Source organism: Halichoerus grypus, chromosome X (assembly GCF_964656455.1).
Source record: "Halichoerus grypus chromosome X, mHalGry1.hap1.1, whole genome shotgun sequence".
Taxonomy (NCBI): domain Eukaryota; kingdom Metazoa; phylum Chordata; class Mammalia; order Carnivora; family Phocidae; genus Halichoerus; species Halichoerus grypus.
This window is the reverse complement of record NC_135727.1, coordinates 79,913,580-79,985,668: the sequence shown is the minus strand read 5'-3', so window position 1 is coordinate 79,985,668 and position 72,089 is coordinate 79,913,580. Positions and strand designations below refer to the sequence as shown.

The 72,089-nt window shown below is 41.2% G+C and overlaps 1 long non-coding RNA gene across 1 annotated transcript; it reads left to right on the top strand.

Annotated features, from left to right (window-relative positions):
• Nucleotides 1-20,780: 20,780 nt before the first annotated feature.
• Nucleotides 20,781-57,451, top strand: LOC144380434 (uncharacterized). Its single transcript, XR_013444580.1, has 4 exons — nucleotides 20,781-20,868; nucleotides 41,031-41,117; nucleotides 53,616-53,857; nucleotides 57,068-57,451. It is a non-coding gene; the product is annotated as an uncharacterized LOC144380434 (long non-coding RNA).
• Nucleotides 57,452-72,089: the final 14,638 nt, after the last annotated feature.

The following is a 72,089-nucleotide window of genomic DNA, read 5'->3' as shown; positions in this document are numbered from 1 at the left end:
CCCCCCATCCTTGGGAGAACCACTCCAAAATTATCCCTTCAGGGTAATGGTGGCCACCTCTGGTACCCAAACTGAGTTTCCTGTTTCCCCCTGAAAACCTATTTCTTTGTCCCAACATATGTCTTGCCTTGGAAGGCATGAGGAAGCCACACCTCAAAGGGGGTCTGAAAGTGCTCTTTCTGCTCTGCCGCCCCCCCAGCGCCCCACCTCCTCTCTCTGGCCATGGCCTCAAGCCTGCACCTTGGCAGGACTGCCCTGCCTCTATGCCCTAGGGCTTTACCATGAGGGATTCTAGTTGGGGGCTATCTGGAAAAGCCAGGCACAAAATGGTGGCCAGACCCAGTGCCTTGGCGGGGGTTGAAGGAGGCTGCCTGCACTAGCTGTGGCATGCTGGCCCAGAGAGTGGTGGAGGGGACCTGATGGGATGCCTCTATCTGCTGAGGTTGTCTTAACCTGTGGCCCACATTGACCCTCCCGACTTCTTTCAGTCTGCCTCTCCACTGACCCTTTTTCTCTGGGCCCTGTGCATGCTCTATGCTCTGTATGCTCTGAGCAGCTCTAATAAGTCTGAATGGGCTTCAGAGATTTTCTCAGAGCTCACATACATTTGGAATAACAATCCTGTATCCTTGACCTGTTCCCTTCAGGGACCTCCAAAGCCTCACTGGTTTTCCTTATGGTACCCTCTCCTCCCTGCTGACTGTTCTCTTACCTTTAACAGTGCAAACTCCTCCTGCTTCTTGCTTCTCTAAGAAACATGCCCATGCCAGGAAGAAAAAGCACTTCTCCCTATCTCAAGACCAAACAGGCCATGGAAGCTGGCCTTGCTCTCCCCCCTGACAATCTCCCCCAAATCAGGTTTCTTAATCCCCACAACCTCCCAAGAGACTCCTCATCTCCTGTCCCCCTGGTCTCCTTGTTCCCTTTCTTTATAATGTCCCTGAACTCATGGACCTGTAGAAGGTGAAAATGCTCCCACCCAGCCTTGAACTTCCACAAGCTGCTCCATGTCTGTCCCCGATTCTCAGATGTACCTGTCCCTGCCACCAAATCTAATGGAGTTTGCCAGAGACTTCCTTGGCCCTCCTGCCCAGACTTTGAGCACCTGCATACCCCTCCTAGAGGGCATCAGCCCTGGTTTCCCACTCTGCTCCCTACGTGCCACATTCAGGAGGAAGGAGATGTGTTTGTCACGAAGGCAAATAGTTGTGGAGAGAAAACAGAGATACTCTCTCAAGTTGTGATGCCACAACTCCCCAGCGTCCCTCCTACTTCTCTGGCTGTTCCTCTTCAGCCTCCTTTGAGAGGTCCTCCTCTCTGCCCCCAAGGTGCCCTCACTTTTGTAGTCTTTCTCCCTGGCTAGCTCTGCCATTCCTATGGAATTTAACCACATAAAGCAGAAAATTCACCAATGGCTATCTCCAGGCCACTTCTCTCCCAGGAGCTACCAACCCGAATATCCCCTCCCTTCAAAGGCAACTCAACTCAATATGCTCCAAACCTATCTTACAGTTGTGTCCCTCCTCCAGCGTCTGCATTCGGCTTCCCCAAACCCCTTCAGCAATCTACCCCCATGGTCTGCCATCCCCCTCCACACAGGTTACATTTTCCACCACTTCTCCCTAAGCACTCCCAATCCTAGCCACCAGCATTGCCCAAGGGGCTCCTTGACCGATCTCCACTCCCCTTCTGCTACTGGTGCTCCACACAGCTACTAGTGTCTTTTTCAAAAAAACCCAAATGTGACCATGTCTCTCCTCTGCTTAAAATCTTTCCATGGCTCCCCAAGGCTTCTGGGACAAAAACTAAAATTTTAAACTCGGTCTGCAAATTCTCATGGTATCTTGGCTTTTGTCTCCAGCCTCAGATTGCACCATTAGCTCACGTACCTCCCTGCAACCTGGTGTCCCCTTCACAGAGGTGGCCCATTAGACTAGATGTTCTCTAAGGGTGAGCATCCGTTTCTGTTTGCCTGACACTTTTGGTATCCCCAGTACCTACCTAGTGCCTGGCACATCAGTGTTCAACAGATATTAAATCAACGAATGGATGAATGAATGAATGAATGAGAGAAGAACAAACGATGCCCAGTTCCAGAAGCACCAAGAGTGGCCAGAGTAAGACCTGGGGCCCAAAGCCAGCTTGCATTGGAAGGGCCTTTAGCTCCCAGGTACAAACCATCAGGGTTTACTTAAAGACACAATCAAATAAGAGAGGAAGCCCCAACTTTCCCAGTTGAGACAGAAGCCCAGAAGAGAGTTGGCTAAGCCTGAGTGATTTGAGGGGAGATAAGGGGCACAAGTTCATATTTCTTAAAGATAAACACATTGGTGACCAAGGAGAAGCCACTCTAAGTGACACTTTTGCACTGTCTCTTTGAGCTATGCACATGGCCTGCCCTCCCCCTCAAGGCCTGGCCCTAGCCTTGGTGGGGTAGAGAAGCAGAGGTGGTTACAGGCTTGGAGTGGGAGCGGCTTTGGGACAGCTGCAGCCTAGGGTCAGAGTTGCCTTGGGGGCCGGGCCAAGTGAGGTGTCAGGAAGCGCTTTGGCCCGCAATTTCCCTCAGCTGGGTCTGCCAATGTACCCACGAGACGGTTCTTCTCAGCTAAGGCAGGGAGAGTCCAATGAGGTTGTGAAACCAGGCCAGAGGGGTCAGGCAGGCAGGCATAACTGCCTTGAAAAGTTGGTAAAAAATTGGTTAGAAAATCGAATCGCCGTGCATTGCTGTGTGGTTACTGCATACTGAAGGTTGAGCCAACTCAGAAGGTAAAAGCCTGGACCTTGTGCCCCAAGTCTTGTCGTCCCCCCGGCTGCAGAGCCCCAGCTCCAACCCCTGAGAACTTTAAGGATAGAACATTCTGATGGCAGTTGAAGGCAACAGTTGAAGGCCAGGCCCGGGGCACGACAAAATTCACAGTCCAGGGAAGGACACAGATGCCCCAAAGAGGAGCTCAGAGATGGGGAGGCCCCCCGAAGCCCTGCAGCCAGGGCTGGCCAAGGGTGCTGGAGACAGAATAGAACAGAGATGCAGGCATAGGAGCCTATCAGGATATGAAAGAAGATCTGAGGGCGCAGGGCACCTGAGGGGGTGAGGACCTAAAGGGGCCAAAGGGCCAGGAGACAAACTGACCACTCTAGGGGTCATCTGTAGAGATGAAGGAAATGGGATGCCTCAAGGGGCCCCGGTGTACGTGCAGCCCACAGAGTGGGTCCTGACACGTTCAACACAAATGTCTCTGAGCAAGTGCTACTCGGGAAGATCTGTGCGAGAAGGTATTACCACTGTGTTCAGTTGTTTGTCCAGAAGGGGATGTGTTCTAGTTTGGACGCTGTGATGGTTAAGTTTATGAGTGACCTTGACGGGCCACAGGATTAAACATTATTTCTGGGTGTGTTTGATGTTTGATTAAACATTATTTCTGGGTGTGCCTGTGAATATGTTTCCAGAAGAGATGAACATTTGAAAAGGTGAACTGACTAAAGCAAATGGCCCTGTGCAGTGTGGGTAGGCATCATTCAACCCAAACTCTTAAATGTCTGAATCTCTCTCTGACAGTTGAAGCTGAGATATCTTTCTGCCCTCAGTGCTCCTGGTTCTCAGACCTTCACACCTGACCCAGAATCTATACCACCGACACTCAGGCCTTTGAACTATTCCATGCGCCAATTCCTTATAATAAATCATTATCTATCTATCTATCTATCTATCTATCTAACTATCTATCTCCTATTGGTTCTGTTTCTCTGGAGAACCTTGACTAATACAGGCACCAAGAAGGAAGTAAAAGTTTATAACTTCAGAATAATAGACCAAGTAATGATTTAAGGAGTTGTTAATAATGGTGATATTAATAAACAGTAGGATAAATGTATTGAATGCTTAGAGTGTATACTTTGGTGCTTAGTACTCTGGCTACATTAATTCTTTGAACATACCATAATAGGATTTGTACTAAGCAGATGAGAAAATTGAGGTCCCAAGGAGTTGAACCTACTCAGGACCACTCACCAGTGAGTGGCTAAGCTATATTTTGAACCAGAGTCCAATTCTAGAGTCCATTTTTATATACAAAGCAAGCAGTCAACATCATAGCAGGAATAGCTTTGGGAGACAATCATCTATAGAAATTTATACATTAAAAACTTGATATTTAGAACTTTGGAGCACCTGGGTTGCTCACTTGTTTAAGCATCTGATTTGATCTCAGCTCAGCTCTTGATCTCATGAGTTGGAGCCCCACATTGAGCTCCAGGCTGGGCGTGGAGACTACTTAAAAAAAATCCTAAAATTTTGAGCATTGAGAAATCAAAAACACAAGAAACAACAAATGTTGACAAGGATGTAGAGAAAAAGGAACTCTCGTGCTCTGTTGGTGGGAATGAAAACTGGTGTAGCCACTGTAAAAAGCAGTATGAAATTTACTCAAAAATTTAAAACTCTAACTATCCTATGATCCAGTGATGACACTACTGGGTATTTACCCCCAAAATACAAAAACACTAATTCAAAAGGATAGATGCACCCCTGTGTTTATTGCAGCATTATCTACAATAGCCGAATTGCCTATCAAGAGATGAATGGATAAAGCAGATGTGGTATACATATACAATGGAAAATTATTCAGCCATAAAAAGATTGAAATCTTGGGATGCCTGGGTGGCTCAGTCAATTAAGCATCTGCCTTTGGCTCAGGTCGTGATCCCGCGGTCCTGGGATCGAGTCCCCCATTGGGCCCCTTGCTCAGTGGGGAGCCTGCTTCTCCCTCTGCCTGCCACTCCCCCCGCTTGTGCTCTCTCTCACTGACAAATAAATAAATAAAATCTTTAAAAAAATGAAATCTTGCCATTTGCAATGACACGGATGAAGCTAAAGAGTATTATGCTAAGCGAAATAAAGACAAATACCATATGATTTCACTCATATGTGGAATTTAAGAAAAAAAAATGAACAAAGAAAAAAAGAGAGAGAGAGAGACAAACCAAGAAACAGACTCTTAACTATAGAGAACAAACTGATGGTTACCAGAGGGGAGGTGGGTGGGGGTTGGGAGATACAGGTGATGGGGATTAAGGAGTGCACTTATCATGTTGAGCACTGAGTAATGTATAGAGTATTTGAAGCCTTATATTGTACACCTGAAACTAATAAACACTGTATGATGATTTTATTGGAATTAAAATTTAAAAACTTAATAAAATTAAGGAAAAAAAACCCAACTTTGAGCATTGAGAGATTCTATAGATCTACAAACTATCCTGAACAGCAGGAAGCTAAATCCCAGGACAAAGAGAACCTAGACAGAAAAAAACGTTTTAGATAAAATAGCAACTGTTCTCTTGGTCTTTCTGGTGAAAGGTTAGCATTCCCTCTTATTAAGGAGTAATTGGATGTCTGTATCAGGACTTCACTATATAAAGCCATTTTATGGTGGTTGATCATAAAGTGAAAGAATGTGGGTTTGGTTATCTCTGATGAATACTTTAGACATCTTTTTTTTTTTTTTTAGGATTGATTGAGTGATTGATTGAGTGATTGATTTATCTGAGAGAGAGAGAGCACACAAGTGGGGGAAGGGGCAGAGAGAGAGGGAGAAGGAGAGAAGCAGACTCCCCACTGACCGTGGAGTCTGACCCGGGGCTTGATCTCAACACCCTAAGATCATGACCTGAGCCGAAATCAAGAGTAGGACCCTTAACTGACTGAGCCACCCAGGCGCCCCAAAATCTTTAGACATCTTTGCATCCATCGTCTTCAAGATCTTTTCTAAGTGAAATATAGATCAGGATGTGACAAACTTTTTCTGTGCAGTGCTAGGTAGCAAGTATGCTCAGCGCTGTGGCCCATATGGTCTCCCTCTAAACAGCTATTGGGCTCTGCTAGCGTAGTGGGACATCACCCATAGACCATTCATAATTAGATGGGCATGGCTGTATCCCAATAAAACTTCATTTACAAAAATAGGTGGCAGGTCATTTGCCAAACCTTGGTACGTAGCTGGTATCTGTGTTAGGTAAAGCAACGAGCGCATCTTATTTTGCTCTGGACTGTCCCAGCTTTATCACCGGAAGTCCTACAACCCATGAAACCCTTCATTCCAAGTTGATTGCCATGCATAAGTTGACTTACAATCAAATTCTGAGACATAGAGCACTCCAGATATAACAATCATCCCTCTCCCCGTCCTAAAATTGCCTTTGCCAAGCTTATATCTGTCAGCATAGAGTTATAAATTACAAGTGCATTCAGTTAACCCCCACATAATATGCATGCACAAGGGACAGGAACCAGATACCAATTTTCTTTTACAACATTTGTTTCCATAAAGGGACTTCCCACTTCCTCCCACAGTTGGTCCCATCTTCAGACAAAAGTACAGACTGAGTGTTGGCAAGGTGTCTGGGCATCTCCAGAGATAAAAGTGAAATTATAATAGAATTGTCATTTTGGACTAAGTATTATGATTCCATGTTAGAGCAAGCCCCAGGGGGTGTGCTGAACTTCAGTGGATAAACAAAGGAAGGAGTCTTCAAGGAGTGCAGTAATACAGAGGAAAAGGAACCCCAAACAGAGCACTAACTGGCTGTTTTCTTGGCAGCTTCAGCCAGCTCCAGCCTGGGCTTTTAAGGAGGATGTGTTAGGAATTACGGAAACCATGATCTCTCTACTGTCGGGAAGGCTGGGACACACCAGGGATGCAAATAATAGGCTGATGTTCATGGTATTTGGAGAGAAAATTGGCACCTCCCGTTGCCACCTAGGTAGCCTTGGCCTTGGAGAAGTCCCTGAGTCCTTAGGCTTCAGAGTCCCCATCTTCCAAGCAGTAATAAAACCAAGCACCCCATAGAGTTCTGTGGAGAACTGAAGGTGACATTCCTCATGAATTTGCCTAATTTAGGAATGTGTCATTATACACATGATCTGACTTGCCATGAGGCTGCATCCTCTGTGGGGTTCTGCATTTGGGGAACACACCCTGTATTGGTGAGTCAGGGATGGTATCCCAGAGGTTATTACTTTTATGTTAAAAGCTAAAGGATGATGAATATTTATTTAATTAAAGTAAAAGGAATGAGATGTAAATGGATTTGGGAGAGGGAAAGTACTTTGTGAAACTATGGAGATAAGAGAGTCAAGACAAGGAGGGAGGGAGACAGACAGAGAGAGAGAGAGATCCAAAGAAGTGAAAGAAATCCCCCACAACTGGGGAGGGAGGGCCCGTGGGGCAGAGCAGAGAGAGGTGTTTGAGGAGGGGTTAACCTGGACCAGACCATGCAGGCTTTGCCAACCACACTGAGGGGCAGCACTGTCCTGAGGGCTAGGGGTCTTCATAGCAGGTGCAACATTTAGATTTTTAAAAATTATTTTTAAAAGATTCTTGCTCTGACTACAGAATGGAAAATATCTGTTGATAGAAGGCAGCAGCAGTGAGGGGTAGAGTGTTGGTTGTAAGGGTGAGGGAAAAAACAGGATTCAGAGAACCGGACCCACAAGGAGGCAGTTACGATCATCCGGATGAGAGGCAATGGGCTGTGGCTGGGGTGATGTTCCATGAGAGAGTCCAGTTGAATCTCTGCCTGGGTCAGAGCCTGGGATCACTGGCACAGCAGAGAAAGGCACGGGGCTAATGGAGGCAAGCAGTGAAATTTAAATTGGAAGGAAACCAAACTGACCCACAGTGGACCCAGAAGAGCAACAAAGTGGGAGCCAAAAACGCCTGTCCAATTTTAAAGCCTATTTAAAGTCATGCGTGCAGTTGGCGTTTGCTATTTCCTGGCCACCCGATATCCATTTATCCAAAGTCTGAGGGCGATCTCTAATTTCTTTCTGGAGGACCACTCCTAGGTCTTCATTCAATGGCCCTGTGCTTCCTGTGGTGTTGAATTCACTCCTGGCTATAAGGAAGGACAAGAAGCTGACCCTCTGCTCAGCACTGCCCCCAGATCTGTGCAAGTAGGACCCTATCTTGGGTCCTGCGTCAGCCTTCCTGCATCATATTCATCTGCACTGTGGAGAATACACTGAGCCCAGTTGATATGCCCAACAGGACCCTCCACTTCCCATTTTTGTCCATGTTCTAGATCTAATTATCCAGGATCCCAGAATGACCTGCCTAAACATGTCACCTGCTTCCAAGTCACATGGTGGCCTCTTCCCTCTCCTGAGGCAGACAAGGCAGCTGGTATGTGCTCACCTGGGTGGCTAATAGCTAGCTGTTTGTGGCATTGTGGACCAAGTATGGATGTGCATGCCAGAGTGACCACATGTGTACATATGGCTACAGGCTAGAGCCAAGAAAAGAAAGAGAAATCATCAGGCCGTAGGCCAGAGCCAAGAAAGGAAAGAGAATTCATCAGGCTTTGGGCTTTTCCATGATGCCCATATTCCAGAGCAGGCCTCTAAGGAGTCTGAGAATTCTAAATGCAGACCTTCCTCCCAGGTTATTGTTAAAGTATATTGTTAAGAGGTAGAATATATTTTATTTAACATGTAATTTGATTTATAATTTTAAAATAATTTGATATATACTATATGGGCCTCTACTTATAATCTTGCTCTAGATCCCTCCAAAAGCCTGGCCAATCAATGCAGAACATCATATTGACTGTGGTGACAGGTTAGGGTTTAGGGAATGTGTCTGGGGCTAACATAGTGAGAAACACTGAGGGTTTGCTGAACTCAAATGAAAGAGACACTTGAGACCCTTCTTCCCCTTATTACTTGGCTTAAAGCTGAGAGGACCAGGACCCCAGGGAAGCAGCAGGTTTCTTGTCACCATGTGGAGTAGAAGACTGAGTCTGAGGTGTAGGTGAGGGGATGGATTCTGAGAAGCAGACAAAAACCAAGGTCTGGACCGTTGAACTCTTGATTAATTATCAATTAAAGTCAGATCTACTCCTGGTCTTTTCAGGAAGGTAATACAGTAAATTTCACCATAAAATTTGGCCTGGGCATTCCATCCCTTCTGCTAATCAATGGGTAGAGGCAAATAAAGAATTTAATAATAGATTATTTTTAATCCACCTTCTTTAGCCCATCAATTTCATCTCCTCTATCCACCAATCATTTACCTCCCCACTTCTAATTTACCGAGATCTTAAAGGCCACCCTTGGGAAACAAGACAGCATAATTATTAGGGTGAAAGCAAGTAAATGCAGTTGTGAATCCTGACTTGGTGGCAAGGGGGCCAGATGGATGTTCTTGTCTGGGACGTTTATTCCTAAATGAGTGGCCGTGTCCTGTAGAGAGAGTTGGACCATTATTCGGGTGTGGGGGGGCGCTATGGCAACATCAAGAGTCCTGCAATGATGATGTTGAGGTCTAGTGAGAGTGTTGCTGGTGGAGATGTCCTAAAAGGATAGTTCTGTGGAAGAAGATGCTTATACTTACTGTTGTCTGGTCTCTCCTCGTCCTAGCTGAGTTTCAAAGCCTGGTTACCCAGCTTCCCATCAGTTCTGGAAGTTACCAAGTCTCCTTAGGCAGAGTTGGACTCCACTGTATGAAACCAAGTGTCCTCACACCCAGTGATCTACAGTGTGGGATCCAGGAGTGTCTTGAAGGCAGTATAATCTAAGGGGATAGAATAGCAGTGGCTATCTGGGGTTGTCTATCTGGCTGAGGTGTGGCTGAAGATAATCAAATTTCTTTTCTCTTAAGAAACAGGATTCTGAAAGCCACATTTAAATATTTAAATAACTGATGTAATTATTGCATGTGGTAATATGGAAAAAAGTGCCCACTGAGAGTCAGTATTGGGGCCATGGTGTCTCTACCATTCGAAGGCTCATTGGGCATGGAATCTTCCAGAAAGATAGAATGAGACAGCTGCCCTCATACCCCAGAGAGTTTAAAAGAAGGAATGAGGGGTTTACATAATTTCATGCAGGTTAATGTTTTTTGTTTTTTTTTTTCCCTTTGAGACATCCTCTTTGATCCATGTATTATTTAGAAGTGTGTTTTTAGTTTCTCAGTGTTTGAAGATTTTCCTGTTTTCTTTCCATGAGTGATGTCTAGTTTCATGCTGCTGTGGTCAGACAACACACTCTGTATCACTGCAGTTCTTCTAAACTTGTTGAGGTTTGTTTTATGGCCCAGAACATGGTCTATCTTGGTATGTGTCTCACAGACAATTAAAAAATGTGTGTTCTGCAGTTGCTGGGTGGAGTATTCTATAAATGTCAATTAGATCCTATTGGTTGAGGGTATCTTGTATTCTCTATACTGGCTGATTTTCTGTTGAGTTGTTTCATCAAGTGTTGACAGGGGTGTTGAAGTCTCCAACTGTATTTGTGGATTTTTCTGTTTCTCCTTTAAATAGAGAAGACATCCAGGATTTTTAGTTGTACTTAGTAAGAGGAACAGAGAAAAATATTGAGAAGAGTCCATATTGAAAAATATTGGGAAGAGTCCATCTTCTCCAAAGTGGAAATCCCCTTTCCCGTGGTTCCTATATTTGAATAGTAGCTCCTGGTCTGGAGAGAATAGAATTTGGACCAAAATGTCATACCTCACTGCCTGATTCTCAGATTGAGTACCTTTGAGGTTTTGAAAAAAAGAAGTCAGAAATACACTGATTAAATCTTTTATTTAACTTCCCTTCAGCTATGTAGCAGGTTTTTTTGTTTTTCCCCCTAAAGAGAATGAGCTACTCAAATCTTCCAAGGGTCACTGGACACTGGCTATATGTAACATCAATTCTTGGGATCTCAGTGTACCATTGCTTTGCACTGGTCATAATAGAGTCTTACAAGGGTCAAGAAACAAATGGAGTCTTGATTCATAAATGCTTCTCATAGTTTTAGTAGATCACAAACCCTTTTGTGATCAATTATCTGGTTGGTGAGCATGTAGTTGCTATGTATACCCTCTATCCTGGAAAAACTGGCCTCCAGTTTTTGATACAAGAGCTATTAAGGTAAGAAGAGCCAAGTTGAAGCCTATGGAGCTCCCTTTAGCTATCAAACTAATAATGCAAAGATACTACAATTTCTATGGAGAAACGTCTAAATTTAATGCTACCCCCCAAAAATTTTTTTCCTGGGAAAATATGAGGATGATGTTTTTTTTAATTTTTATTTAAATTCAATTAGCCAACATATATAGTACATCATTAGTTTCAGACATAGTGTTCAATAATTTATCGGTTGTGTGTAAAACCCAGTGCTCATCACATTGGGTGATGGCCATTAAGTAGGGCTCAAGATGTGAGGATGGTGATTTCTATTTTGTTTTTACTTAACTCTCAGGTTTGGCCAGGTCAACTGATCTTGGATTGGTCTTGGAGAATGAAAATGAATTGTTAAAGCTTAGCAGGTGGCAACTCCAATTGCATTTATTATTTGGAGGTGATCTCTTTCGAGGAGCAAAGCAAGAAAAGTCCTCCTGTTGATCCACTGGGATAGTTTCTTTTACGTAGGTAGATATCTAACAGCATGTCATAACCATCTTACCTCAGAATTATTTCAACTGTTCGGCTCCATGCCACAATTTAGTCTACAGAGGCATGACTGTCTCACTCATTCATAACATATTACATGGGCCAAATATACTGGTGACATGAGCTGCTAGAATATGAATACAAGAAAATTCTTTGGCCTTAGTAAAACTTATGTATGTCATGGAAAGGGACATAAATTCTGTGAAAACCCTACTACCTCATAGTCTTAGAGATGTTGGGGTATTTTTTTCCAAAGTAAAAGACAGGTTTCCTTTGTTTCCTCCACCTTGTATTGTATACTAGTAAGAATATATGTTAGATTTGGATGGATATTTAGAGCTAATAACTCAGTAATCAGAAATAATTCTGTGGTGGGTTGAAATATATGTCCACGCCCTAAATCCCAAGACCCGTAAATGTTATCTTATTTGGAAAAGGAGTCTTTGCAGACATAATTAAGTCAAGGATCTTAGAGGAAACCATCCTAGATTTAGATCATCCTTATAAACACATGTACCCTAAATCCAATGATAAATATCTTTATAAGAAAAGGGAAAGATACAAACAGACCCAGAGGGGAGGCCAATGGGAAGACAGAGGCAGAGATTGGAGTGATTCATCTACAATCCAAGAACCCCAAAGATTGCCACAGGCACCAACATCTAGGAGAGGAGCATGGAGCAGATTCTCGTCAGAGCCTCTAGCAGAAACCAACCTTGCCAACTCTTTGATGTTTAACTTTTGGCCTCCAGAACAGTGCGAGAATAAATTCCTGCTGTTTGAAGCCACCGAGTTTGTGGTAATTTGTTACAACAGAACAGCCCTAGAAAATTAATACAGTGTCCCAATTGGAATGGGATCCAGAACAATTTTCCCTAGACGGTCCAGATTGCAGTCTAAGCAGATCCAATAAATGGCACTTAAAGTTTTGGAAGTATATCAAGATACTGGAGGAGACAATGACAAACCCCAAGAGGAGAATCTCAGACCACTGAGGATTTAGTCAAGTTACTTTTTAGCAGGAATTTCTTCTCTTCTACAGAAAGAGCTTTGGGGGGCGCCTGGGTGGCTCAGTTGGTTAAGCAACTGCCTTCGGCTCAGGTCATGATCCTGGAGTCCCGGAATCGAGTCCCGCATTGGGCTCCCTGCTCGGCAGGGAGTCTGCTTCTCCCTCTGACCCTCCTCCCTCTCATGCTCTCTGTCTCTCATTCTCTCTCTCAAATAAATAAATAAAATCTTTAAAAAAAAAAAAAGAAAGAGCTTTGGGGTTGATATTGGGCCTTGATAAAAACTGAACTCTTGGTTATGGAAAACCAGGTGACCCTAGGCCCTGAGTTACTCATTATGACCTGTGTATCTATTCCATTTAGCAAAGCATCACCGTATCCAAGCAGTATGTAAAGATTAGGCCTGAGCAGGCCCCACAGGCACAGATAAATTGTATCAGCATATGACTCACATTTCTCTTATGCCTACTTTTGCTGTATCCTATTAAGCCAAATTCTCAATTAGTCAATATAAAGGCCAAGAAATCAAGGGACTTTTCAGACTGCAAAACCGTGAATGCTCCCACTGGAGGCCGTGACAGAGACAGGAATGTAAGTCCTAATTCAACCCAGCCCGGGGTGGCAGGAGAAAGCACACATTCTTCTGAGACCCTGGGGAAAATCAGCCCATGATACTGTTCTTGTTTGTCAACTAGATTACAATAAGGATGCCAGCACAGTGCTGAAAGAAATCCAACCAAGAGTCTAGAAAAATGTAGAACATCAGAGAGTAGGAGTGAAGGATGTGATGAGAGAGAGAGAGACCCTCAGAAAGAGGATGGGCCGGGTAAAGAAGGTTTGAGAAGAAGGTGGGGGGCGGGGCAGAGGGAGAGGGAACACAGAGACTCTAGAGCTCAGGTAGCTCATTTCAGGTGGTTTCCCTGAGGAAGGAATGCCTGGAATAGGAGGCAGGGCATGGTAGAAATGATAGGAATATCTGGGCCTAATAAAAATCTGAGTGACGCTGAAGTTCTTAAAGCAATGCAGACTCCAAAAGTCTGGGTGACCTTCCAGAATATGACCCATAATCTTACAGATGAGTTGAAGAAACAGAATGGTTCGGTGTTTACTGTGATGTGTAATGCTGGTATTCCCACCAGACCTCCTCAAGTCCCTTTTATTTTATTTTTGGGGCCCCATGACTTTGAGGCGCTTTTGCTCCAATAGACAGCATCTGAAGCTCTTTTTTTTCCCCCCAAAGGATTGGCCTGGTACAGTCTGGCAATTTCCTATCCCCTAAGCCAGTGACTGATGGATTTGGGAGTTTGAAAGTTCCATGGCTGTTGCCTTGGGTCAGGACAAGGCTGAGGTGCAAATTATACTATCATGATCCAGTGATCCTCATCGTGGGATAAACCTGAAGTGATTATCTGTAAAACGTTGCTTGAAGACATGTCCTTATTTGGCTTCCTCCTTTTTATTTTCCTGATCTTCTGACTTAATTTGCCTTTGGGATTGCTTCATTCATACGTCACCGGTACAACACTCCCTGTCTTAGAGTCTCAGGTGGGGGCAGTGGACCTAGGACACTTACGAATCTTATCTGGAAATGGTCACTTGAATTTGGAAGTCAAGATTCATGTCTTTTAAACAAATAAAGCCTTTGCTGAAAGAAAAACAACACAGATCACTTAACGAGGGACACAGTCATGCAAGCAGCCAGCATCTATCTGGCCTTCTCATAAAGTAAGTCTGGGGACTTCGAAGACAATCCTTACTGCCTGCCCCGACACAGCAAAAACGTTTTACAACTGATTTGCCATTAGGCTTTTCAAATATGTTTTCCTACTGGGAAATTCAAAATCCATCCACTCATGACATGGGAAAAATATTTAAAACACCGATGAAAGTAGATGGCAATTCATACACTGTTTTCTTTACTAATAATTCAGTTGGTCTCTTTGAACGGGTTGCTGTATGAGTTTTCTAGGACTGCCATAACAAAGTACCATAGACTGGGGGCTAAACAGCAGAAATGTATTTTCCTACAGTTCTGGAGCCTGGAAATCCAAGATCAAGGTAGAGGTAGCTTTGGTTTCTTCTGGGGCTTTGCTCCTTGGCTTACAAATGACTGCCTTCTTTCTCTGTGTATATGTCCCTGGTGTCCCTTTGTGTGTCCAAATTTCCTTTTCGTATTGGGACATCAGTCAGATTGGATTAGGCTCACCCTAATTGTCTCATTTTAGCTAAATCACTCTTTAAAAGGCCCTACTTCAAATACATTCACATTCTGAGTTACCTGGGGTTAGGACATCAACATAAATTTTGAAGGAACGCAATTTATCCCATAACAGTTGCATATGGCGTGAGAATTTCAAGTGTGAAATAGTTCTTTAAATGAAAGATGGTTGAATCAGAGGGAAATACTGCTTACTATTTAAAACAGATAGAGCTACAGTTCGGTTGAAGGAGATGGAGTTTTCATTTGTTCCTAAACCATCTTGCATCTTAGTCTTTATTTTGACAAGAGGAAAGTTGGGGCCACTTGTGAAGGATTTAAGTGGGGATTTGAAGTACCTGGTGGGGATACAGCCATCTTTATTATTATATCACATTAGTCCCCATGAAGAAATCAGAAATAGGCTGGCTGCGTATTGAAATCTTACAATGCGCTAAAGAGCAGCATTTTGTAATTGTACGGTAGGGGCGATTTACTATCAAGTAATCTTATTTTTGCTCTTGCCTGATATAAAACCAAAGGATGTTCTAAAAAGAAAGAAAAAGTTAGTGAAAGGCAGTTCTGAAAGGCTGTTGTAACCCTATACACGCAGGATGACCCAGAGCCGACATCTTCATGTGTGACATTGAGGGTCACAGGCTCACCCCGAGGATTAAGTGTCCCCAGCTGCAAAAGTGCTAGCTGAAGGCAAAGTAGACGTGTACGGGCCTCTGCTGTAGGGAAGCCGTTGATGTTACCCACAGCGGAGACCTGCCACAGAGAAGAGAACTAAAGCCATTACCCAGAGTTTCCTTCCTTATTGTATCATGTCAGTGTTTTAACTTCCTTTTAAATCTCTTTCCACCAAGTTTATACATGCATTAGTGTTGTCGGACTTTGTCACTGCTTTGTGGTTTGCAAAATACCAGAACAAGCTTGCTAGAGAATGAAAACCAAAGGAAAGGGTGTCAGTCGGGGGTCTTGGGGCTGGAGCTTGGATAGAGTGGAGAGATTTTAATGGCTTGCTCTGGGAAGTAGAGTGTTCTCGGCGGTACAAAGGCAGACTGTTTTTATGTGAGGCAGAAGACTTTTGCATCATATACGTTGTTTTGCTTTTGGTTTTGAAATGCAGGTCTGGGAATTGGCGAGGTGGGAAGTGGTAGACAAGTGTCTCTTGTTTTGGCTACTTTTGACTGTATGAGGCTTTTGGTTCATTTGTTTAATTTTGTTTTTGTAAGAGCCTTATTTTTGGAAAGAATGTCTGCCCTGGGTATCTGGTGGGACATCAAGTATGTCTCAGAAAGCGGAATAGTCAGGTGCTCTTAGAAGTCATGGCGGGGGGAGAGTGGGCAGATAATGGAGGGTTAGCTAAGAAGACACTTGGCACCGGGCTTTTGAATCTTGGGAGGACAGTTGGGGATTTCAGAGCTTTGAGGTGACAGTAGAGGAGACCAGATGACACCTGTGTCCTTGGTACGTGTCTAGTACCAGTGATGGGGCCTAACCCAAGCTCATGCTGTGCTTGGAGCTCACCTGTCTTTTTTAGGCCCAGTGTCCCTTGGTTCAGCCCTCTTGCCGAGTCTGGTTATCTGGTCTTCGTATGCATTTGGGGAGTTGCCCCAAAGCCTTCCAAAGAATTTCCTTTCTACTTGAGCTAGCAAAGTTCTTTTGCTGTGGCTTGTGACCATACACTCCAGCAAATAACCTTTCTTTCTACACTCATCCTTCCACCGTTCCCGCCTCGATTTCCAAACTTGATTCTCTCGTCTGAGCCTGGAAATCTTTCCCTTCCTGCCTTTTCAGGAATTTTCTCACTTTGGATGTCCTCCTTCCCATACGTTTCTGGCAGCAAAGATACACTAACCAACACCTCCCCACCAGCCCCTTCCTCTGACTTCTGCTGCAGGGCGCTCTTTTGTCTCACCCTTGGCCCCTTTGGCTTCATTTCTCTGTCTTGGTTACTTCCTCCTCCCTGTTTACACCCCTGCCAGGGCCTCTTCTTCCTCGTTCATAAGCTTTCTTATTCATTACACTCTGTAACACCTAAGACACCTGCTGCAAGTGTGAGGATTTTGGCTTAACTGCCGCTGTGCCCCAAGGATCGGTCCAGGCCTTGCTGCTCTTGTCTCTCTTCAAACACTATGTAAAAGTACCCATGCAGTCTCCCCAGGATGCCTCTTCATCCCAGGACCCAATCTCTCTCCTGTGTGTTTCCACATAGGCACCTTCCTTTCTACAAACATTGCTTGTTTCATTGTTACCCCCATCCCTCCAGACTGAAACCTTAGAAAATCCTCTGATCCTTTGCTGTCTAATACCCACCAAGTTCCATCCTCAACCTGTCGTAATTCTGCTCCTTCCTTTCCATCCCTCTAGTACTTCCTGCATTCAGATGATCTTCACCTGATATCAGGGTCATTTCAGAGATAATTTTCTTTCTTCTAATGACCTTTGCTCTCATCTTTCTCATACACATCCAGTAAAGATTAGTGATCAAAAATATAATGAGCATAATATGAATATTTAAAATTTGGTCCTCCTTCGGCTTGAGGTAAACATTGTCCTTTTTCAATTATCAGTTATTATCATGTTGTTTTCAGCATGAATTACTTTAGTGAGATGCTGATCACTGAGCATCCAATGTGAATTGATTGTCTTTGTGATACGATTGACAAGGTGGAGTGGAGGGATTTTTTGGAAGATAAGGAGGTCAACATTTTGTACTATAAAGCTCTTTGTCTTAGAGTCAATGGCTAAGATATTCTCTTTATAATTATAAAGCAATTAGATTTTAGAACTGGGTAGAACCTTTAAAAATTATTTAGATCAACTCCTTCAACCAAAATGTAGAGAGGTGAAGTCATTGGTCGGAGACAGAATTCAAGTCTAATTCCCCACCACTCAAATCCCAAAACTCACATTTCCTTTTCTTTTTTTTTTTCAAATTGTGGTAAAAAACACATCACATTAAATCTACTCTTTTAATTCTTTTTAAGTTTGGTAGTTTTGTATTATTAACTAAATTCACATAGTTGAGCAAGAGATTGCTAGAAATTTTAATCTTGCAAATCTGAAACTCTATACCTAGGCAATAACCACCCATTCCTTTCACTCCTCAGCCCATGGCAGCCACGGGTCCACTTTCTGTTTGTAGGAGTTGGACTGCTCTATTTTTTATTTCATTTTTCACCAACTTTAGAGATCTCATATAAGAGGCATCAGACAATATCTGGTGTGTGTGTGTGTGTGTGTGTGTGTGTGTGTAAGACTGGCTTATTTTATATAGGATACTATCCTTAAGGTTCATCCATATTGTAGCGTGTGACCGAATTTCCTTCTCTTTTAAGAATAATGTTACGTTTTCTTTACTCATTTATACAATATTCTCTGAGCCCATCCATCCATCTGTTGGTGGACATTTGGATGGCTTTCTCTCGTGGGCTACTAAGAATAGTGCTCTATGAAACTAGAAGTGCAGGTACCCCTTTCAGATCCTGATTTCAGTTTTGGGCGATACATATTCAGAAGTGGGATTACCGGATCATATGGTATCTCCCTTTTTAATTTTTGGAGGAGCCTCCACACTGTTTTCCACAGCAGCTATGCTGTTTCACATTCCCACCCAACAGCGCTCCAATTTCTTCACATCCCTCCACAGCGCTGCCCGATACAGCCAAGTCTTTTGTGACAAGAAGGGTCAGCTGAGGCGGCAATCTTCATAGTTGTCTTCTTTTAAGAAATTGCCACAGCTTTCTATCAACCACCACCCTGATCAGTCAGCAAATACTGAAGCAAGACCCTTCCATCAACTAAAAGATTACAACGTGCTAAAAGCTCAGACGACAGTTAGCATTTATTAGCAAGAAAATATTTTTGAATTCAACATGGTTTAATTTTTATTTTTTTAGAGATAATGCTATTGTACACTTACTAGATGACAGTGTAGTGTAATAAACATAACTTTTGTGTGCACTGGGAAACCAGAAAAAAAATGACTTCCCGAAAAATATTAATTATTGAATTGTTTGCTTTATGGTGGCATTTGCATTATTGTGGTGGCCTGGAACTAAATCTGCACGATCTCTGAGATCTGCCTGTACTAAATAAACGGATATGAATTCATGCAGTAACACACACACACACACTTTAGATTGTATAGACCCAAGTGTGCTGGTCCTTCTCCAAGTTAGTGCCCTGCACTTCCCTGCTCTGCGCTCCCTCGCCCTCTGGTGGCTGTCATGTGTACCTACAGCAAATCTTTGTCTTCCTTGAGGACAGCCCCCCACTTGCACCCCCCTTCTCCCTCCAGGCAGTCCCAGGGGTGGGAAGAGCTTCCCCTGTTGTTAGCATCTGGGAGTCTCCCCCTGCTTTTTCCTCACTTTCTGGGCAACTCTCCTTTTGTGTGTATATGAGTTAGGTATATTATACAAATTGTGTGAGCATGGTTTCTTTCTTTCTTTCTTTAAATTTTTTTTAAAATTTTGCAGCTTTCTTTACTGTTATATCATCCTCTGTTCCTGACATACCGACTCAGGGTGCCTTGTAATCGGCATGGTGGGCTGTGTGTGTGTTTGCTTGCCACCAAGGGAAAACCTTCATTTTCACTGCATAAAATTTAGAAACGTCTAAAGAGCAAACAATATCTTAAACAAAAGAAAAATGTTTAGAAAAGTTAACAAGAGGAGAAAAAAATTGTAAACCTTAAACTACGATAAGTTAATTTATGAATTTAAAGCTAGTCTAATCAAAACATTATGAAGTTGGAATAGGGGATTTTCTTTTCCAATTTTTTTAAATCAAAATTTATTCAGATATATATTAAATTACTTGTACAGACTTCTAATACATGCTCCCGAGTATCAAAATGGCATACAAAAATGCTCATGCCATAGAAAAATGTTAATTTAAATGTTTGTATCCATGCCAAATTTCAATAGTTGTTAAAGTAATTGTGGATCTTTAATTTAAATCAAAATACAATACTTAAGATTATCTAATTCTAGAGGGTCTGATGATGTGAAAACAATATATTGGTAAGAATTATAGGAAATGACACTTTACTGGAGAAATACTATCTGAAAACTATAATGCTAAATCTACTTGAATAAAAGCAATTGTAATATCAATTAAATAGCAGTATCTAAACCAAAAAGAGATAAGTCAAAACTACTTCAAAGACAGAAAACACATGCAGATGTTATGCCGTGGTTATGGGAGTTCAGGACTGGGTTGCGGTGAGCTCAGTCAAACCTGCGGGTGTCCCTGGATGCGTGGGCCCTCGCGGCCTGGCTCTTCTCCTTCCTGGAGGTGCTGATGATCCAGGGGGTCCCCTGACACTTCTGGGCCTCCGTGGGCTGCCTGTGGGGGAGCAGGAGCAAAACGGCCACTTGGGAAAGGCGGGAGGTTGAACTCCGCTTTGGCCAACATATGCCTGATGTGATCATTTTCTTTCCTTAGCTCCTTGACTTTTCGCTCGGTAAGCACAGCTGCCATCCAGCTCTCCTGGACTTTATTCGCATAGAAGAGGATGTCCTTTTAGTGCGAGGTGCTCTCCTCCAGTTCTCTGCGGGTGTCTTCGGCCATCTTCTTGTATAAGTTGCGAATCTGAGTTGCGGACTCGATGTTTCCACACGTGTAGGAAAGACTCTTCTCAATGTCTGAGCACTGCGCTTCCTTCTCCAATGATTTTCTCTCAAGTTCCCTGGTGTATTCTTGATATAATTGAGGCAGAATTTGAAGCTTCCGTTTCAACTGCTGAATCTCACTTTGAAACTGTGAATTTTCCCTCTGCAAAGAGGCTTCCTTGGCTCGAAGATCTGTTATTTGTCCCATAAGCTCTTCATTCATTCGCTTTTCTTCCCACCGTTGTCTGGCTAGTTCCTCATTTTTCTCTTCAGCACTTTGAAGGGACACATTGGAATCAGCATCGTCAGTGACACCCTTCAGATCACCCTCTGACCGATGGATGGGCTGATTGTCCTTTTCTGCTTCCCTCTTTTGCTTGACTTCCCAGTTGACGTGACCCAAGAGATCTCCAAGGAGACCAGGCCAGGGGATGGCCTTCAGAAGGTTTTCACCCAGTGGTATTAACTGGCTGACTTTCTCTTTCAGAGCCCGCTGCATTCCTGCGTTCGACTGCTCTAGCCTTTCTTTCTCCTGCTCCGTTTCCTGGAGTCTCTGCTTCCATCTCGCCATTTCTTGGGCGAGCAGTTCTGGACTCTCTAGAACGTGAGTGTTTCCATTCAAATCATCCATTATTTTCTTCCAAAGTTGTTTTCCATTCTTCTCTGATGTTCTTAAGATGGGTCTATCACCAGTCACTTGGGAAAGTTTAGGAGGCTGGGTCTTCTGCACCATTTTCAGAAAGTCAATGGTGTTCTGAAGTGCCAGCCTACAGCGTTTAGTACTTACTGCTGAGAAGCATAAGGTTTGTAATGTGGGAAGACTGGCCTCCACCCCGGGCAGCCCTAGGGCATCATCAGCTTGTGTCATCGGTCCCACATTCCCACTACCTTTTCCACAGACTTTAGTGTGGGCCAAACACCTTTTGCCTAGCACCTTCACACTTCTCCAAATGTGTTGTTTCTTCGCTGTCAAAACCAGTATTACAATATATGCCAGCATCTCCCAGGGAAACTCATGGAGTACTGAAACATGTCTCCAGCTTTCAGAAATCAGCAGCAGGGCACCCCACAGGGGCTCTAGGACCAACTGGAAAGTGGATCTGATGGCAGGTAGCAGGCCCTCCATGGCTGTGTAGGGCTCCACAGCTCTGCCTCCAAGGGCCAGTGTTCTATGGGTCTCAACTGAAGGCTCAGAACCCTGGGGGGGGGGGGTGCTCTGTCTCTAAGGTAAACATGTGCCTGGCAACCAGAGCAGATCAGTTGGGGTGGGGAAGGGGGAGGCCAGCCAGCTTCTAGAAGACAGATTCCCCCTAACTTTGCCCTGAAATAGAAAGTGATCTCACTTCACTGAGTTCCCCCCCAACCTTTATTGAGATACAATTCACATATCATACAATTCATCCATTTTAAGTGTACAAGTCCACGAATTTTTAGCATATATAAAGAATTATATAACCATCACAATAAGCTTATTTTAGAACAGTTCCATTACTGTAAAAAAAAGACCTTGCCAAACCTGTCATTTCTATCCCCTTTGCCCCCTTAGGCTGTCAGAAGGAAATCTAAAAATTTCTGGGCTTGACAAGTACCCTTAGGGCAAACTTTTCTTCCCAGTTGCTGTACCTATCCACGTAAGCAGTTTCTCTGTCATATTGGCTTAGCAATTCCTCCCTGTCTTAATAAGCTCTCTCATGTTTTAAAGACTTAAAAAAAGATTACTTTTTCAGGTTCTTTCACATGTTTGCAAGTGGAGCGTGTCTCTGAGTGCTCAGGTGCACAGAAAGTCTCCCCTGGGTGCCTTATTTGCCCCACAGCTTGGATTTGAGATTTAGGATTAGTCTCCCAGATGAATAAGCATCACTGAGCAGGGCTGGGTCCTGGAACAGGCCTGGCGGTTTGCCATGAGCTTGTGGTACTCAGTTCTGCTGCTTTTGTATGTGAAGCCACCTTCACTGGAAATGCCTTCCAGTTTGCTGATGGTATCAGATTTTTATGGCCCACGGAAGTCATGGGAATTTCTCCTCTGACTGGTATAATTGCTGAAGACGCTTGCCGGCCATTCCCCAGAGAAAGAGGTCTGATGATTGAGGTGTCCTGTTTTAGAAATGGAATGTTGGGTTTGCATCTTCTGATAGGCTGACTCTTCCAAACTTGGGAATATTTACTCTATTTCCCAAAATAAACACCATCCATACCGGTTCCCCAAAAAACTAAAATAGAGAAGCATAGGTTCAAAGATCTTTCTGTTCAAAAGACCTCTTAAGACGTACACACAAGACACTATAGAATTGAACTCATAGAGGTCCTCTTCTTATCTTATTGCCCTGGATAATACAGTCATAATATCTAGACTTAGTGTCTTCATTGGTTAGTTTTATATATACGGTTCTTCTTGAAGGTAAGCAAGTGGGGTTTGTCTGTCTTTTTCACTGCTGGTCCCCCACAGAGCCTAGCACAGAGCCTGTACAACTTTACTAAGGTTCACGATTCAAAAAGGAAGCATGTGAATAATGAATCCAAGAATTCAGACCACAGATTTGGAACAAAGCGTATGAGTTTCAGAGAAGTAGACATTTTAGAAGAAAACTGTCCTTTTAACCCTAGATGCATTGTGAAACCATGTTTCTTTCCAAGGTCTTAGAGAAAAAGAAAGCCCTGAGTGTATTCCACTGCAAATGAGCAGGAAACAGCGTGAGTACTTCATGTGCTCAAAGTGACCACCTCTGTTCGAGAGCTAGCCAGGGATTCTTGAGAGCAGCCGATTTTCCTCATGAAAAGTATGCGATTATGGGCAAAATAACAAAATGGGGGTCATGAGAATCCTGAGAACGACCGGATGGTAGGACAGATCTGGGTTCACATCTCTGCTGTGTCCCTGTGGACTCATCCTATTTTTTCCAGCCTTTCTTTCCTCCTCTGTGGGATGGATGTCTTAGATTTATTGTAAGATGATGGGGCACTTCAGCACCATGCCTGGCATATGGGACAAGTTCCATGTATGTTGGGTTTTGCTCATTTCTCTTCCATGATTTGAAAAAATAGCCATGAGAATACTTCTCTGGTTTTTTTAGGGATTGAAAAAAAAAAAAAAACACATAAAATAGGTAAGCTATTTTACCATAAGTTGATGTTGACCATAAGACCAAACTAGATTGGAAAAAAATAATCTTCAACTAAAAGGGGCTTGTTGTTTGTCTGCAAGCACAGCCATATGCAAGAAATAGGGGCCAGAATCAAATTAGAAGAAAAAGGTGGGACGGATTCATTCACACACAGTCTCTATAACTTATTTAAAGTAAACCTCTAAGACAGTGCTTCTCAAACTTGACTTTGTATCATGGGAGGCCTTGTTAAAACACAGATTGTTGTCAACTCCCTCCATCCCCCCAGCCCTGCCATTTCTGATTCTACCGTATAGGGTGGGTCCTAGGAATTTTCATTTCCAATAAGATGAGAGTAATATTCTAATGCTGGTCCTGGGAACACACTTTGAGAACCATTGCCATGGAGGTGATTCTCAACCTTGGTTGTACCTTGAGATCACCTGGGGAGCTTTACAAAATACCGATGCCTGGGCTCAACCCAAACATCAGTTGAGAAGTTCTGATTTCACTGGTTCTGGGTGGAGTCTGGATGTCAGGAGTTTTAAAAGCTTTTACTGTGCAAAATGTTAAAAATAATTTCCCTGTCCGTTCTGGTATATTTTAGAAAAGAATCATTCAATTATTCATTCATTCAATAAATATCAGTCGAGTATCTACTATAACCTGAGCTCTGTGCGAGGTGCTAGGGATATGGATATAAATCGGACGGACAGAGGAAGACTGCCACATTGATAACTCATGAGGTGACTGGCATACCAATGAACATATTTACAGAGAGCTGTTAAGAGCTGTAAGTGGGGGCACCTGGGTGGCTCAGCCTATGTCCTGAATATGTTCTAAAAGAAATAGCAATTTTGAATATTTTTTTGAAATCTGGATTGTTTGGGCTCACAAGTATTAAGCTGAAGGAAAAAGGAAAGGCTCAGTGGGTTTTCATATATGCTCTAGCTGTCCTATGAATCCCCTGGGTCTTAGGAATTTACAGAAAGTTACAAGAGTCCCTGCCATCTTGATGTAAACTTCTAATGGTCCAATTGCAAAAGCAAGTGAATGTTCTGAGCAGTCCTGGCTTCAGAGGTCCCTGGGAAATAGAATTCCATTTACACAGCAAGGCTCTGGGTCAAAAATCTGCCTGGGTTAAGTGGTGACTTTCTCTCCTTTGAAATTCATTTGAGTTCTGTTTCCTGCCTGTGTAGTCCTCCCCTTCTTGTGATGACAAACCTTGGCTTACCTTTAGTCTGGGTTTTCTAGGTCTCAATACCAAACTTTAAACTGCTTGTGTTGGGGTGCCTGGGTGACTCAGTCGTTAAGCATCTGCCTTCGGCTCAGGTCATGATCCCAGGGTCCTGGGATCGAGCCCCGCATCGGGCTCCCTGCTCGGTGGGAAGCCTGCTTCTCCCTCTCCATCTCCCCCTCCTTGTGTTCCCTCCCTCGCTGTGTCTCTCTCTGTCAAATAAATAAAATCTTTAAAAAATAAAATAAAATAAACTGCTTGTTTCTCCTTTTGCTCATGCGGACCATACCACATATTCATTTCCCATTGCTCCTCATACTTGCCTTGTTCCATAACTCAACCTAATTTTTGACCTCCAGCCCTTTGACCAAAGATCTAGTTGACCTTTGACATCTCCATTCTCTGCAAGATACAGTCTGTTTTTCACCTCCTTGTTCCATGTTCCAATCTGCGTATCATCTGCCCTATGCATCTCCAGGTGGTCTCCTAGAAAATAAATGGAGAACAGAACATGATGAACCTATGAAATCAAATAATCCAGAGACCATACTCTGCTCCCAGGAGATCAGATATGCCCACACTTTGTGGTCTTGGAAAAGGTCATCGCAACTCAATTTCTCTGGTGGGATCCTTTAGAAGGTCCCTGGAACAGACATGACTACTGTCCAGATAGCAGAACAGAGGAGCTCCAAGAAAAATTTTAGCCACTGCAAAATTTAGAGTGTAGGGCATCGAAATACTCCAAGTGACTCAGTGGAGAGAACCCCAAAATAGGAGTTGTGGGCTCTGGTGAGACAGTGTAAGGGTGTACCTCTGAAGAGTGCAACTCAGGAACCCCCAGCCCAGTAGCTCTATCTTAGAGTCCCCCAGTGTGGCTGCACACCAGCCTCCTGTAAGAGGCTAGGACACACGGTGCACTCTGGGCACAGGATGAACTCTTCTGGATACCTCTGCCATGGGGAATGTCCCCAGTGAGTTTACCCAGGTTTCACACTGGGCCTGGCCCTCTTTAGCATAAGGGAATTTACCTGCTGCATTCTGTGTTCAGCCTTATTAGGAATGTTGGCTTATGTCTCTGCTTTTCCTCTACAGCCTCCCCATAGAGCAAGAGTCAAGGACCATACCATGCACTTCTAACAGGGCGGGCCCTGTGACTTCCATTCTCCTTAACTTGAACTCATGGGGCATCCTACAAAAATGACTCCTCCTTGCCTCTCTTCTGACCCTCACTGAAAACCCTTCTGCCAAGATCACCCCGTGATTGGCAAGTCAAAATATTCTTTTCCATTTATACCATACTTGCTTTTGTTTAGTTTGATTTCACTTCTTCAATTTTTAAAATTATGTACTCTACTATATTTAGCAATAATATACTTATTATTATATATTTATTATCTATGGAGGCACAGATCAGCATTTCTCAGTGGGTACATGACAATTCCAACACCCCAAAGAATACCCCTGTTCTGCCTCTTTGTGTTCAGACTCTCCCCACCTTTAACCCTTGGCAACCACTGATCAGGTCTCTGTTCTTATATTTTTCACTTTTCCAGAATGTCATATAAATGGAATCATACAATATGTAATCTTTTAAGACTACATTCTTTCACTCAGTCAAAAGGGTGAACATGATTCTCAATCAGGACATTCAGCCATGTCTGCAGACATTTTTAATTGTTATGAGTTGGAAAGGGAAAACGTTACTGCCTCCTATGTATAGGGGTGGGATTGCCAGCCATGTGCTTGAAAAGCCTACAACACAGCAGATAGGCCCATAGCAAATCATCCAGCCTCCAGAAAAGTCAAGAGCCATGATTTTGAGAAAACTTGACTTAGTACAGTTCCCTTAAGATTTATTTATATGGTCACATGTATCGAGAGTTCGTTCCTATTGAGTCCTGAGTTGTAGTCCATTGTGTGGATGTAACACAGATTGCTTATCCTTTCATCCTCTGAAAGACATGGGGGTTGTTTCCAGGGATGGGCAACAATGACTAATACTGCTACAAATATTCATGGAGAGGTTTTATTTTTTGGTTTTTATTTAAATTCCAGTTAGTTAACATACATGGATAGTTTCTGATTTAACATAAGTTTCATTTTTCTGGGATGCATATCCAGAAGTGGGTTGTCTGGGTCACCTGGTAAGTGTATGGTAACTTTTTAGAAACTAACAAAGGTTTCAGGAATGGCTAAACCAATTTGCATTTCCATCAGCAATGCTTGTGCTTTCCTGCTGTTCTGCCTTCTCAATAACACTTTAACCATACTTTGCTTTATGCCAGCATTTGACACTGTAAATTAAGAAATAGAACATTACCCGGGCACCTTTGACTTTGGCTCAAGTCATGATCTCAGGGCCGTGAGATCAGGGTCTTGAGATCAAGTCCCGTTTCAGGCTCTGTGCTCAGCAGGGAGTCTGCTGGAGATTCTCTCTCGCCCTCTCCCTCTGCCCCTCTCCCCACTCTAAAATAAATCTTTAAAAAAAAAGAAATAGAAAATTACCAACAACCCAGATCCTCCTTGGGCTCCCTTCCTATTACCACCCACTGCTCAAAGGTTAACACCATTCTAACATCCAACAGCAGAGATTCAGTTTCAATGTTTTGAACTTTATATCATTGAAATCATTGAACACACACTCTTCAATGTCTGGCTTTTATCTCTCAATATTTTGTGTATGGGACTTATCCCTATTGTTACGTGTAGTTGTGATTGTTTATACTCTTGATTACATAATGCCCTCTTGTGTGATTTATATTCTATTCCAGATGAATGTTTGCTTTTCTTTTTACTGAGGTTTAATTTGTAGTCAATAAAATGTACCGATTTTAAGTGTGCAGTTCAACAATTTATGAAAATACATATACTCATGTGAACATCAACTTTATCTAAATACAGGACATTTCATCACACCAAAAATATTTCCTCGTTCCCCTTTGCCCACATTCCCCTGCGGTACCCCCATGCCCAGTGGCACATCGATCCACTTCTGTCACATTGCTGGTTCTTGTCCAGAGTTTCATGTAAATGGAAATATAGAGTATGCCATCTTTTTTTGTCTGACTTCTCCAGCTCAGCATAACATTTTTGAAGTCCATCTATGTTGTTGTATGTTATTATATGGTGTTGTATGTATGGTGTTGTATGTATGTTGTATGTATGTTGTTGTATGTATGTATCAGTACTCTGTGTTATTTTATGGTCAAAGGACACTCCAATCCATATACCACAATTTTTTATCTCTTCACTTCCTGTTGGACATCTTTGCTATTCCAGCTTTGGGTTATTTTGAATAAGGCTGCTATGAAAAACCATATACAAGTCTTTATGTGGACACCCATTTTTATTTTCTTGGGTAAAAAAATAGGTGTGAGACTCCTGTGTCCTTGGTTATATCTACATTTAACTTTATAAGAATAACATGTCAAAGTGAATTCCAGATGGATTGTGCCATGTTGCATTCCCAGGAGCAGTAAATAAGAGTTTTAACCGCTTCAACATCCTCACCAACAACTTTTGGCAAGGCTTTGCTTTGTTTCATTTTTAATTTTGCCATTCTAGTTGGTGCGTAGTTGTATCTCATTGTGGTTATAGCTCATACTGGAGTGTTCTGTCAGGTTATTCAAGTCTTCCTTCTCTTCATTGATTTTGTCTCCTTATTCTATACATTACTGGGAAAGGAGCTAAAATCTCTAACTATAGTTTTACACAATGCCTGTTTCTCCTTTCAGTTGTATAAGGCTTTATTTCATGTATTTTGAGGCTCTCTATTAGGTACTTACACATTTAAGATTATTATGTCCTCTTGATATCTTGGCTTCTTTATCATTACATAATGTTTTTCTTTATTCCTGGTCATTATCTCTTCCTGAAGTTTTCATCCGAATTTATATAGTCACTTCAACTTTTTTTTTTTTTATCCCATTCGCATTCATTTTACTTTATTCTTTTTTAAATTTTTTTATTGTTATGTTAATCACCATACATTACATCATTAGTTTTTGATGGAGTGTTCCATGATTCATTGTTTGTGCATAACACCCAGTGCTCCATGCAGAAAGTGCCCTCTTTAATACCCATCACCAGGCTAACTCATCCGCCCACCCCCCTTCCCTCTAGAACCCTCAGTCACATTCGTTTTACTTTAATTCAGCATGGATTCAACAAATACTAGTTGATTGTCTGTGCATCAGACACTATTGTAGGCATGGGGATAACATTAGTGAACAAAACAAAGACTTTTGGCCTTACAGAGCTTATGTCCTGTGGGGACAGACAAACAATAAACAATCATCATAATAAATGAGCAAATAGTATATTAGGTGGTGATCAGCCCTATAGAAAATAACAATAGAGTAGGGTAAATGAATTGAGAATTCATTCATTTGAGGGAGAGGGGGAGATGGTGGTTAGGTTTCCACTTTTTAACAAAGGGGTGTCCAGAGTTGTCCTCACTGAGATGATATTTGGGAGAAGATTTCAAACGAGTGAGATAGTTGGCCATGGGGATTTTCATGATGAGACTTCTAGGCAGGGGACACAATGAGTGTAAGGCCCTATGGCAGGAACGCGCCATTGATTATTGTTTGCGTGCTGTCTGTCTTACTGCATTCCTTGATTCTAACATATGTCTATCTTTACCTGTAAAGCGTATTTATTTTAAAGAGTACATAGTTAAATCATGCTTATTAATTCAGTCTGACAATATCTACCTTTTATTTGAGGTATTTAAGACATCTCCATTTAATGCAATTATTAAGTGTTTAGGTTCAATCTGCCATCTTGTTACCTGTTTTATATTTCTTACAGCTGTTCTTTGTTCCCTTTCTGTTTTTTTCATGCATTCCTTTGAGTTAATTTACTATTTGTCATGTCTCCTTTTTACTTTCATTATTGGTTTATTAGTAATTCCTCTTTGTTTTATAGTTTAGTGATTAAAGTTTAAAATGTGCATCTTTATCTTATACTCTATCTTCTAATAATAGTATATAACATCTCTTATAATGTAAGAACTTACATGAAGATATCTCCATTTCCTCTCACCCTTTGTGCTGTTGCTGTCAGGCATTTTACTTTTGCATATATTAAAAATGAAAGATACCTTATTATTTTAGTTTTAGACAATCAATCATTTATTAGAGATATGCTGTTGCCCCAGCACCATTTATTGACAAGATCATCCTTACCACCCCGGGAAATGCATAGGTATGGTGCTGCAAGAGTAGGCACAAAGCATGAGGATCTATGTATCACAGATTCAGGTCCACCAGAGACCATCCACTTGCAGGAGAGACACTAAATGGCTTCGTTGACAGGATGATTTATTCGATAGCTATAAACCAGCCTCTATCCTCAGCTGTTCTAATGTATGCATAATGGGGCCATGAATTGAGTAGTCATAATGATAGACTATGCATGAGCCCAGAGGTATGGGTTTCATCTTACCAAGACTGATCTAGCTATTGAATGTTTGGCCTGGTGGCCGCAGCAATAAACATTTAGCCCTTAATGTAACTCCATCCCTTAAAGAGACCATCCATCTTCTTAGCGGCAAGAGGATTACACCAGTCTATCTACATCCTGAAAATAAGAATTTTCTTGATTAGAACTGTCTTGTACATTGGGTATGGGTTCACTTTTCTTGTCCATATGTCTCACTGTCCAGAGGCTCACAGACTATTTATTTAACCACCGCCATGGGATCATGCAATGACATTGTCCCAGACCAAGTGGCCCACTTTATAGCACAGAGAACTACAATGGACATATAACCGCAGGATCCACTGGTCATATTATATAACACATCATCTCGAAGCTGTTAGCCTGAATATTGACAGATAATGTGTAACAAGTTTATGGTACTATCCATCACCAACAACTTAAACCAATGACTGTTGTATGGTAATTATTTTTCCTCCCCAACAATTTTAGGTTCTACAGATCTAGAAGGCTTGTATCCCAGAGAAGGAATGATTTAACAGTAAGAATTCCATTAATACAGAGCTATAACTGCTGCTTGGTCATATTGGGCTTCTCACACCGGTAGACTAGGCAAAGAAATAAATTACTCTACGGGTGGGGTAATAGCCTAATCATCATGAAAAATGGGATTGCTCTACATAATAAAGGAAGAGAGGAATGCATTTGGAGCCCAAGAGATCTTGGGGCCTCCATATCCAGGTTTGACTACAAAAAAGCAATTAGCCTAACTGCACTCTGATAAAAGAACAGACCCAGGGTCTAAAGCCCCTCAAGGATAAGGGGATCATCTCAACAAACAAACCATCTAGACCAGCAGAAGTGGTAATAGTGAGTAGAATCTAGAAGAGTTAGTAGAGGACTGTAAATTATGATTTTCTTTTTTTTTTTTTTTTTGAGTATTTTCTTTTTTTTTTAAATTTTTTATTGTTATGTAAATCCCCATACATTACATCATTAGTTTTAGATATAGTGTTCCATGATTCATTGTTTGTGCATAACACCCAGTGCTCCATGCAGAACGTGCCCTCCTCAATACCCGTCACCAGGCTAACCCATCCTCCCAACCCCCTCCCCTCTAGAACCCTCAGTTTGTTTTTCAGAGTCCATCGTCTCTCATGGTTCTTCTTCCCCTCCGATTTCCCCCCCTTCATTCTTCCCCTCCTGCTACATTCTTCTTCTTCTTTTTTTCTTTCTTAACATATATTGCATTATTTGTTTCAGAGGTACAGATCTGAGATTCAACAGTCTTGCACAATTCACAGCGCTTACCAGAGCACATACCCTCCCCAGTGTCCATCACCCAGTCACCCCATCCCTCCCACCCCACCCCCCACTCCAGCAACCCTCAGTTTGTTTCCTGAGATTAAGAATTCCTCATATCAGTGAGGTCATATGATACATGTCTTTCTCTGTTTGACTTATTTCGCTCAGCATTATACCCTCCGGTTCCATCCACGTCGTTGCAAATGGCAAGATCTTATTCCTTTTGATGGCTGCATAATATTCCATTGTATATATATACCACTTCTTCTTTATCCATTCATCTGTTGATGGACATCTTGGCTCTTTCCACAGTTTGGCTATTGTGGACATTGCTGCTATAAACATCGGGTGCACGTAGCCTTTCGGGTCCCTACTTTTTTATCTTTGGTGTAAATACCCAGTAGTGCAATTGCTGGATCATATGGTAGCTCTATTTTCAACTTTTTGAGGAACCTCCATACTGTTTTCCAGAGTGGCTGCCCCAGCTTGCATTCCCACCAACAGTGTAGGAGGGTTCCCCTTTCTCCGCATCCCCGCCAACATCTGTCATTTCCTGACTTGTTAATTTTAGCCATTCTGACTGGTGTGAGGTGGTATCTCGTTGAGGTTTTGATTTGGATTTCCCTGATGCCGAGCGATATTGAACACTTTTTCATGTGTCTGTTGGCCGTTTGGATGTCTTCTTTGGAAAAATGTCTGTTCATATCTTCTGCCCATTTCTTGATTGGATTCTTTGTTCTTTTGGTGTTGAGTTTAATGAGTTCTTTATAGATTTTGGATACTAGCCCTTTATCTGATATGTCATTTGCAAATATCTTCTCCTATTCTGTCAGTTGTCTTTTGGTTTTGTTGACTGTTTCCTTTGCTTTGCAAAAGCTTTTTATCTTGATGAAGTCCCAATAGTTCATTTTTGCCCTTGCTTCCCTTGCCTTTGGCGATGTTTCTAGGAAGAAGTTGCTGCGGCTGAGGTCGAAGAGGTTGCTGCCTGTGTTCTCCTTTAGGATTTTGATGGACTCCTGTCTCACATTGAGGTCTTTCAACCATTTGGAGTCTATTTTTGTGTGTGGTGTAAGGAAATGGTCCAGTTTCATTCTTCTGCATGTGGCTGTCCAATTTTCCCAACACCATTTGTTGAAGAGACTGTCTTTTTTCCATTGGACATTCTTTCCTGCTTTGTCAAAGATGAGTTGACCATAGAGTTGAGGGTCCATTTCTGGGTTCTCTATTCTGTTCCATTGATCTATATGTCTGTTTTTGTGCCAGTACCATACTGTCTTGATGATGACAGCATTGTAGTAGAGCTGGAAGTCCGGAATTGTGATGCTGCCAGCTTTGCTTTTCTTTTTCAACATTTCTCTGGCTATGCGGGGTCTTTTCTGGTTCCATACAAATTTTAGGATTATTTGTTCCATTTCTTTGAAGAAAGTGGATGGTATTTTGATGGGGATTGCATTGAATGTGTAGATTGCTCTAGGTAGGATTGACATCTTCACAATATTTGTTCTTCCAATCCATGAGCATGGAAAGTTTTTCCATTTCTTTGTGTCTTCCTCAATTTCTTTCATGAGTGTTTTATAGTTTTCTGAGTACAGATCCTTTGCCTCTTTGGTTAGATTTATTCCTAGGTATCTTATGGTTTTGGGTGCAATTGTAAATGGGATCGACTCCTTAATTTCTCTTTCTTCTGACTTGTTGTTGGTGTCTAGGAATGCCACTGACTTCTGTGCATTGATTTTATATCCTGCCACTTGACTGAATTCCTGTATGAGTTCTAGCAGTTTTGGGGTGGAGTCTTTGGGATTTTCCACATAAAGTATCATATCATCTGCAAAGAGTGAGAGTTTGACTTCTTCTTTGCCGATTTGGATGCCTTTGATTTCTTTTTGTTGTCTGATTGCTGTGGCTAGGACTTCCAATACTATGTTGAATAGCAGTGGTGATAGTGGACATCCCTGCCGCGTTCCTGACCTTAGGGGGAAAGCTCTCAGTTTTTCCCCATTGAGAATGATATTCGCTGTAGGTTTTTCATAGATGGCTTTTATGATATTGAGGTATGTACCCTCTATCCCTATACTCTGAAGAGTTTTGATCAAGAAAGGATGCTGTACTTTGTCAAATGCTTTTTCTGCATCTATTGAGAGGATCATATGATTCTTGTTCTTTCTTTTGTTAATGTATTGTATCACGTTGATTGATTTGCGGATGTTGAACCAACCTTGCAGCCCAGGGATAAATCCGACTTGGTCGTGGTGAATGATCCTTTTAATGTACTGTTGGATCCTATTGGCTAGTATTTTGGTGAGAATTTTTGCATCCATGTTCATCAGGGATATTGGTCTGTAATTCTCCTTTTGGATGGGGTCTTTGGTTTTGGGATCAAGGTAATGCTGGCCTCATAAAATGAGTTTGGAAGTTTTCCTTCCATTTCTATTTTTTGGAACAGTTTCAGAAGGATAGGTATTAATTCTTCTTGAAATGTTTGGTAGAATTCCCCTGGGAAGCCATCTGGCCCTGGGCTTTTGTGTTTTGGGAGATTTTTGATGACTGCTTCTATTTCCTTAGTGGTTATAGGTCTGTTCAGGTTTTCTATTTCTTCCTGGTTCAGTTTTGGTAGTTGATACATCTCTAGGAATGCATCCATTACTTCCAGTTTATCTAATTTGCTGGCATAGAGTTGCTCATAATATGTTCTTATAATTGTTTGTATTTCTTTGGTGTTGGTTGTGATGTCTCCTCTTTCATTCATGATTTTGTTGATTTGGGTCATTTCTCTTTTCTTTTTGATAAGTCTGGCCAGGGGCTTATCAATCTTGTTAATTCTTTCAAAGAACCAGCTCCTAGTTTCGTTGATCTGTTCTACTGTTCTTTTGGTTTCTATTTCATTGATTTCTGCTCTGATCTTGATTATTTCTCTTCTCCTGCTGGGTTTAGGCTTTATTTGCTGTTCTTTCTCCAGCTCCTTTAGGTGTAGGGTTAGGTTGTGTACTTGAGACCTTTCTTGTTTCTTGAGAAATGCTTGTATTGCTATATACTTTCCTCTTAGGACTGCCTTTGCTGTATCCCAAAGATTTTGAACAGTTGTGTTTTCATTTTCATTGGTTTCCATGAATTTTTTAATTCTTCTTTAATTTCCTGGTTGACCCATTCATTCTTCAGTAGGATGCTCTTTAGCCTCCATGTATTTGAGTTCTTTCTGACTTTCCTCTTGTGATTGAGTTCTAGTTTCAAAGCATTGTGGTCTGAAAATATGCAGGGGATAATCCCTATCTTCTGGTACTGGTTGAGACCTGATTTATGACCTAGGATGTGATCTACTCTGGAGAATGTTCCATGGGCACTAGAGAAGAATGTGTATTCCGTTGCTTTGGGATGGAATGTTCTGAATATGTCTGTGAAGTCCATTTGGTCCAGTGTGTCATTTAAAGTCTTTATTTCCTTGTTGAGCTTTTGCTTAGACGATCTGTCCATTTCAGTGAGGGGGGTGTTAAAGTCCCCCACTATTATTGTATTGTTGTCAATGTGTTTCTTTGCTTTTGTTATTAATTGCCTTATATAATTGGCTGCTCCCATGTTAGGGGCATAGATATTTACAATTGTTAGATCTTCTTGTTGGATAGACCCTTTAAGTAGGATATAGTGTCTTCCTCATCTCTTATTACAATCTTTGGTTTAAAATCTAATTTGTCTGATATAAGGATTGCCACCCCACCTTTCTTTTGGTGTCCATTAGCATGGTAAATGGTTTTCCACCCCCTCACTTTCAATCTGGGGGTGTCTTTGGGTCTAAAATGAGTCTCTTGCAGACAGCATATCGATGGGTCTTGTTTTTTAATCCAATCTGATAGCCTGTGTCTTTTGATTGGGGCATTTAGCCCATTTACATTCAGGGTAACTATTGAAAGATAGGAATTCAGTGCCATTGTATTGCCTGTAAAGTGACTGTTACTGTATATTGTTTGTGTTCCTTTCTGGTCTATGTTGCTTTTAGGCTCTCTCTTTGCTTAGAGGACCCCTTTCAAGATTTCTTGTAGGGCTGGTTTCGTGTTTGCAAATTCCTTTAGTTTTTGTTTGTCCTGGAAGCTTTTTATCTCTCCTTCTATTTTCAGTGACAGCCTAGCTGGATATAGTATTCTTGGCTGCATATTTTTCTCATTTAGTGCTCTGAATATGTCCTGCCAGTCCTTTCTGGCCTGCCAGGTCTCTGTGGATAAGTCTGTTGCCAATCTAATGTTTCTACCATTGTAGGTTACATATCTCTTCTCCCAAGCTGCTTTCAGGATTTTCTCTTTGTCTCTGAGACTCATAAGTTTTACTATTAGATGTCGGGGTGTTGACCTATTTTTATTGATTTTGAGAGGGGTTCTCTGTGCTTCCTGGATTTTGATGCCTGTTTCCTTCCCCAAATTAGGGAAGTTCTCTGCTATAATTTGCTCCATTATACCTTCTGCCCCTCTCTCTCTTTCTTCTTCTTCTGGGATCCCAATTATTCTAATGTTGTTTCGTCTTATGGTATCGTTTATCTCTCGAATTCTGCCCTCGTGATCCAGTAGTTGTTTATCTCTCTTTTTCTCAGCTTCTTGATTTTCCATCATTTGGTCTTCTATCTCACTGATTCTTTCTTCTGCCTCATTTATCCTAGCAGTTAGCGCCCCCATATTTGATTGCACCTCATTGATAGCCTTTTTGATTTCTACTTGGTTCGATTTTAGTTCTTTTACTTCTCCAGAAAGGGTTTCTCTAATAACTTCCATGCTTTTTTCAAGCCCAGCTAGTATCTTTAAAGTGATGATTCTGAACTCTAGATCTGACATCGTACTAATGTCCGTATTGAGTAGGTCCCTGGCAGTCGGTACTACCTCTTGTTCTTTTTGTTGAGGTGATTTTTTCCGTCTTGTCATTTTGTGCAGAGGAGAATAGATGAATGAGAGAACAAAATGCTAGCAGGGTAACAACGTCCCCAGAAAATATACTCTAAACAAATCAGAAAAGACCTGAAGCAGTGGGAAAAGAAAGGGAAAGAGAGAAAAAAGAAAAAGAAAGAAAAAAAGAAAAAAAGAAAAAGATAAAGATAAAAACAAACAAAAGCAGAACAAAACAAAACAAAACAAAAACAGAATGTGATCAAATATGGTCAGGCTGGTTTATAGATCAGTGCCACACACTAGATTTTGGGTGTATTTTGGTCTGTTAAAAGAAAGCGCCTCCCAAAATTTTAAAGAAAGAAAAACTTATATATGTACAAAAATAAGGGTTGATATGATGAAGGGATGGAATATGACTGTAAAGATGGAAATTATAAAAAATTTTAAAAAAGGATTTGATAAGTTGTTTGAAAAAAGAAAGAAGAGGATTAAAAAAAAAAAAGAAAGAAAAAAGGGAGAGAATGTGATCAGGCAGGGGAGTAGAAAAAAACCATACACTAGAGATTTAGAGTATATTTTGATCTGTTAGAAGAAACTATCTCAAGATTTTAAAGAGAGAACAACTTATATATATATGCCAAAAATACGGGTAACTACTATGAAGGGATAGAATATGACTTCCAGAAAGTGGTCACTTTTCTGTTCAGAGAGTTGTTGCTATTCTTTTCTTCGATCTCCTGTTGAGTTTGTAGGTGTTCAGAATGGTTTGATCCCTATCCAGCTGAATTCCTGAGAGGAGACGAAATCCAGGTCTCCTACTCTTCCGCCATCTTGCTCCTCCACTCCTATGATTTTCTGATCAACTACAACAGTGGGAGCTATGGCTCAGCCTACAAACTCCCCTATTTTAATGTTTTCCTTTTTCTCTTCCCAACATCTTTAAAAAGCTATCATAGGATAGAGTGAAATTAATGTGATGTAAGTGGATCAGACTAGTGTAAGGAATGGACTCTATGGACATGTCCATACTCCACCCAGATCCCCGTAATTCTCTTTTATTATTTATGGGTCCCCCTCCCTGGTTTGGTTACTCTTTTGTTTCTAAGAACCCATTCTTGCAATTCTCTTGAGAAGACTACCTTCAGACTTCTGGATCCCCTTTGTCCCATAAGTAGAGAGCCAAAAGTGCCTGGGAGTTTATATCCCCAAAGGAGCCCTTAGCTAAAAACTGATTCATGTGGGACTTTGGAAGCCCAGTTCCCTTTCCACAACCTGTAATAAACCCCATGGCATAATTTCCACTCCTGAACATCCCTGCAAAGTTAAGCTGAGCTGGAACTTTGTCTGAAAGATGCCCCTGCTTGATTTCTTTCCCTTCTGCTTTCTTTACATTTTTATTCCTGGGAACACTAAATCAGGGGTGTCCTTAAGCCAGTTCATACCAGAAAACAGCAAGTCACATAAGCCAATTGTTAAATTTTCAGGAATTTTGTAGGTTTGTTTGGAAACACAAACATAATAAAAAATCTAGAAGGCTACATATATGTCCAGAGCTGGACACATGCTCAGAAAAGAATGAGAAGACTCCAAGCTTTCAACTCTGGCTGACTGTCAGGTTCCATCAAGCAGGAAGTAAAGGCTGAGGTAGAATTGTAAATGGCCTGGCTTAGCATTGTGAAGAAGTGCCCTAATACAAAGATAATCTGCAAAGACCAAAATAGTAATGTTTTTCCTTATTTATTTGGCCCAGGGGTGGGTGGTGGTGGCTCCATGTTTTTAAGAAAATCTCTAAAAATCACTAGTTCACCATTAAGAGACTTGAGTGACCACACATAGCAAATAATCCAGTCTCAAAAAATAGTTTAGAAAAGCCACTAAGCAATTACAACTCACAAGAAGCAGCAACAATAAAACCTGGGGGAGCGGGGAGGATCTGGTTTCCAGAATTACTGTATTATGACTCTCAAAATGTTCAGTCTTTAACAAAAAGGTACTATGCATGCAAAGAAATAAAGTGTGGCCCATTTACAAGGAAAAATATTCATAGAACTGTTCCTGACAAAAGCTGGATATTGGACTTACTAGATCAGACCTAAGCAGATAAGGGGCACCATAAAGTGTTACAACATACACTTAAAGGGAGTCCCAGAAGAGGAGAGAAAGAAATATAAAGTATATTTGAAGAAATAATGGCCCCAAATTTCTCCAGTAGGATGAATGACATGAATCTACACATCCAGGAATCTCAATAACCTCTAAGCAAGATAAACTGAAAGAGATCCACACTAAGACACATTATAATCAAACTGTCAGAAATCAAAGACAGAGAGAACCTTGAAAGAAGTAAAATAGATAAAATTCACCATGTGCAAGGGATCTTCAATACAATTAACAGCCAATTTCTCATCAAAAACCATGGAAGTCAGAAGGCAGTGCAATGACATATTAAAGTGATGGAAGAAAGAATGAAAAAACACCTTTCAGTGAATAATTGTATATACAGCAAAACCATTCTTCCAAAATGAGGAAGATATTAATAAATTTTCAGATAAACTAAAGCTGAAGGAGTTCATCACTTTTATAGTTCTGCCCTACAAGAAATGCTAAAGGGAATTCTTTAAGCTAAAATGAAAGGACCCTAGACAGTAACTTGAAGCCATATGAAAAAATAAGAAAATAAAAAACACAGGTAAACGTAACTACATAGGTAAATGTAACACCTAGCACTATATTTGACTTGTTACTCATTTGTATGCCTATATTATTCAAACTGAACATGCATGAAACAATTATAAATCTATGTTAATGGGCACACAATATATAGCAATGTAATTTGTAAAAAATAACAATATAAGGGGGGGCAGATTTGTATAGGTGTAGAGTTTTTGCATATCATTTAAGTTGGTATTCATTCAAACTAGATTGTTATAAATTTAAGATGTTAATTGTAATACCCAGGGTAAACACTAAGAAAATAACTGAAATATATACAGAATAGGAAATGAGAAAGGAATAAAAAGATATAATAGGAAAAAAATCAATCAAACACAAAAGGTGGTAACAGTGAAAATGAGGGAAAAAAGATAAAATAATATAATTAGTATAATGAGAGAAGTCAGTTCTTTCTTATCGGTAACTACTTTAAATGTACACATATGGAACTCATCAATTAAAAGATTGGCAGAAAGAATTTTGAAAAAACACATAAACTAACTGTTGTCTATAAGAGATGCAAATAAGTTTAAAGTGAAATTGTTTTAAAATATATTCCATGCAAGTGTGCCTGGGTAGCTCAGTCAGTTAAGTATCTGTCTTCAGGCTCAGATCATGATCTCCGGGTCCTGGGATCCAGCCGCACATTGGGGTCCCAGTTCAGTGGGAAGTCTGCTTCTCCCTCTCCCTCTACCCCTCTGCCCTGCTCATGCACTCTCTCTCTCTCTCTCAAATAAATAAATAAAATCTTTGAAATATATATGTATATTCCATGCAAAGAGTAAATGGGAGCTGGGGTAGCTATATTAATATCAGACAAAATAGACTTTGTAAAAAGTTATTACAAGAAACAAAGGATATGGGGCTCCTGGGTGGTTCAGTCAGTTAAGCATCCCACTCTTGATTTTGGCTCAGGTTATAATCTCAGGGTCGTGAGATCTAGCCCCATGTGGGGTTCCTCACTGAGCAGCTTAAGACTCTCTCTCCCTCTCCTTCTTCCCCTCCTGCCCCACTTGCACATGCACACACTCTCTCTCTAAAAAAATAAAAAAATAAAAATAAATAAAGTCTCTAAAAAAAAAAAACAGAAACAAAGGACATTATTGACAAAAGGGTTATTCCATCAAGAATATATAATGATTATAAACATATATGTATCTTTCTACAGAGCCTCAAAATATATAAAGGAATATTGAGTCTTCCAATTCATGAATATAAAATATCTCTCCATTTGATTAGATACTGATTTCTTTCATCAGAGCTTTGTAGTTTTCCACATGTAGATCCTGTTTAGATTCATATAAGTATCCCATTTTTTGATGCTGCTTTCAATAATTTTTTTTTAATTTTAAATTCCAATTGTTCATTACTGGCATACAGGAAAGCAGTTGACTTTAGTATATTAGCCTTGTTTCATGTGCCATACTTGCTTACTATTGCCAAGAGTTATTTTGTAGATTCCTTGGGATTTTCTACATGAACTATTAGGTCATCTATGAATAAAGATTGTAGTTCTTCCTTTTCAATCTACACACCTTTTTTTTTTTTTTTTTTTTTTTTGGTCTTATTGCACTAGTTGAGACCACTACTAGAATGTATAATAGGAATGGTGAGAAAAGACCATCCTTGCATTGATTCCAAACTCAGGGGGAAAGCATCCATTTTTTCACCATTTAATATAATGTTAGCTGCAGGGTGTTCATAGACAATCTTCATCAGGTTGATAAAGTTTCCCTCTACTTCTAGTTTGCTTAGAGTTATTATCAAAAATGGTTGTTGGATTTTGTCAAATACTCTTTCTACATCAGTTGACATGATCATATGATTTCTCTTCGTTGGCTGTTGATATGATGGATTACATTGATTGGTTTTTTATTCTGAAATCAGCCTTTCATAAGTGCAATAAACCCTACTTGTTTGTGGTGTATAAATATTTTTACCCATTGTTGGATTTGATTTGCTAATGATTAGTTTAGAATTTTGCATCCGTGCTCATGAGAGTTATCAGTCTGTATTTTACGTTTCTTGTAATATCTATCTGGTTTTATTATTAAAGTTCTTCCTTTTTTTCTTTCTCCCTCTCTCCCTTCTTTGCATCCTTCCCTAGGGGCTCCTTCTCAGAGACGTCAGCATCTGGTTGCTAGTTCAACTGTACTGCACTGTTATACTGAAGCTCTGTCAGTGTGGTAGCAAGGTATGGGTGAGGGAAAGCATTTTATAATCTTATGGGTTATTTTCAGCCTGTTAGTGGACCTGTTTATCTGGGCTATGGATGTTCACAAGTATTTCTTCAGAGGTATAATTCCCCCTTCCCCTTCCACATGGCTTTGGCGAAACAGAAAGGCAAGTGGGAGTTGAAATGGGAAAAATTATTTTCTCCATCTGAGATAAGGCAAGATGGATATAGTTTTTCTGCCCCTTGGAAGGCAGTGCTATGTTACAGAGCCCTCTTGGAGAATATGTCACAATAAAGAATCTTCCCCTTCCCCTTCCAAAGTCACAAAAGGGACTTTGTGACTGTGAGAATCTGATGGAGTTCCTAGAGGTAAACTTGAGGGTTTCTCCAAGACTGAAGCAGCCAGGAGTTTTCCCTCTCACACCAGTCCACACTCAGCTTCCAGCAATTCATCAAAATTACCATGATGTGTTCCTACCCCCAGTTTATGACTCCAGCAGGTCGGCTCCAGGTATGTATACCTCAGCTGTGACTCCCTGCATTGGCTTTTCTCCCCAGTTTTGGAATGGCAGCTTGTCCTTTGATCTCTGTTCTCTGAGGAGCCCAAGAAAAGTCATTGATTTGGGGTATGTTCAGTTTTTTCTGTTGTAAAGATGAGAGTGACATCTTCCAAGCTCTTTACATGTCAGAACTGAAACCAGAATTTATGTTTTTATTTTCATTCAGTTCAAAAGACTTTCTAGAATCCCTTTAATTTTTCTTTGTTCTGTGGTTTATAAAGAAGTGTGCCATTACATTTCCAAATATTTGGGGTTCTTTTAGTTTTTTTTCCTGTAAGCTAATTAAATTCTATTGTGCTCAGAAAACATACTTTGCACATCTTGAACCATTTCAAATATATTGAGACTTATTTTATGGCACATAGTATGGTATATCTTGGTAAATGGTGCATATGCAGTTGAAAACAATGTGAATTCGGCTGTTTTTGGGTTGCAATATTTTATAAATTAGGTCAATTAGATCAGAATGGTTGATAATATTATTCAAGTCATCTGTAGCCTTACTGATTTTCTGCCTACTTGTCCAGTCAATTAGAGAGAGACTAATTATGGAATTGTCTGTTTCTCCTTGCAATTCTATCAGTTTTTGCATTATGTATTTTAAAGCTTCATTAGTAAGTGCATAAGTATTTTGGGTTGTTATACCTTCTTGATGAATTGGCTTCCTTATTATTACAAAAAAACTTTTATTTCTGGTAATATTTTTGCTTTGAAATGTAGTTTGTCTTATGTTAATATAACCACTTCAGCATTATCTTTAAAAAAAAAAGATTTTATTTATTTATTTGAGAGACAAGAGAGAGAGGGAGCACAAGCAGGGGGGAGGGGCAGAGGGAGAGGGAGAAGCAGACTCCCCGCTGAGCAGGGAACCTGACACAGGGCTCAATCTCAGGACATTGGGATCATGACCTGAACTGAAGGCAGACACCTAACTGACTGAGCCACCCAGGTGCCCCAACAGCATTATCTTGATTAAGCTTAGCGTGAAATGTCTTTTTCCAACATTTTAACCTATTTGTGTCTTTATACTACTATACATACTTTAAAGTAAGTTTCTGATGAGAAGCATATTTGGGTCTTGCTTTATTTATCCAATCTGACAATTTCTGATCTGTAATTGAGGTATTTACACATTTCACCTGTAATATAATTATTAATATGGTGGCAGAAATCTACCACCTTGCTATTTGTTTTTTAATTGGCTTGGCTATGATTCATTTCCTTTTTCCTCTTTTCCTGCTTTCTTTTGGATTAAATGAATATTTTTTATGATCCATTTTCTCTCCTTTTTTGGCTTTATTAGCTATAACCCTTTGTTTTGTTATTTTAGTGGTTGCTTTATGATTTAGAGTATTTCTATAGTATTTTTAATAAGTTTATTTTTTAAAATAATCTCTACCCCCAACATGGGGCTCACACTTATGACCCAGAGATCAAGAGTTGCATGCTCTACAGATGAGCCAGCCAAGGACCCCTATCATATACATTTTTATTTAATCACAGTCTCATGTCTGTGATGTTATATGCATTCATGTGTAGTGTAAGAAACTAACAACAATATACTTCCATTTCCCCACTCTTAGCCTTTTTGGTTTGTTTATATGCATTGTAAATCTATGTATGTTATCAACTTCCCTACTACATTGTTTAAGCAGTCTACTACCTTATAGAAAATGAAATATTTTTTAAAATCCTATGTATTTACACTTATATCTTAGTCAATTTAGGCTGATAGAACCAACTACCATAGACTGGGTGACTTACAAACAATAGAAATGTATTTCTCAGTCTGGAGGCTGGAAGTCTGAGATGAGGGTGCCAGCATGGTTGGGTTTTGGTAAGAACATTCTTCTGGGTTGCGGATAGCTGAATTCTCCTTTCTCTTCACATGGCAGAAAAAGAGCAAGCTATTTCCTGGCCTATTCTTATAAGGGCACTAATCCCATTGATAAGGGTTTCATCCTCATGACTTAATCACCACCCAAAGGTCCCACCTCCAAATATCATCACATTGGGATTTGATACCAATAAATGAATTTTAGGGGGTACATATTCAATCCATATCATTCAGACAACATTTCTGATTTTTTATTTTTATAGATTGATATTTCTTTGATATTATTTCCCCTCTGCCTGAAGAATGTCCTTTAACATTTCCTATAGGGCAGGAATTCTTGTGAGGAAATTTTTCAGATTTTGTATTTCTGGAAAAATCCTTTTTTACATTTGATGCCTCCATTATATTTCTATTGGATAGTGCTGTGTTCGATATATGTCCCATATCTTTTTTTTCCCCTTGTTTTTCGCCTTTTTTTTTTTTTTTTCTTTTGGTCTGTCAATCTTGATATTTTTTACTGATCTGTTTTTCCATCTATTAATCGTCTGTTCTGCTTTGTCTAATCTTCTATTAAACCAATAAGTTAAATTTTACTGTCAGATATAACATTTTTGTCAGTTTTAGAAATTTACTTTAGATTCCTATTCTCTGATGAAATTTTCCATCTTTTCTTCATTTTAAAGAGCACTTTAATCATAAGTTATTTAAAATCAATTATCTGGGCATGCCTGGGTGGCTCAGTCAGTTAAGTGTCTGACCCTTGATCGGCTCAGGTCATGATCTCAAGGTTGTGAGATCCAGCCCCACGTTGGGCTCTGTGTTCAGCATGGAGTCTGCTTAAGATTTCCATCCTCTCCCTCTGCACCTCCCCCTCTGCTCACATACTCTCGACATCTCTAAAAAAAAAAAAAATCAATGATCTGGAACTCCTTGGTTGTGTTTCTATGTTCTTTATAAAAAATATGATTTTGTATGTCTTTTGGTCATTTAGTCCTGTTTTAATTGTCCTAGTAATTTTTAATGGATACGTGACACTGTAGATGACACAATACAGAGGCTCTTGATGATGTCATTTTCCTCCACAGCAAGAGAGAGATTTTCTTCCAGGGACCATATAGGGACAGTGGATCACCATAATCTAGTTGCTGTTTAATTTTAGAGTTTTGGGGTTGGTGTATTTCAGTTTTGAGATTATTCCTAAACCATGGTTAATCTTCTAAAGTGTGGTCTTTATTCCAAGTCTGTGCTTTTATTCCTAGTTCCTGGTCCTTTGGGAATCTCAACTGAAAGTCTAGGCTATATTCTAAAGCTCCTCCAACTTGTTAGGAATTGAAATCCAACCATAGTGTCCCCAGCAACAAGCAGCTGCTAAAATTTCTGCTGTACTATTTGGCTTCCCAGATGTTGTAGTTAGCTGGACTTTTGGACTCTTGCCCTGACACATTTAGCATAGGAATTAACCAAGGATTTTGATGGGAATTAGAGATTTGGGGGACTTCTCTGTATTTCCCTATTCTCTGGGATTTTGTCCCTCAAATCCCAACCAATGTGGCAGTGTGGCATTCTGTCAACTGTATCTTTACTCCAATAAGTGAACCACTTTCTGCTTGGCCTCTATTTCCTCTACAGAAAATAGGAAAATGTCTTCATGGGAAAAGCCAGGATAAATGTGGAACCTTCTGTGTGCTTCTCTCTTCTAAAGGATCACAGTCATCCAAGTCTCATCTCTGTTAGTTATTCTTCAATGAGTTCCAAGAGTCATCTCATACGTAGTTGTCAGTGGGAGGTTTAGTTTTATTCAGTCTAATCCACCTGTCCCAGAACCAGAAATCTGCAATGCTCATTATGTTTTACCTGGTAATTTGAAGTGTCTTATATTGGAAACTGTTTCTCTGAAATTCTAGTTTGCCATATTGCCTCCAAAAGACTTAAATCTATAATAAACCATGGTACCTTAAGAGATCCATTTATAAAAATTAATGTGCAATCCATCTTTTCCTCTTAAATTTCTAAACTATATTTAACCTCCACTGCCAGGTACTTGATCTATTTAGTTGAATTCGAGTCACACATGTTTTCATTTAATAGCCTATAATTTTTAGGAAATCTGAACAAGGACAAAAGAGTGTCATGTGGCACAGTGAAACCTGAGATTAGAGTCAAACTGGACTGATGATGTGGCCATTTGCACTTTTTTAGCTAAAATTTCCTCATTTGTGGGGTGCTTGTTTGGCTTAGTTGGTAGAACGTGTGACTCTTGATCTCAGGGTCCTGAGTTCAAGTCCCACATTGAGGATAGAGCTTACTGAAAAAAATAAAATAAGGGGCACCTGGGTGGCCTCAGTCCATTAAGCATCCGACTCTTGGTTTCAGCCCAGGCATGATCTCATGGTGCTGAGATCGAGTCCCATGTTGGGCTCTGTGCTCAGCATGGAGAGTGCTTATCTTTCTCCTTCTGCTCCTCCCCCAACTCATGCTCTCTCTCTCTTTCTCTGTCCCTCTCTCTTAAATAAATAAATAAAGAAAGAAATAAAATCTTTTAAAAATAATAACAAATAAAATTTCCTCATTTGTAAAACTTTTCTTTACCTTTCCTTAATTATAGTTTCCTCCTTTGTAAAATGAAAATAGCACTTAATCTCTTTATGTGTTCTTGTCATGGACAGGCACTAAGATGTTTACAATAGCATTGTCCATTGGGGCACAAATGTTTAAAACAGAGTAAAGGCAAATTTTTTCATTTAAAAATTGTAAAAGACTTTCAGTAGGGTTCTGGCGGAATAAATTATGGTGTATCCACACCATGAACTAGTGTGCAGTCCTTAAAAAGAGTAGCGAGGCCACTTGACTTCAGAGACTTATTCTGAGATATTAAATGAGAAAAGAAAGATGCAGACACGTGAATATAATTTTTAACTATGTAATTGTGTGTACACATATCTACAGATATCTATATATTCCATTGAAGAAAACCACTGAAATGCACCTATTATGTTAACATGGGCTTCTGGATAAGGGAAGGTGGAAAGGGGAATAGGGTTGACACAGAAGAAAGAGAAAAAGAGAAGAAAAGGAAAAATGGGCAAATAAAAGTTTATTTCAAGAAATGCATGTATGCCATGATCACTTTTATATATTTTTTTAAAATTTTATTTCTATTTGTTTATAGGAATAAGTTAATTTTTAAGTGCTGACTTTTCAACTTTAAAGTGTAAATTTAGTATCATGAATATAAGTTCTTTAATAAAACACTTGTCATGAAAGGCAGTTAGAGTTGAAGGGGTAGATCCTTAGCTTGAAGATCTTCCAAGTGCAAATTATCACATTTACTAACAAAACAATCTTGATGCCTGTGCCAAGATCTCCTGCTAGGCCTAGTAGACATCCTAGCTTGACAGCATCTGGCTTTTATTTCTGGTGTTTGTAATATTCATTTTAATGCTAAGGTCCTCCATATGCATTTTCATAATACAAAGGCTGATAATTCATGCCATGTATCTCTTTATGAAATAAATTGAATGAATAATTGAAATTTATTCCTTGGTTCCAAATAAAAGGTTAGCAAAAAAAAATAAACTTTCCAAGAGTGAATGTTCAGTGTGTGGATGTAAGTATAAATTTAGTTGAATCACTAAATTGCACTTCCATGAAATTGTACTAACATGCCCTTACTTGCCTAGGTCTTCCTAGTTCTTTTCCCACCCTCACAATGTTTTGCAAGTTTCAAATCGTCATTCAGATGAATAATAGTCACAAAAGAACATATCTGCCACTGAACTTTTGGAATTTCTAGATTGCCCAGTCAGTCGACGGTTTTGTGTAAAAGACCAGGTGTGAGCGGGGAATGATGTTCATGCCCTAGAGGTCAGGCTATCAGCCCTACCCTGCCAGCCTTGAGGGAAGATACCACACAACGTACACACCTAACCCATACTACATTTATTTGTGCTATTTATAAATGTCAGTAGGGACCTAAGTCCATGCTGGAATTTGCTAAATGGCATTTGACCTCTTGATCCAAAGTGAATTGCTAAAGATTTGGTATTATGTGCCAAAAGGCTAAAGATATATGACGGAATAATATGTGAGCTATTAAGGGAACTGATTAATCACAGTTGTTAATAATTACCAAACACTTATTATGCATTAGTTGCTCTTGGTGAAAAGCCTTGTGTATAAGAATGGACTTAATCCTCAAACCCCCCCTAGGAAGTAGGAAGCATTATCCTTCTTATTTTACAGGTGGGGAAACCGAGGCACTGGAAAATTAGTTAAATTACCACTGATAGAATGCAGAACTAAGATTGAACAGAGGTATTTGAGATCCACATGACATCCTCTCAACCACTATCTTATATCTGTTTAAACCCAGAGTGCCCAGAATGTGTGCTCTTCTCTTCTGTGCGGAAATTAGGCCCCTGTTTTCTTGTGCAGTGACCAGCACATGGAGAGTCTCGGCTTCTGTGGTAACAGGTCAAGAATTCAAGGATGAGACACAGATTTGAAGGTCCACGTTATGGTAGAACTGGGCTGTCATTACCTGGCTTTCATTCCTTCTTTATGTAAAGAGAGTTTGGGGTCGGGGGTGGGCACGTGGTGAAGGGGGACAAAGGATAGGATGGAAGAGGGATGTAGGGAGAGTAAGCTGTACACCGAAATTTGCTCTCAGCGCCTGGCAGCTCAGGGGCAAGAGAGAAATAAAGAAGATCCTCTGGGAACTTACACGTGTTAACAGTGAGACAGACAGACACACTGCGTCCCAGATGGAGTAGGAAAACAGAAGTCTCTGAGACACTAGGAGGACCCCTGGGAATGTGGACAGCAACTGAAGTGGCAGGTGGGGCATAACATACAGGCAGTAACATGGATCCTAGAAGGCTCACCCTCAACACCTGATAGATGTCATTCGGATCTCTTGGCTCAGAATGTATTCCAAGAATATCTTCCCATGAAACTTCCAGAGTGGCAGCAAGGAGCTAGCCTGCTTGTGGGACATGCTGGCAACAAGAACAAAGTGTTTCTCTTTTCCCTGCCCTGCCACTGTGACTCCAATCAAGAGTCAGCAGGAGAACAGAGGAAAAGCTTCCGATGAAATTTTGAGCCCGACTGTGATTGATTTGATCATCCTGAATTAACCCCAAATTGCTACCTGTAATAGAGAATATTTGGAAGGTGACCAAAGAAGCTGTCTAACTCACCACAGCGACTCCAAGTAACTCTATTCACAGTATCCCTCCTACAGTGTTAATATCTCCAGCCTCTCCCCCACTTTCCTACAGTAAGGCTCCTTAAGTAGAGCTCCTATGTTCTTTTAACTCTTTGAAACAAATTGGTGAACTCAGATAATTTCAGCTATATTTACTACCGAATTAGGAAAGAATTCAGTAAGGTCCCTTTCCAGCGCTACATTCTTGGAGTCTGAGAGATTTTTTCAAAGCACATGCATGCGTGTTTGTATGTGTATGTGGGAGTTGGGGGGGGTAATCATAAAATCTATTGCTTTGACAACTTTCCTCTGAGTATGTGAATTATATGAAATATTTTTCAGCCTCAAAGCTAGGAAAAAAATATTATCTAGAAACCGATAAACTTTCTCCTAATACTCAATAGTTTACGTGAAATATTTGACATTAAATAATAAGAGGTCCTCAATCAACAAAAATGGGGGGGAATGTTCTAGAACTGCTGGACACTATCTCTCTTAGAGAATGTCTGTAACATATAATTACATTCTACAAGGTGCTGATAGTGTTTTGATTTGGATAGTTGATGGCTTAGGAAGGAGTCCACCAAACAATGCCACAAACTATAAACCACAGCTCCTAAAAACATCAGTTGTACTAAGGAGAGCTAATAAACTGTTTTGCTCAATGATCCATCCCGTTTCATGCCACCTCGTTGATCTTTGTAATCAAATACCATTCAGGTTAGTCTGGCCTCAGCTGGAAGCTTAGGAGTAAATTAATATGTCATGGACTGAGTTCTTAACAGTGATGGACTTACTAATACAGACTTCAGCTAGTATCTATTTTCTAAACAGTTTAGAGAGTGATGAAATATATAGCAGCTTCCCCCAAAGGGAGGTGTTCTGATAATTCTGGAAACAATGTTAAGAACCACATGGAAGGGGATGAAGATGAAACTATTGGGGATTGGTGGGAAAAATATATACCCCCTATCAATTTAAAGGTTGATGTTTATAGGATGCAGAAGGGTCTGTTATAGATACTGTGTAGGGAGATTTTTAAAAATAAAGAGTAGACCAGAAACATGTATGCAAGTGAAAAGCACTATATCTAGGAAACTGTGCGGGGAGTGGGGAGAAGGTCCTTATGGACATAGTCCATTTCAAACCTTTTCCACTATGGACATCGGGTTCAAGAAGGTCAAGCATACAATAGTTCGTCTCTTTCTATTTCCCTTAAAACAAAAAGTCAAGCAGGATCTCAAATCATCTACAATGTCATCTATGTGGTTTATTGGTGTTATTGGAACAACATAAACTGGAACATTGCACGTAGGAGGGATATATTATCAACAACATATCCATAACACCTAGGACTGCCTAAAACCATGAATGCATATTTCCCATTGTCTTAATTTCCTCTTGTCTTGAAACTTCCTTGTTAGAAGTTCACTGAGACTGAGTGCATGCTTTTTCTGAGGCAAGCGGTTATTCAAATGTGCAAACTAAAAGGATAAGCACTAATCACTCCAACTAAGAACAAGATGGGGAGCATCCTGAGAACAATTGGAAATGAGTTTGAAAAAGGAAAATATATCATGGTAGATGCCTTTTCCCCCCAGATAACACCTATTTATTTAATTATTTATTTTTAAATATTTTATTTATTTATTTGTCAAAGAAAGAGAGAGCAGCAGCAGGGAGAGTGGCAGGCAGAGGAAGAAGTAGGGAGAGGGAGAAGCAGGCTCTCGACTGAACAAGGAGCCTGATAGGGGACTAGATCCCAGGGTCCTGGGATCACCACCGAGCTGGTGGCTTAACTGATTGAGCCACCCAGGTGCTCCAAATTACCTCTTGATTCAATCCAGTGCTTGGTAGAATGACGGACAATTTTGAACAACTGCACTGAAGCCTCGTCTTTAAAAAAAAAAAACCCTGTGTCATGTAGCTTGTCTTTAATGTGGAACAGGGCAAAATCGCTTTCTAGTCTAATTCCCCAGTTACAATTTAGTGTAAAGCCCCAAATCTGACAAAGATCACCATTTTGCAGTATCATAGGTTTTGTTAACAGATGAGAAAAATGTCTTTATCTGGAAAGGGAGGAGTGGTATATTCTCATTTCGTAACATATATGTCCTCATAGAATTTAAGGACTATACTCAGCTTCTGTATTAAATTCAGTTGGTAAAAATTCATTGATAGTCCATTACTATTGGTGAACTGCAGTGTAGGGACTTCAGGAAATCCTCCCAAACCCCTGCTTGCTGGATACTTCTCTCCCCTCCCTCTTTGCAACTTCATCAAAAGTGATTCATTATAAGCAGACATATTTCTCTTCCAGCTAATCCCAAATGGTTGGAATAAAGAGCTTGACACCAATTTTAAGCTTTTCTTTTTTTCCTCCCCTAATCATTTATTGTGGAAGAAAAATAGCCCTAAAAAGATGGATTTTTTACTGCATCCTCAATAAATCCTACATGCATTTCTCTTATTCTCTGTCCACTGCAAACATGCCTCTATCAAGATTAATACTAAATTCAGCCCAAGGCTGAGCACTGGATTTGAGCAATGACAAATTCCTCACATTTCCCCACAGATCTTTTACTTTTTGTGCTAAGTTGTGAATTTCAGGCTTGCCCTCAAAATAGACACAGTGGAAAAGCATTCCTATCACTGACTGTAAGTCATTATTTTTGAACCCTGACACATTGATACATCTCAGCTTTTTGATGTGTTATTTGATCTTTCATCCAGCCAACTTTTGAACTTTCTAAAGATTTAGATCATTCATAGTTGAAGTCCAATCTTGTGTCCTGAGAGGAGAATAGAGAAGGATATAAGTGTTTTAGGTCAGTTGTCCCCAGATTTTGCATTTTATCAGTAAAATATATCTTTTAAAAGTTAGAAGATGAAAATGAGACGCAAACTTAAATGTGTCAAGTACAGACGTGCACTCACATAAAAAAAAAAAAATCTCTACCAGCTACTGTTTCTTCAATTTCAGGATAAAAATCTCAGGATGAAAAACAGTTTTTTAAAATGAATAGTTTGCTTTATGTGAATTTTCTTATTTTGTTGGAGATTTATCATGTATGTACCACTGTCTGCAGCTTTGCTTTTGGGACAATGGCATCAGGCAAAAAAAAAAAAAAAATAGAAACTTCTGTCCACACAGTTCTAAAACGGGGATCAGCTGACCTGGCCTGTGATCCCAGCAATTTTTTTGATAAATAAATAACAATTCTATGGGATTGTCATTTGGGTCAGGAGAATCATTTTCCTTTCAGAAGCTCATGAGTTCATTTATATTGAAAGATCATCATAGAGATCAAATGAGACTGTGAGGCATGTCACTGATTAAAGGGACAGACTTACTAATAAGTATATACCGCTTGACTACGAGCCAGAAATTGGAGATGAAAACGGTTTTCAACTAAATTCTGATCATTGCCATCCAGGGTGCATAGAATTATTCTGGACGTTTTAATTTATACATATTTTACTAAGTTAATCATGAACCCAAAACACTGAATCACAGAGAAGCCCATTATAAGAAACGTTCTGCCTCATTCCAGGTACAAAAATCACATTCACCTTTTGGGATTCACACTTTGCTTTTGAAAAGATAATTTTCTTCATTCTTAGAATCCTCACTATGACCTTGATTTTTTTTAAGATTTTATTTATTTGAAAGGGAGAGCATGAGCAGCGGTGAGGAGCAGAGGTAGAGGGAGATGGAGAAGCAGACTCCTCACTTAGTAGGGAGCCCCAATGTGGGGCTCGATGCCAGGACCCTGAGATCATGACATGAGCTGAAAGCAGATGCTTAACCGACTTAGCCACCCAGGCACCGCATGACCTTGATTTAGAAGGCTATTTTTAGGTGCCGAAGATTTCTTGGAGACTCTCTGTACTATTCTGTACTTGGACTATTTGAGTGAGGCCAAAGGCTGCCCTAAGAAAGTAACCATAACGTGTTGATCACATTTTATTCAAATTAAATGAATTCTGTAAACAGGTGCTAAACGTGAATCAGTGTGGGGGACACCTTCCCTCGTTTTTCATTCTATCTGTTCTGTTTGGAGAGAACAGCTTCCCTTGTTGTATGCCCTTTTATTTGAGAAATTGTCTCAAATTCTTCTCCACTCAGGGATTTGAGTTTTCTTTTTGGGTTTCATTACCTGTGTCTCCGTCACGCCTCAGCATAAAGCCATGTGTGGTCCACTGAGTGGTCAGGCTAGCCCTGGGACACTCTCCCTGATTGTGCTAGTCTAGAAAGACTACAGCCCCTCAGGTGCATAACTGGGCATCTACGAAGTCAGAATTTAATCTCTGAGTTTTTTAGAACTAATTTTAATTAATTAGTTAGAATGCATGGGCCTCGTTGGACCTTCTAAACAATGACCAGATACTGTCCATGTTAATTTATGTTGGGGATGGAGAGGGATACCTCGAGTGACTCCAGATACTGGAAGGTTATGCAAGTGCATTAAGTGGTGGAAATGCCATGTAATACCATTGGAGGATGGGGGGGTCAGGGCGTATGCATGCCCGTTCCATTTCTAAATGGAATGTTTTAAATATTCCAACTGCTAATTTTTGATCCTGGTTAATTGTGATCTACCCCCCATACACACAGAGAGTCCCTAAATCCCCCCTTTTCCCATTACACTTAACATTTTGTAATACACTCTATGGTGTCTCTATTTTAGCTGTTTCTTTCTTGAGTCTCCCCTCACCCCTTAGCCATATAATTAAACTACATGAGGGAAGGGATTTTTGCTTGTTTTATTCACTTCTGAATCCCCATTGCCTATGTAAGTGCCAGACATGCAGCATGCATTCAAATATTTACGAATGGAGAGCTTAATTCTCTCACCCATCACTATACAGATAATCAGCTTTTATGTGAGATTTCATGTTTGTGTTTTCAGCTTGCAGGGCACTTAGGATCTCATTGGAAAATGTTCAGGTGAGGATCAAGACAGATATGGCCCATATCTGGAAGAGGATTTCCATCTAGCAATGCTGTGATGCAAACAATCATTGTGTTCTTCCCAACTGAGATCTGTTCTCTTCACTGCATGTCAGGCAGACCATATGAACACCAATTAGAGTTTGCAATAGAAAGGAACACTTTTGTCATTCCTGAGCTCAGGCAACTTCAGTATTCCATGTAAGTATACTATATTGCTGTATAACATATTTTAAATTAAGATATTTGGCATTCTCGATGTAACCCACGACGACCATAGTGGCCAATTCCCCAAAATGCTTGAGACTCACAAGGTGTCCTATTGACAAAAGACGGAAAACAGATGGAAAAACAGACTTGCAGAAACGGTAAAGTATTTCTCACCAATAGACTCGGTAAGCAGCCTTTGCTGGCTCAGGCACCAGCATCTAGAATATAATGATAAGTCGGCTCCACACACAGCAGGTCCCACAAACTAGGGGTCTTTGGATTCACCTGTACACATATATGTTAATTTGGCCAAAAAACTGTTGGCCTCATTACACTCACGTCGACATGTCAAAAATCTACTGAATTCAAGTCAAAATCTGGGTTACTGGCAGCTCTTGGACAATTAGGAGGCCTGGCAATATTGGGCAGGCATTCCCACAATTCCATTAGTGATAAATCTTGTGCAATTCATCCTGGCCGCGCCACTACTGAATCTTTTTTTTTTTTTTTTTTCCATTTTGTTCTCGCAACGATATCGCCTGCTGCCTGGTCTATATTTTTAGAGTGTGATGTTGACTCTATTCTTAATTTCTGCTGAAGTTCCAATTACATGCTTATTAAATTATTTCGGTAGAGCGTGCGACTCTTGATCTCAGGGTTGTGAGTTCGAGCCCCACGCTGGGTGTAGAGATCACTTCAAAATAAAATCTTAAAAAAAAAAATGAACACATATTTAAGGGGTGCCTGGGTGGCTCAGACGGTTAAGCATCTGCCTTCGGCTCAGGTCATGATCCCAGGGTCCTGGGATCGAGCCCCCCGCGTGGGGCTCCCTGCTCAGTTGGGAGCCTGCTTCTCCTTCTCCCTCTGCCCCGCCCCCCCCTGTTTGTGCGCGTGCTCTCTCTCTCTCAAATAAATAAATCTTTTTTTTTTTAAAAGAGTAAATCAGGATGTGGTAAGGACAGAATGGTTGAACAAACTATTAATTTACAGCAGCAGCATCCAAGCACCAATTCTATGGACCGGACGGTAGGGTCCCAGAGCCATGTACCTCCTTCACTGAGAAGTTGCCACCACCCCTCTGTGGGAAGGAGGGTTATCTCAGCTTGGAATCTGTCGCTCTCCTTCTTTCACTGTTTTGCTCTGATGATTCCTAACTTGGACCCCACATATTCCACGTCCCGTGCCGCCGTCTTTGGAGTGCTCCTGCACTTAATCGGGACCGTTGACACTAAACTGTGGCAGAAAGAGAGGGGTCTCTACAAATGCAACAGAAGTTGTATATATTGGTACAGAGATCGCTGCACTCCATTTCCACAGCTCTCGCTGTCTGCGCTGAACTGCCCCTCCTGCAGGAGCTTGTCTTCTAGAGTAAAACTTGCAGGATGTGTGATGCAGGTACTTGTCACTCTGGAAAAGCATCCTTTTGCTTTTGTTCTCCTGGATCTCTTTCTGTGCCACTCTGTGCTGCACCAAGTCATGGAAAAAGCAGTTTCCGGGCTGATGGCAACCCCCCCCATATACAAAAATCAAAGATTTTGATAATTTTTATCTCACAAGTAAATTGTTGTCTCCTTCATCCAGATCCCAGAAGATTTTTTTTGTTTTGTTTTTTTGTTTTTTGTTTTTGTTTCAGATCCCATAAGGCTTGGCTGTTCACCCGTATCGGTCTGCTGTGTGTAGGCTGCACTTAGTGATCCTAAAGAACATAGTGCCATGAGCCCGTTTTTCTATGATCCACGTGGATGTATGAACACGGGCATCCCCAATGCGGTGGTGTGACCCACACATGCCTCGTCTTTCAGAGACCTTCTGAACTCACAAGGGAAATAGATGATTGCTGGGTGGGATGGAACCAGTATGAGCAAAAGGAGAAACAAGCAGTTTATTTTATTTTTTTTTAAAGATTTTATTTATTTGACAGAGAGAGACACAGCGAGAGAGGGAACACCAGGAGGGGGAGAGGGAGAGGGAGAAGCAGGCTTCCCGCCGAGCAGGGAGTCCGATGCGGGGCTCGATCCCAGGACCCTGGGATCATGACCTGAGCCGAAGGCAGACGCTTAATGACTGAGTCACTCAGGCACCCGAAAACAAGCAGTTTAAAGTTTGGTATTGAGACCTAGAAAACCCAGACTAAAGGTAAGCCAAGGTTTGTCATCACAAGAAGGGGAGGACTACACAGGCAGGAAACAGAACTCAAATGAATTTCAAAGGAGAGAAAGTCACCACTTAACCCAGGCCGATTTTGACCCAGAGCCTTGCTGTGTAAATGGAATTCTATTTCCCAGGGACCTCTGAAGCCAGGACTGCTGAGAACATTCACTTGCTTTTGCAATTGGAACATTAGAAGTTTACATCAAGATGGCAGGGACTCTTGTAGCTTTCTGTAAATTCCTAAGACCCAGGGGATTCATAGAACAGCTAGAGCATATATGAAAACCCACTGAGCCTTTCCTTTTTCCTTCAGCTTAATACTTGTGAGCCCAAACAATCCAGATTTCAAAAACATATTCAAAATTACTATTTCTTTCAGAACATATTGAGGACATAGGCTGAGGTCTTAGGAAATACAGAAATGAGTAAGCTGTCACTCGACATGTAAAAGATGTATCTTTAGTGTAAAGCTTTTATTGTTGGTTTGGGAGGAATGGGAAGATATGATAGAAATAAAATGGAATTGGACTCTGAGTAGTCAAAGTCACTAACACTTTGGGGGCCAAGGGAGGGGGGTAAGAGCACGGTGCAGTCCTTACAAATAATTTAATATTTGCCCTGGCCATTGGGGCATAACCCATTGCTTTTTAAGAGGACCACAGGGTTCCTTATCTCTCTGTCTTTGTACTTTGGTGGATCCCCATAAACAAATGTGTATTTATCTTGCAAGCCTCAGCACAAACTCAACCCCAAGCCCCTCCTGACTTCTGACTGCTCACTACTGGGTTGAGCACACGTTTTCCCCGGTGCTTAACACTCCTTCCCTGTTCGTCTCCCACCACATGTGCAAGGACAATGGCTACGTCCACTCTCCCTTGGCTGACAGGGTTTAGTACCTGAAACACATGTTCAGTAGTGGTCTGTCCCATTAACGCATGACCCGGTGGCCTTCAATCAGAGAGGACTGGCTTCAGTCTAGGCCTCAGCACTTACAAGTGTGTGACAGCGAATTTTCTCCAACTTATTAAACCTCTGTTTCCTCTCACACAGAAAGAGAACACAGGATCCTTTGTGAGGACAAAATGGAATGACTTGTGCAAAGCACTCAGCCCAATTCATCAAAGTAGAGAGAAAATACAACAAACTTTCTTGGATCTATCAACTAGCTTGGTTGAATTTAGATTATTTTCAAGATCTGTTTTAAAAATCTGTGGTTCCCAAACTGTGTGCCACAGGGAACTCATAGGAATGCCATCGTATGTTTTTAGTTTTCAAGGGACACATGGGGACATTGGACACCTCACAACCATTACTATCAAATTTTTTGGACTCTAAATACTTAATAAAGGGAACCTTTAGACATTTCTTTCAACTTGGGTAGCATCACAAAAGAATGGAGATAATAAAGGTGCTATGAACCAAGAAAATTGGGAATCTCTGCTTTAGAAATTTTTTTTTTTAAATAAAACATTACAATTGTAGCTATAGCCTCTGTGGGTTTGTACCTCTCTCTTCCCATTTAAAGGAACTACAAATCTGAAATTTGAAAATTGACACTTTCTTTTTTTAAAAAGATTTTATTTATCCATTTGAGAGAGAGAGTATGAGCACACACAAGCAGGGGGAGAGGCAGAGGGAGAGAGAGAAGCAGACTCCCCGCTGAGCAGGGAGCCCAACACAGGGCTCCATTGATCCCAGGATCCTGAGATCATTCTTTGAACTGAAGGCAGAAGCTTAACTGACTGAGCCACGATAACTGACACTTTTATTAATAATTTTATGTTTTCATTGTACATTTTCTTCCATGTGCATAAATCATATTATTTTTGTATGTTTGGCGCTTGACATAAATAGTGTCAGGTACATTATCTTTCCTGAACTTGCTTTTTTTCTATCATGCACTGATACACACTCTCTTAATTGGTATTACTTTATAATAAATATGAATATCTGGTAGGGTGAGTCTCTCTACCTTGTTCTAATTCAGAATTATGTGGGGTTTTTTTTGTTTGTTTTCAGGGGTTCTTTTTTGCCTTATCCTTCCCATATACATTGTAGAATGAGCATTTTGAGTTCTACCAAAAACCGATTGGATTTTGATTAGAATTGCATGAAATTTATATACTAATTTGAAAATAATTGGCATCTTTATGAAAGCATGTCTTCAAATCCAAGAGCTTGCTTAATCCTTTACTCTGCATCATTCAATAAAATCTGTTTTTCCTCCATAGAAACTAGCTCATCATTTTTTAGAGCTGTTTCTACCTTTTCCTACTGCACTGGACTCATCTTTGCCTTGTTCCTGACTTGCAAAATAATGGCTCTACATTTCACTATTAAACATAAAGTAGTTTGTAGTGTTGAATTAGATAATATTTATAAGTTAAGGTTTAGCTTTCTATGCTTTGTGTGTGCATATGTGTCTATGCAAATCTTAGATGGATACTGGATTTTAATAAATTCTTGTTTTATGTCCATTTGGGCACTTTAGAAAGTTCTTATCCTTTAAATTAGTTTGTGTGATGAATTGCATTTCTAGTTTTTTCTCGTCTTAAATCATCCAGGAAGTCTCATGATAAATCAACCTTGATCATAATGGTTTTAAAAATAATCAAGTGGTAACTTCTGTTTGCTAATATTTATTCAGGATTTTTGAGTTTACTTTCATGAGAGAGATTGCATAATACATTTTGTGCTGTTCTTTTTCAGTCTGGTGTCAACGTCATTATTAACTTCAGAAAGGGAGTTAAGGAGGCTCACTTCATTTCTTCTACTTTCTGAAATATTATGTATAAATGCGGATAATGTATTTCTTCATTTTTGCAAAAATTAGCTCCTAAGACATCTGACCCGAGTCAATTCAGGAAATAGACTGTCATTTACTGATTCTAAAAAAATATTGTAATGGTTAAACATCAATTCTGGTTTCTGGTTCTTCTTGAAATACAATTTCTGTTAAGTTACTTGTGCAATTAGAAAATGAGATAAATATAATCAGAACTAAATAATTTCTAGAAAATGATCCATATATCTCTGTTTTTAATTAGTTGGTGTAAATTCATTCATGATTTTCTCTTACCATTATCTACACTGTATCTCTAATCGTGACCCTTTTAGTTCCTAATATTTATTAATGCCTTTTCTTTCTTTTCTTGCTCAACCACATCAGAATTTTCCATTTTATTAATTAAAGCAAAGGAAGCATTTTCCTTGTTTTTGAGTGATTTTCTTTGTGTTCTATTTTATTAACTTGTGCTTATGTATTTTTTCTTCCTTCTGACCTCTTCGGGTACCGTATCCTTATTAAGAATTTTCTTGGAGATGGACACTTAGTTCATTTAACCTTCTTTCCCAATATAAAGATTTAAGGCTCTAGCTTTAGGGACATTCCCACAACTTTTCCCAGGGTCCTGAGATCATGACCCGAGCCAAAACCAAGAGTCAGAGGGTTAACCAACTGAACCACCCAGGAGCCCCCCCACCCCACCCACAAATTTTGATATGAGGTATTCTTACTATTGTCCAATTCTCAAGAATTGCTTAATTTCCATGATGGATTCTTTGGCCCATGAGTTATTTCGATGTGTTTCATGTTCCCATGTGAATGGGTTCTTCTGGTTATTATGCTCCCATTCTCTAACTTAATTGTTATCAGACCTCTGGGTCTGTATAATATTAAAGCTAAATTAACTGCTACAATGGGCTTTCTGGCCTAATACATGTGCTTAAAAGAAATGCTGCCTCTTCACATCTTAGGTTATTTTTTCTCAAATGGTTTGTGCATTCTCTTCTTACTGGTTTTAAGATCTCCTTATACAGTTTAGATGATAACACTCTGTGCTATCTGGGTTGCAAACATATTTTTTAAAATTTATAATTTTCTATTGACTTTACTGAAGTCATCTTTTACCATGCTATATATAGAGTGAAATTTGCTTATCTTTTTTTTAATGCTTTGTAGGATTCCACATTGCCTGAGGACCCCACCACTTTAAATGCATATAGACTCCTATCTGTTCTTGTAGGATTTTTATACATTTCTTTCAGAGAAAGATCCAGGGCTGAGGAATAAATTCATGTAATTTTATTTATTAAAAGACCTTTTATGAAAAATGCAAACATAAACACAAAATTTGATACAAAAGTGAGTATTTGTCCAAAGTGTGAAAAGAAATCACAACAGAAAAAAATTTAATATGTTGACAAATATCTCAACTATGCCCCTAATCCAGAAAGATGGCATAATATTTTTTATGAAATGACCGCTTAATACATGTCTGTAGTAGTGTTTTTATTTTCCTACATTTTTTGGCTTCATAATCTTTGATCACCTCACTATATAATTGCAATTGTATATTTTCCATAGAGAAAATAACAAGAAAAGTTAGCCTTTCCTTTAGTAGACTTGATCAAAAATTGTTTTGTTCTTGATAATTGGGATGTATCACACATATGAATTCAGACACCAACACATTCATTATAAAACCTTTCAAATAGGAAATCTGAAAAACAACACTTCACTCAATTCCCAAAAAGAAAAAAATACATGATGCCTTTGTATTGGTATAACACTGCATTCTGGAGTTGATTCTTGAGAGGGGAGAACTTCCATTTTGACTAAATACCAACGAGAATTCCATCTTCTATCATCAATTGTATATATTCGATCATTGGAAGGCTTTCCACACATTGATTTCTGGCCCTGTACTCTCCAAACCTTGTTCTCCCCCACTACACCTGTTCTCCAGGTGCCGGGCGCAGTAGGACATGGTCATAATGTGGCGTGAGCTGAGGTTCTGTGTCTTGGTGAGAGAATGCTGAGTGGGGCGCTGTGATGGGTCAGAGAATGCTGAGTGGGTCAGTGCTAGCACCCTGGACGCTGATCTACACTGCAACACTTATCCATAACTTAACGCAAAATGATCGCCAACCACAGGCATCTACCCCACCAGGCCAAAACTAAATGCATCCCTTATTCAATCTCCCCTCTGCCAGATCCCATAGGCTCTGTATTTTTTCCAGTGCCATCTGATGACAGAGATGTAGGAAGGGAAGAATGGAAAGTGGGATAACTGACTCATCCCAGTGTGCCCTGGAGTTGGCCGATATTAGCACTGAAAGTCCCATGTCCCGGGATCTCTCAGTCCTGGGCCCACAAGGAAAACCTATTGCTCTAGGGGAGAAGAGACAGCGGTCTTAGCTGTTGGTGCTTAAAATAATTTTGTTTTGGGGCACCTGGGTGGCTCAGTCCTTTGGGCGTCTGCCTTCGTTCAGGTCATGATCCCAGGGTCCTGGGATTGAGGCCCACCTCCGGCTCTCTGCTCAGTGGGGAGTCTGCTTCTCCCTCTCCTTCTGCCTGCTACTCTTTCTCTGTCTCTGTCAGATAAGTAAATGAAATCTTAAAAATAAATAAGTTAGGGCGCCTGGGTGGCTCAGTCGTTAAGTGTCTGCCTTCAGCTCAGGTCATGATCCCAGGGTCCTGGGATCGAGTCCCACATCGGGCTCCCTCCTCGGCGGGAAGCCTGCTCTCCCTCTCCCACTCCCCCTGCTTGTGTTCCTGCTCTCGCTATCTCTGTCTCTGTCAAATAAATAAATAAAATCTTTAAAAAAAATAAATAAATAAAAATAAGTTAAATAAAGTAACTTGTTTTGCAAATTTTTGAGAACTTTGAGCCCATGGACACGGGGCTCTGCACTTCCTGGGGCATCAGAAGCGACCCATGCCAGTGAGAGGCTTTAGTTCAAGTCAGCGGCTAGAGATGAAGTTCTGGTAGCTTTCCAGTAAATTTGCTGAGTAGATCATTTAAGTCCTGAATCTATCTTTAATTTAAGTCTTTATCTGAAATTCATTGTCTACTTGCGTTCTTGACGTTTTCCCTAGTCTTCCTTCCTCTGGCCATAGTGCTCCTTGAGTGCTTTGTTATGTTTCTATGCCAACGTTCTGTGACTCAGGTACCACTTTTGGAGTCCCCATTTGTCAAAGAGGGGATGACGCAGTCTCCCGCTCGGGCTAGGAGAGTAGAAGCGGACCGGTGTCCACCTCCCGCTGGGGCTCCCGGAGTGAGCTATGCCTCTGCTCCTGGAAGTCCCAGCCTTGGAAGCACAGAGCCACTGCCCCACTCAGCACGGCCGGGCATCTCCATATCGGGGAGCAGCAGGCATCTCCATACCGGGGAGCACCGGGCATCTCCGTATCTGGGAGCACCGAGCATCTCCGTATCTGGGAGCACCAAGCATCTCCGTGTCTGGGAGCATTGAGCATCTCCATATCTGGGAGCACCAGGCATCTCCACATCTGGGAGCACCAGGCATCTCCATTTGGGGAGCACCGGGCATCTCCATATCGGGGAGCACCAGGCATCTCCGTACCTGGGAGCATCGGGCATCTCCGTATCTGGGAGCACCGGGCATCTCCGTATCTGGGAACACCGAGCATCTCCATATCTGGGAGCACTGGGCATCTCCATATCGGAGAGCACGGGGCATCTCTGTATCTGGGAGCATCGAGCATCTCCATATCTGGGAGCACCAGGCATCTCCATATCAGGGAGCACCGGGCATCTCCATATCTCGGAGCACCGGGCATCTCCGTATCTGGGAGCATCAGGCATCTCCATATCCGGGAGCATCAGGCATCTCCCTATCAGGGAGCACCAGGCATGTCCATATCTGGGAGCACTGGGCATCTCCGTATCTGGGAGCATTGAGCATCTCCGTATCTGGGAGCATTGAGCATCTCCATATCTGGGAGCACCGGGCATCTCTGTATCTGGGAGCATCGGGCATCTCCGTATCAGGGAGCACCGGGCATCTCCATATCTGGGAGCACCGGGCATCTCCGTATCTGGGAGCATCAGGCATCTCCATATCCAGGAGCACAGCCCCTCCGGTCCCCCACCCATGCTGCGCAAGCGGCCCCAGATCTCAGCACATCTTATTCCAAAGATCTGCCACTCTGCTCCTCTTTACTACAGAAATCTCTGAGGCTCCTTTCCAGGATCTTACAGAGTCCGTGAAAAAAGAAGGCTCAGAGCAATTGGGTTTGGGTCTGATTTTCTGCTGTAAGTCCGGTAAAAAGCCTCAGCTGTGCCTAACTGTGGCCTTTTACCCTGGGCGCGTGTGTGTATGTGTGTCCACAGACTTCTATACGTACGTGTGTACATATACATTTGGCCCTTGAGTAACACAGGATTTAGGGGTGCTGACACCTGCACAAAAATCCCCGTACAGGGGCGCCTTGGGGGGAAGGGTAGAGTTGGTCGAGCAATGGACTCTTGGTTTGGCTCAGATCATGAGCTCATGGTCCTGGGTGTGGTTTCTACTTGGGGTAGGGAATGTGGTGAGGCGGGGCGCTCTCCAGGAAAAAACAAAACAAAACCCACAAGTGGATGTCACATCAACCTGGATTCAAACTTTATCACATACCTGCAAGATTCTTAATCCATCAGGGACCCCAAGGTATCAACTGAGCTTACAAGCTATGTAGGAGAGCTGTGAAGATAAAATTGAACAATGGCTAGGAATAGGGACAGAGGGACAGCGGGAGGGGGACCCAGGCAGGAGGAGTATTTCAAGATTCCCATCTAGGGGTTCCTGGGTGGTTCAGTCAGTTAAGTGTTTGGCTCTTGGTTTCAGCTCATGACCCTGGAATCAAGCCCCATGCCAGGCTCTGAGCTCAGCAGGGAGTCTACTTGAGGTTCTCTCCCTCTGCCTCTCTCCCTGCTTGTTCTCTCCTGCACTCTCTCGCTCTGTCTCTCTAAAACAAACAAATCAACCTTTAAAAAAAATCTCCATTTCTCCCCCTTCAGCTCCTCCTCCCAACGCAGCCCCCAGAAATGCAATGGTTTTACCAAGAAGAGAGAGCACAGGGCGGGCACCATGAAAAGCTTTGATTTCTTCCCCTTTTATTGCTGCTTCCCTCTCCTTGGGACTTGTGCTAAGAACTTGGACTGTACAATTTCATATCATTTAAGAAAGAAGGGATATTAGGGGGCTGAAGGGGCAGCCGCTTGGCAAACATGAAAGCCTGCTCCAAGACATCTTTATAAGCTCTATGCCCATCGGGGTGCTCCTCAGAGCTGCCTCCCTGCAGAGCTAACTGAGGCTTCAAGACCCAGCTGCTTACGCCCTGCCCTTCAACACGGGGCTTTCTTTTATCCTGTGATTGCTAGGGAGAGCTACAAACGGAATCCAGCGGGCAGCGATAGATAGCATTCCCTGTTTTCCTTGTCATTTTTCGGTTTCATTTAGGTTCGACTGCCTTAAGCACTGGAAAAGCTTTACTTAGAAGGCTGGGCTCTGCACTTCCAGGTTGATCAAAATAAAGCAGAAGCCGAGCTGCCTAGTTTTAAGGGCACAAAGGAAAACACAGTTTGGTGATGGGAGGTTTTGAATTACAGTGGGCAAAGATAGTGGCTTCTGCTTAAAACTCAATTAATGAGTGCTTTAATAGGCTAGGTGGGAGCCATTCAAGGACTTTATATAGAGTATCACTTAACTCTGACAAAACCATAGAAGATACATAGGATGAAGATACACAGGATGAAGAAATTGAGACTCAGATAATTAACTTGCCAAAAATCAAGTAACTAGTAAATAATGGAGATCCAGAATATAAGAAAGAAGGGGTATTAGAGATTCAAGGTGACAGTAGATCTTTCACGTTCCAAAAGTCATGCCTTGTCCATCAGGCTGCGCCTCTGATGTACGCAAAATAAATATTGCCATATTTCTCCAAGTATAAGATGATATCAATTGTAAGATGCTCCTTTGTGTATCACAGTGGGGCAAACAGTCTGTGGATTAAACTGACGATTAATTCCAAGACATGCTTGGACTTCAGAGATGTAAAAACAGAGAAGAAAAAAGTACCTTTTAATATTCATGAAGAATGATCCTTGAAAAGTCAGCCAGTCTGAAATGTAAGGAACAGAATAGTTACCTGCTGGCCCAGCTTGAGGGCAGCCTGATGGCAGCCCAGGCGTATTCTGGTGACATCTTGCTTTCTCCAAAGCTCAGCATACAATTCCCGGCGGTGATTCAGGACTTTACCTGCAGGTGGCAGTGCAGGCCACCGGATATGGCCTTTGGCCTCCTAGGGCGGGGTTTCAGGGGAGGAGCGGAAGGGGGCAGGGGAGAAACATGTTTCCTCAGCTTCCATTTTTATTCACCCTTCTGTGCTGTTCCAAACCTCGGAGTCTTTTCCGTTCCCTTTTTCTCCTGTCTGGTCTCTTCTTTCTCCGCATTAACTCTTTTTCTACCCATATTTCCAAAGTCCAAAGAGGTAGGCTTGCAATGAAAACGAATGCATCCTTCTTTTCCCCGCGCAAAATCAGATCAGAAATGTGGGAGTTAGCTAACGAGAAGGAAGCTGGTGTCTTAGTTTCCTGTTATTCTATGATGTTTGGGTGTCTTGATTGTATATGTGTGGAGCATATCCTAGATATAACCTCAAGATAGAGATTATTCCAGGCGCGCCTGGGTGGCTCGGTGGGTTCAGCATCCGACTCTTGGTTTCAGCTCAGATCATGATCTCAGTCTGGGATCGAGCCCTGCATCTGAGCTTGTCCCTCTCCCTCCTCCTCCCCACGTGCTCTCTCTCTCAATCTAAAATAAATAAATAAATAAATAAATAAATAAATAAATAAATAAATAAAATCTTTAAAAAATGATAGAGATTTTTCTATCTAAAGAACATTTCTCAGGTAGGTCTCCCTTCTCTCAATGTAGCCAGTGATCAAACCCAGTTGTATCACTCTCCTCCCAGAATCTTGAAACACTTTCCCTGATTCTAGACAACTTCTCCCAGCTCCTTGCATACCACCTGACCAGGCTCCAGGTCCCTGAGAACACCTGTGAACACATCCTGTGTCCACTCCCAGTCCCAGACCTCTCCCCCAAATCTTCTTCCCCTCAGTCTCTGCCCATAAAAAAGGCTCATTCTTCAAAACTAAGTTCAGAGTTCCTTAATGAAGTCTTTGCTCACTTAAACCTCATTGCTCTCCACCTATAGCTTTTTTTTTTTTTAAGATTTTATTTATTTATTTGACAGAGAGAGAGAACAAAGGCAGAGGGAGAAGCCCCAACATGGGGCTTGATCCCAGGACCCCGGATCATGATGGGAGCCGAAGGCAGTTGCTTAACCAACTGAGCCACCCAGGTGCCCACACTTACAGCTCTTAACAGCTCTCTGTAAATATGTTCATTGTATGCCAGTCACCTCATGAGTTATCAATGTGGCAGTCTTCCTCTGTCCGTCCGATTTCTATCCATATCCCTAGCACCTTGCACAGAGCTCAGGTTATAGTAGATACTCGACTGATATTTATTGAATGAATGAATAATTGAATGATTCTTTTCTAAAATATACCAGAACGGACAGGGAAATTATTTTTAACATTTCGCACATTAAAAGCTTTTAAAACTCCTGACATCCAGACTCCACCCAGAACCAGTGAAATCAGAACTTCTCAACTGATGTTTGGGTTGAGCCCAGGCATCGGTATTTTGTAAAGCTCCCCAGGTGATCTCAAGGTACAACCAAGGTTGAGAATCACCTCCATGGCAATGGTTCTCAAAGTGTGTTCCCAGGACCAGCATTAGAATATTACTCTCATCTTATTTGAAATGAAAATTCCTAGGACCCACCCTATACTGTAGAATCAGAAATGGCAGGGCTGGGGGGATGGAGGGAGTTGACAACAATCCGTGTTTTAACAAGGCCTCCCATGATACAAAGTCAAGTTTGAGAAGCACTGTCTTAGAGGTTTACTTTAAAGAAGTTATAGAGACTGTGTGTGAATGAATCCCTCCCACCATTTTCTTCTAATTTGATTCTGGCCCCTATTTCTTGCATATGGCTGTGCTTGCAGACAAACAACAAGCCCCTTTTAGTTGAAGATTTTTTTTTTCCAATCTAGTTGGTCTTACGATCAACATCAACTTATGGTAAAATAGCTTACCTATTTTATGTGGTTTTTTTTTTTTTTTTTTTCCAATCCTTAAAAAAACCAGAGAAGTATTCTCGTGGCTATTTTTTCAAATCATGGAACAGAAATGAACAAAACCCAACATACATGGAACTTGTCCCATATGCCAGGCATGGTGCTGAAGTGCCCCATCACCTTACAATAAATCTAAGACATCCATCCCACAGAGGAGGAAAGAAAGGCTGGAAAAAATAGGATGAGTCCACAGGGACACAGCAGAGATGTGAACCCAGATCTGTCCTACCATCCGGTCGTTCTCAGGATTCTCATGACCCCCATTTTGTTATTTTGCCCATAATCCCATAGTTTTCATGAGGAAAATCGGCTGCTCTCAAGAATCCCTGGCTAGCTCTCGAACAGAGGTGGTCACTTTGAGCACATGAAGTACTCACGCTGTTTCCTGCTCATTTGCAGTGGAATACACTCAGGGCTTTCTTTTTCTCTAAGACCTTGGAAAGAACCATGGTTTCACAATGCATCTAGGGTTAAAAGGACAGTTTTCTTCTAAAATGTCTACTTCTCTGAAACTCATACGCTTTGTTCCAAATCTGTGGTCTGAATTCTTGGATTCATTATTCACATGGTTCCTTTTTGAATCGTGAACCTTAGTAAAGTTGTACAGGCTCTGTGCTAGGCTCTGTGGGGGACCAGCAGTGAAAAAGACAGACAAACCCCACTTGCTCACCTTCAAGAAGAACCGTATACATAAAACTAACCAATGAAGACACTAAGTCTAGATGTTATGACTGTATTATCCAGGGGATTAAGATAAGAAGAGGACCTCTATGAGTTCAATTCTATAGTGTCTTGTGTGTATGTCTTAAGAGGTCTTTTGAACAGAAAGATCTTTGAACCTATGCTTCTCTATTTTAGTTTTTTGGGGAACCGGTATGGATGGTGTTTATTTTGGGAAATAGAGTAAATATTCCCAAGTTTGGAAGAGTCAGCCTATCAGAAGATGCAAACCCAACATTCCATTTCTAAAACAGGACACCTCAATCATCAGACCTCTTTCTCTGGGGAATGGCCAGCCAGCGTCTTCAGCAATTATACCAGTCAGAGCAGAAATTTCCATGACTTCCGTGGGCCATAAAAATCTGATACCGTCAGCAAACTGGAAGGCATTTCCAGTGAAGGTGGCTTCACATACAAAAGCAGCAGAACTGAGAACCACAAGCTCATGGCAAACCGCCAGGCCTGTTCCAAGACCCAGCCCTGCTCAGTGATGCTTATTCATCTGGGAGACGAATCCTAAATCTCAAATCCAAGCTGTGGGGCAAATAAGGCACCCAGGGGAGACTTTCTGTGCACCTGAGCACTCAGAGACACGCTCCACTTGCAAACACGTGAAAGAACCTGAAAAAGTAATCTTTTTTTAAGTCTTTAAAACATGAGAGAGCTTATCAAGACAGGGAGGAATTGCTAAGCCAAAATGACAGAGAAACTGCTTACATGGATAGGTACATCAACTGGGAAGAAAGGTTTGCCGTAAGGGTACTTGACAAGCCCAGAAATTTTTAGATTTCCTTCTGACAGCCAAAGGGGGCAAAGGGGATAGAAATGACAGGTTTGGCAAGGTCTTTTTTTTACAGTAATGGGACTGTTCTAAAATAAGCTTATTGTGATGGTTATATAATTCTTTATATATGCTAAAAATTCGTGGACTTGTACACTTAATATGGATGAATTGTATGGTATGTGAATTGTATCTCAATAAAGGTTGTGGGGGGAACTCAGTGAAGTGAGATCACTTTCTATTTCAGGGCAAAGTTAGGGGGAAACTGTCTTCTAGAAGCTGGCTGGCCTCCCCCTTCCCCACGCCAACTGATCTGCTCTGGTTGCCAGGCACATGTTTACCTTAGAGACAGAGCACCACCACCACCACCCCCCCCCCCCAGGGTTCTGAGCCTTCAGTTGAGACCCATAGAACACTGGCCCTTGGAGGCAGAGCTGTGGAGCCCTACACAGCCATGGAGGGCCTACTGCCTGCCATCAAATCCACTTTCCAGTTGGTCCTAGAGCCCCTGTGGGGTACCCTGCTGGTGATTTCTGAAAGCTGGAGACATGTTTCAGTTCTCCATGAGTTTCCCTGGGAGATCGTGGCATATATTGTAATACTGGTTTTCACAGCGAAGAAACGACACATTTGGAGAAGTGTGAAGGTGCTCGGCAAAAGGTGTTTGGCCCACGCTAAGGTCTGTGGAAAAGGTAGTGGGAATATGGGACCAATGACACAAGCTGATGATGCCCTAGGGCTGCCCGGGGTGGAGGCCAGTCTTCCCACATTACAAACCTTATGCTTCTCAGCAGTAAGTACTAACCGCTGTAGGCTGTCACTTCAGAACACCATTGACTTTCTGAAAATGGCGCAGAAGACCCAGCCTCCTAAACTTTCCCAAGTGACTGGTGATAGACCCATCTTAAGAACGTCAGAGAAGAATGGAAAACAACTTTGGAAGAAAATAATGGAGGATTTGAATGGAAACACTGACATTCTAGAGAGTCCAGAACTGCTCGCCCAAGAAATCGTGAGATGGAAGCAGAGACTCCAGGAAACGGAGCAGGAGAAAGAAAGGCTAGAGCAGTCGAACACAGGAATGCAGCGGGCTCTGAAAGATAAAGTCAGCCAGTTAATACCACTGGGTGAAAACCTTCTGAAGGCCATCCCCTGGCCTTGTTTCCTTGGAGATCTCCTGGGTCACATCAACTGGGAAGTCAAGCAAAAGAGGGAAGCAGAAAAGGACAATCAGCCCATCCATCGGTCAGAGGGTGATCTGAAGGGTGTCACTGACGATGCTGATTCCAATGTGTCCCTTCAAAGTGCTGAAGAGAAAAATGAGGAACTAGCCAGACAACTGTGGGAAGAAAAGCGAATCAATGAAGAGCTTATGGGACAAATCACAGATCTTCGAGCCAAGGAAGCCTCTTTGCAGAGGGAAAATTCACAGCTTCAAAGTGAGATTCAGCAGTTGAAACGGAAGCTTCAAATTCTGCCTCAATTATATCAAGAATACACCAGGGAACTTGAGAGAAAATCATTGGAGAAGGAAGCGCAGTGCTCAGACATTGAGAAGAGTCTTTCCTACACGTGTGGAAACATCGAGTCCGCAACTCAGATTCGCAACTTATACAAGAAGATGGCCGAAGACACCCGCAGAGAACTGGAGGAGAACAGCTCGCACTATCTAAAGGAGATCCTCTTCTATGCGAATAAAGTCCAGGAGAGCTGGATGGCAGCTGTGCTTACCGAGCGAAAAGTCAAGGAGCTAAGGAAAGAAAATGATCACATCAGGGAAATGTTGGCCAAAGCGGAGTTCAACTTCCTGCCTTTCCCAAGTGGCCGTTTTGCTCCTGCTCCCCCACAGGCAGCCCGCGGAGGCCCAGAAGTGTCAGGGGACCCCCTGGATCATCAGCACCCCCAGGAAGAAGAGCCAGGCCGCGAGGGCCCACGCATCCAGGGACACCCGCAGGTTTGACTGAGCTCACCGCAACCCGGTCCTGAACGCCCACCACCACGGCATAACATCTGCATGTGTTTTCTGTCTTTGAAGTAGTTTTCACTTATCTCTTTTTGGTTTAGATCCGGCTATTTAATTGATATTACAATTGCTTTTATTCAAGTAGATTTAGCATTATAGTTTTCAGATAGTATTTCTCCAGTAAAGTGTCATTTCCTATAATTCTTACAAATATATTGTTTTCACATCATCAGACCCTCTAGAATTAGATAATATTAAGTATTGTATTTTGATTTAAATTAAAAATCCACAATTACTTTAACAACTATTGAAATTTGGCATGCATACAAACATTTAAAATAACATTTTTCTATGGCATGAGCATTTTTGTATGCCATTTTGATACTCACGAGCATGTATTAGAAGTCTGTACAAGTAATTTAATAAATATCTGAATAAAATTTGATTTAAAAAAATGGGGAAAAAATCCACTATTCCAACTTCATAATATTTTGATTAGACTAGCTTTAAATTCATAAATTAACTTATCGTAGTTTAAGGTTTACAATTTTTTTCTCCTCTTGTTAACTTTTTTAAACGTTTTTCTTTTGTTTAAGATATTGTTTGCTCTTTAGACGTTTCTAAATTTTATGCAGTGAAAATGAAGGTTTTCCCTTGATGACAAGCAAACACACACACACACAGCCCACCATGCCGATTCCAAGGCACCCTGAGTCGGTATGTCAGGAACAGAGGATAATAGTAAAGAAAGCTGCAAAATTTAAAAAAAAAATTTAAAGAGAGAAAGAAAGAAACCATGCTCACACAATTTGTATAATATACCTAACTCATATACACACAAAAGGAGAGTTGCCCAGAAAGTGAGGAAAAAGCAGGGGGAGACTCCCAGATGCTAACAACAGGGGAAGCTCTTCCCACCCCTGGGACTGCCTGGAGGGAGAAGGGGGTTGAAAGTGGGGGGCTGTCCTCAAGGAAGACAAAGATTTGCTGCAGGTACACATGACAGCCACCAGAGGGCGTGGGAGCGCAGGCCAGGGAAGTGCAGGGCAATAACTTGGAGAAGGACCAGCACACTTGGGTCTATACAATCTAAAGTGTTTGTGTGTGTGTTACTGCATTAATTCATATCCGTTTATTTAGTACAGGCAGATCTCAGAGATCGTGCAGATTTAGTTCCAGGCCACCACAATAATGCAAATGCCACCATAAAGCAAATAATTCAATAATTAATATTTTTCTGGAAGTCATTTTTTTTCTGGTTTCCCAGTGCACACAAAAGTTATGTTTATTACACTACACTGTCGTCTAGTAAGTGTACAATAGCATTATCTCTAAAAAAATAAAAATTAAACCATGTTGAATTAAAAAATATTTTCTTGCTAATAAATGCTAACCGTCATCTGAGCTTTTAGCACGTTGTAATCTTTTAGCTGATGGGAGGGTCTTGCTTCAGTATTTGCTGACTGATCAGGGTGGTGGTTGATAGAAAGCTGTGGCAATTTCTTAGAAGAAGACAACTACGAAGGTTGCCGCCTCAGCTGACCCTTCTTGTCACAAAAGACTTCGCTGTATCAGGCAGCGCTGTGGAGGGATGTGAAGAAATTG